At 53.0% G+C, this 70,390-nt stretch overlaps 1 protein-coding gene and 1 long non-coding RNA gene across 2 annotated transcripts; one reads left to right on the top strand and one right to left on the bottom strand.

Moving 5' to 3' along the window:
• Window positions 1–10,511: 10,511 nt before the first annotated feature.
• LOC132656783 (uncharacterized) lies at window positions 10,512–16,197 on the bottom strand. The gene is made up of 3 exons (XR_009594482.1): window positions 16,053–16,197; window positions 11,406–11,562; window positions 10,512–11,309 (listed from the first exon to the last, which is right to left on the bottom strand). It is a non-coding gene; the product is annotated as an uncharacterized LOC132656783 (long non-coding RNA).
• A 12,853-nt stretch (window positions 16,198–29,050) lies between these two features.
• On the top strand, window positions 29,051–60,426 carry Kcnk1 (potassium two pore domain channel subfamily K member 1). Its single transcript, XM_021648361.2, has 3 exons — window positions 29,051–30,075; window positions 53,874–54,269; window positions 58,255–60,426. Exons 1-3 carry the CDS (start codon window positions 29,721–29,723, stop codon window positions 58,512–58,514), a joined length of 1,011 nt encoding a protein of 336 aa, XP_021504036.1. The 5' UTR covers window positions 29,051–29,720; the 3' UTR covers window positions 58,515–60,426.
• Window positions 60,427–70,390: the final 9,964 nt, after the last annotated feature.

Below are 70,390 nucleotides of genomic sequence, written 5' to 3'. Positions count from 1 at the left end.
TAACATTTGAGACTTGATGCTTTCTTAGTGTAAAAGGAGATACAATTATCCACCTCTTAGCCTATCACACTATCTGTACCACCACCACCTTTTTAATTTTTTAAAAAAAATTTTGGGGGCTACTTTATTGAGTTCTTACATCTACTACCCTTCCAACCTATCCTTTTATCCCTCTCCAGAGTCCCCAGAATTAAACTATCAGCAGCTGGCAAAGATCAGGTCCCGCCTAGAGCCCAGGACAATCACAGTCAGGGGTTGTGGGCAACCCGAAGCAGCCCGCATCCGGCGTCTGGAATCACGTAACTGTTTTACTAAAGAGACCAAAAGTTCTCACCGCCAGAACGTGCTGCGGACTGGACGGGACAAGCGCCCTCCACAGGCTCGTGTGTTCGCTCACGGCTGATGCGTGGGCCTGCCACCGTCGGGAGGTGGGGCTTGCCGCCAGAAGTGGCTCGCTGGGGGCGGGCTCTGCAGCTTGATTGGCAGCTCCCGCTTCCTGGTCCCTGAATGCTGAAGCCCTGTGACCAGCTGCCTCTGGCTCCCGCACTGTGGTACCCTCCCCGACCGGCCGTTCACCAGGACGAGCTCCTCTCTCCCTGTAGTTGTTTCTTGTGGCGTGTTTGGTCAAAGCAACGAGGAACGTAACCGAGGCAGAAGGGTAAGCGGGCGGTGTGAAGGCGTGTGTAATGGATGCAGCTGTGGGGCCTAAAGAGCCCCTTCCTGTCGCCTAGTTGTAAGACCTGGGGCCTCACAGCTCAGGAGTTCAATCGTGCCCTTCCCAGAAACTCCCCCAGACCAAGACTCGTTGCAAAAGCAAGAGGTTTATTAACCATTGTACAACGGGGTCACCCCTGCCGGTCAGCAAAGAGTGGCACCAGGAGACAAAGGCCTTTAGGTTTTTAAAAGAAAAATTGCGGGAAATTTGAAGTTTAGTTTTGGCAATTTAGGATTGGATGAGGAAGCTATAAAGTAAGATAATTGGTTAGTCTTAGGTGCTCAAGCTTGGCCAGTCCTGCCAAGTGTGGATGCAGCTGCACTTTAAGGTGGGGGTGGTTAGCTCATCCTTGAAGATTAGGGGCTGCAGACTTTTGGCTGGAGGTCAAAAACTACTCAGAAGAAGTCTAGGTTTGTTGCTAAGAAACGCTATCTCAAGGACAAGGGTCTGGTCCTTCTTTTGCTGAGTGAAGGTCATTGCTTGCTTGCCCCTTTTTTTTATATCTGTCCTCACGGATAGGGTTACATTCCTTCACTCTCTGGAAAGGTACTAAGAGGCTTTAGCTTAATCTGGACCTAAAACTCAAAACTATAGGCTTTAGAAGACATATAGGTTACAAAGTTAGCCTAACCCTTTCATAGTAAGGCTGAGCAAACCCGGGATCCTTGTGGATCTGCCTCCCAGTGCTGGGATCACGCGTGTTAAAGCAAGCAAACATGCAGTTATTTCAGTGTTTATCTTACGTGCAAGAATGTCTGCATGTGTGTGTGGCATGCTCGCGGCTCGCGCCCGTGGGGGTCAGAAAAAGCTCCCGGATTCATTGGAACCCCAGGTATGTGTGGTTGTGATGTGTGGGTGACAGGAATTGAATCCAGTCCCAACTGCACATTTCAGAATAGTGGAGTTTCCGAAGGGCCACAGCACGTGTGGTTATTTAAAGAGCCAGCGCCATAATTAACTGTGCGCTTGGCTCCTCAAGCTTCTCTGTGGGACGCGAGGACACTTGCTGTCACCACCAGCGTGTTCCGCTGGGCCGGACACAGAGGAAGCCATAAAGGAAGGCAGGTCCTCCAGTTCCGTTCTAATTAAAAGCATCATAAAATGCTATTGAATTCCCAGATCCAAAATATTTGTCTCATTAAGAGTTTTCTCACACTGGCTAACGATGTGATTAGCCAAGCTCCCTAAAGTAAATCCTTTATCAGCATTGCAGCTTGGCAGAGGCCCAAGCTTATCACACTCATTGTACAAGCGTTCACTGTGAGACCTGGGGAGTGAAGGCCTGTTCGTGCCCCCCCCCGCAGGCGGAGTGCCCTGTAAACACTGAGGCCCAGGGTGGAGTGCCCTGTAAGCACTGGGGGACAGCCCCCACTGTCCCTGGCTCTCCTGGTGCTTCCTGCCCACTGCACAGACGATGCCTAGCACCACCTGGCAAACAGGGCCACCCTGCCTGCTCTGTTGTCTCTCTCTGTGCCCTTCGTTTATGTGAGGACTCATCTCCTTTAGGCTGTGCTGGTCCAAAATGCCCCTTATCTCCAGACAAAGGACCCTGATGAGAACAGGGGCCGAACTAGAACTGGAGGCAAGGGTCTGTGTCTTCTCCAAATGATGCTCTGTTAAGCGTGTGTGACTGTGTTAGTTACTTTCTTTCTATGGTCACCAACCGTGGGTGGATATGTGATGATGTGGTCACGTGTCATGGCGCACCACGTGTGCAGGCCAGAGGGCAGCTTGGCGGAGTTGCTTTTCTCCCTCCATCTTTATAGGGTGTGGAAATTAAATCGGGTTTCCAGGGAACTTGAGGGAGACAGGATTGACAGAGTCTCTCCTGAAAGGGCATTGGGGCTGGCTCCTGTGGAACAGGGACCATAGACCAGCACACTTTGTCTATAAGATGGAGAAACAATATGCTGCAGGTCACAGTTGTAGGAAGGATAGTAAGACAACATACTTCAAAGGGGAGTTCTTAGCATCCCTGGACAGGTGGAGCCGCCACCTTGCGCCAATTCCCCTGATACTTTTGGTCATTTCCTCAGTAAATAATCACCAGGAGTCAGATTCTCAGGCAGTCTATAGCATTGGATGAGCTTTACTGATACATTTTCACAAACCTGTCAACTCCTGGGTTAACAGCATCATTCTTATTGCAGATGGCATTCCCCTGGGTCCCCAAATGACAAATCACATTGTACTTTATATTCAATGCCTCCAAAATTATAACTTACAGCCGGTTCATAAACACAAAATTGAATTTACAATTTCCCCAAGTCTCTTTCAAGCACTTATTACAGTTCGTTTATTACAGCAAAAAGAAATAATAATGTTAGCATGGAGCTGCTTAGACCCAGTTGCCGAGGCACTGTTTACTGAAGGCTTTTGCTCTCCCCGAGCGGGAATCAGGAAGCTGAGATGCCTCAAAGACTTGCTAATATTTCGGCAAAGTCCAACCCATTTATTCTCTCAATTTATCTTCTTTAGATTAGCAAAGCAAATGCTGATAATAATGTGTAAATTTGATGGTGTGTCCCTCAGTAGTCCCTACAGCATGAGCAGGAGCTCCAGAAAAACAGATCGTGTAATCCCTGAGGAGTGATGAGATGCTGGGAGCAGTGCCTCTGGCAGCTGCTTTGATATTTAAATCTCAGCGGAGAGGCTGCTTTTACTGGACCTTCTCTAAAGGCAGGGTAGAATTTGCAAGTCCATCTCCTTTTGTTTGTGACAGCAGGTAGGATAGCTTGTGAGGATCACACCTCTTAGGCTCCTCGTGGAATTTAAACCATTGTTCTGAGATGTTTCTACTTTGGCTTAGAAACTCTACAATAACTCTACAGTAACTCTACAGTTACTGCAGAAGAAGGCTGAAGATGATGCTCCAAGCATCCTGTCTCAACTCTTGTGTAAACAGGACACAAATAAAGCAACTAGATACAATGTTGTGCAATGGGAGGAGCCAGAGAACAGGAAAGGGTGGGAGGAGCATGAGGAGAGCAGAGCATGAGGAGAGCAGAGCACGAGGAGACCAGAGCTGGAGGAGAGAGCTTGGAGGATGTGGAGCATGAACCAGACCTAAGATTTCACAAAAAGCAAGTATAATGTGGGAAATCTAAATGTTAGGAAACAGAGGGCTGGAGGCAGAGGAGGAGGCAGAGACTTGAGACTTGCTGCTTGCACTGCTTGCTGCAGCAGCCTGCCTTTTGCTGTGGCTGTCGAGTCTGGACCTTTAAAAAAGTTTCCTGTGTGCTGTGTGTTTATTTAAATAATATTAATCCTCACTCCCGACTCAAGAACTCTTCGACTCTGCCCGGCTGGCTCTGGCAATAAGAGAGGACACTTTGTTTATGCCAGAATTCATAGCTAAGACATTCAAAGGAAGGCGACCCAAGTGAGGTCTTGCAAGTGTGGGCTTGTTTTTCTCTAGCAGGGGCAGTGTAGATGCTGCAGCCTGGGACCAGTCAGTGTGTGTGAGAGGTCAAGGTTCCCAAGGTTTCTTGCTCCCCTCTTACTAAACTTTGGCTTTTGATTTGGTTTCTAGAAGGCTGTGATGCCTCAAGGGATTGTGTTTGCATTCCATCTAGAGGGAGTGGGAAGAATACAGGACTAGGAGGAGTATGCTGGTTGACGCCGTTGGCTCCATTTTATCAGAAAATAATTGCTGCAGAAGATTACTCCTCCCCCTAGGGACTCAGTTTACATTTCTGTGGCCATAACTGAGTTAGCCTGAGGGGCAGTTCTCACTGTGCACAGAGCATTGGAAGCATTCCACCAGGGCAGGAGTGATGGGAAGGACAAAGGAAGACATCCCAGAGGACTTGGAAATAGTGTCCCAGCTTTTTCACTTCCCTCACTGTCTACAGTGAAAGTTCCTGTAGGAAACCCGTGGTGTGAAGACACTGTTGCCAGCTTCCTCCACCACCCCTGCTGTCGAAATGGCTTGTCTCCGCTTGGCAGAAGAATTGCATGCCGCGCCCAGCTTCACTGTGGCAGCATCAAGGTGGTAGGAAAGGCGTTGCTGTGTCTGGAGGAGGGCACAGTGGTTAGCAGCACTTACTGTTCACCCAAATGGTCTCAGCCTGGGGCTTCAGGGGTACACTGGATGGATTGTTGTGGGTATGGAGTTCATTAGGAGCGTTTTTAATGCCGTGGACAGACAAACAGAATGACAGGGGCTGAGAAAGGAATCAGGAGCCACATGGCAGAAGAGGGGGTTTCTTCTTACAGCTCTCTGAGGATGGAGAGGCTTCCCAGAACAAGCCCGCAGATGGGCTTTCTGGTTCCCAGGCCTGAGACAGGGAGGGGGTGGGGTGCAGGACACGTGGCCACCCATGTCCCTTTGATATAAACTCACTTCCCCAGGTTTGAGACCCTGGAACCTGATGTCTGTCAGAGGTTCACAGACCACATCTCAGACAGTTCCCATCAGCATCCATGAGCGGGGAAGGCCTCTGCAGGCACTGGGCCTAAGCTGCAGTCTGCTCCGGATTCTAACTTTGCATTCTTCCAGGAAGAGCCTGTCTGGTATCTTAACGAACTCTTCATTTCAGCCACTGCAAGTGCCCCTGGTCTAATCCCCAGACACAGAACCTGGGAATCTCAAAGGGTGCCTCTGGGCTCTGGGCTCTGCCTGTCGAGTAAGCAGAGCACAGACAAGTGAAATTCCACCCAGCAGAGGACACCTGGCCTGGGTTTTACCAGGCTGTGCAAACACAAGGACTGCCTGAGAACCTTCAGACAGCGCTGCACTGACATTCCCGGGACTCCACAGACAATAAAGATCCGTTCATGAAGATGACAGTGCAGAGGGGAGGCTTGACCACGATGAAGAGACCATGCTGTCTTAGGGAAGAACCAGTAACCCTTGTTCTGAGCTGCATGGGTGACCATGAGCATAGGTAGAGATGCTCAGGTAGAAGATGTCTTCATCTTCTAGGTATTCATCAGAGTTGAACAGACATGTCCTCTACTTAGAAAAATGGAGTATTATAGAGGAATTTAACCCAGCAGCATGGCTGCTCTGGCATCACAAAGATCACAAAGACATGGGTGTGATGTGGCTGGAACACACACACACACACACACACACACACACACACACATGCCTCTGGTATACACCTTTAATCCAAAACAATGATATCTAAATGAGGGACAGACAAAGTGACAAATCAGGGAAAGATTTGATAGAATGAGTCAGAGGTAGGAGATGCCCAACTCACAAGAACAGAGAAGAAAAAGAAGCTACTTAAGAGCAGCACAGAGAGAGAGACAGAGAGAAACAGACAGAGCAGGAGAGTTTGTGGAGATCATACAACAAACTTGGGAATACAGTGCAGCTGAGTTTGTGAGTTGTGCTGTTTTTCCAAGCAGTGTAACTCAGTGAGAAGCAAGAGAGAAGCCAGTTTGAGTCAGCCAGGTTGGAAATGAGTTTTGAGACAGAAGAGCTGAGCCATGCAGCCAGAGTTCAGAAAGAACTAGAAAGAGTGAGCTTGTTCAGCAGTAAGTCTCAGAGGCTGAAAACACTCTAGGCCTCAGGATAGTTAGGAAGGCTCTGGGCTCAACTCCAGCCACTTACTCACAAAGCTTGGGCATGGCTCTCATCTCATCCACTCTTCTGAGGAGAAAAAACAAAACACACAGAACCTAGTCTGCATTGCACCACCCTCTGTACAGAAGCATACATTAAAAAAAATTTTTTTTTTAAAGCAGCTATGACAGCAATTAGCTGGTATTCATAGTTGAGCTGGTCCTCATCCCCAGATCACAGTGTGCTGCTCGTCATGAGCCATTTCACAAGGTGACACATGAGATTCCCACAATCATGAACCTGGCACTGACAGCAGAATGTGCACAAGCTTCTGAGAGCAGCTGTCACCTCTGTATCAATGCTCCTGCCTTATGGCTAGAATTCAGGACAGCCAGGCATAGCAACATTCTTGCTTTCCAGCAGGATCTAACCCAGGACAATTGACCACTCAAACCTCTCCTTGTTCTCCCAAAAGGACAAGCTTATGGTTCTTAAGTGCAGCTTAAGGTTTGTTCTTCAGCCCTCTTCAGTTTGAATCTGAAATGCTCCCTCTGGCTTGTGGTTTGAGCACTCAGTCCCTGGTTGTTTTGAAGTCTGAGAGTAGCAGCCTGAAGCTCCCACTGCCACTGACAAGCTGCAGCAGCCACCATGGCTCCACCACATGGGAAAAAATCCTCTGAATGGTCCAGCCAAAGAAATAGAAAAGAAAGAAGGAAGGAAGGAAGCAGCTGAGCAAGCCATGAGGAGCAAGCCAGTAAGCAGCACCCTCCGTGGCCTCTGCACCAGCTCCTGCTTACCAGTTCCTGTCTTGAGTTCCTGTCCCAACTTCTTCCAGTGATGGGCGACAGTACAGAAATGAGCCGAATAAACCCTTTCTTTCTCCCCTCACAAAAGAAATAGAAAGCAAGAGGGACTGAGTAAATAATTTCGAGCTGGCAAACACAGTAACTGAAATAAAGAAATAGTGGAAGGATCCACTTAGAAGAAACTCAGTGGAATTGTTGAGAAATATTTGTGGATTTCATGGACGTAGTAAGCAGGTAACAAATGAGCCCCGACTTAAGTTGACTTAAATTCTTACCTTCTGCAATAACTGACTCAAAATTCATCATGAATTTTATTTGTGTACTTAAAATGCAAAACTTTTTTTAAATTTAATATTGCCCAAGACGTGAGCAAATATTTCATCAGACAGAACACACAGAAGATGCAGTACCAATACAGTTCCGCGTTATCATCTGCCTAGGATGCAAGTCAAAACCCAAAGCCGATGTCCCCACAGACCCATCAGGGTGGATGCCTCTGTTTTTAAAAGCCAGACGGACAGAGCACGGTGGCACCGAGTGTGGACAGATGAGAAGACGTGAGATGGCTCATGTCTTCCCGATGCCCCACTGGCAGAGCCCAACAGTACCTGAGTGGGGAGAGAGGACAAATCACACCACACACGGATTCAGTTTGAGAGGGCTGTCAGTCTGACTGAAGCATTGTGGGTTTATTCCAGGGTTTATTATTTATAGGCAAAGCAAGCAAGTCACATCAATACAAAAGAAAAAGGTGTGGAAACGCCTAACATCTTTTCGGAAACTACTTCCCCAGGTGAAAACATAACAAAGCAGCTTAACAAGCAGCTCTCCTCACCACAGTGTGCGTCCTGGTGATCCAGCTCAGCTGTCAAGCTTGGCCACAGGTGTGTTGCCTTAGCAAGAGGCCATCTGCCTCCAGGTGCCAGGGCTTCCGGGTTACCTGGAGCATCCGGGAATATCCAGCTAAACTACAGACTTGCAAACAGGCACACTTTCCTGGATGTCTTCCAGTTTCGGCCTCTGAGTTCAGTATTGAGCTTCCGGGCCTGTCTCAGGCCGGCTTTGTCTGTAGCTGCGTCTCACAGCTCTCCACACCCCGCCTCTCTGGGAGGCTATTTCTCGGTGTCTAAACTGCAACATGTAGCTGATGTATATTCCAGCAGTTGCACTCTAGGTGCTCATTGTGGAGAACTTCAGCCATGTTCATGGGAGAAATTGTCTGTCTTATGTTCATTTCCAAGAGCTTAAACCTTTAGGCTGGAGGTCGTTGGTGCGTGGGTGTATAAGCAGAATATGGCCCAACTGTATCACAGAATACGATTCAACAATAAAATGGCGAAGTATTCATGCACAGAACTGCCTGGATGGCTCTCTAGAGAAGCATAGGCTGTGAAGGGCTCTCAGAAGGTGATTGCTGCACGGCTGTGTCATACTGCATTTTCAAAATCACAAAATCAGAGAATTATAGATCGGAGTGGGTTTGAGAGACTAGGGAAGGGTTTTCATGGAAGAATTGGGTGTGGCTATAAATGGCCCACTTGAGAGATTCTGCCTCATGGAAATGTTTTCCAGTTTGTCTCCATGGCAACTTCTGGGCTGTCTTGTGGGTCTGTGTAGTTGTGGAAGATGCTGCCTTTGGGGGAGCACGTTAAGGGTCCATGAGGCCCCTCTGTTGTTCCTTGCAACTGTGTGGGGACCTGTTCTTACTTCAAGGAAAAGGGCTGATTTACTCATGAACCTGTCACACCTCTCCTCGCAGGCTGAGCAGAGCCTACTCTTGAGCCCTACTGGTCTTCTTGAGTTGCTGAACTCCGAGTCAACACAGGGAGACTAAATGAAGGTGATTGTGAGGAGACGTTGGTTCTGTGTACATGTTTACAGTGGAGCCGGCAGCAGGAAGCATGCCGTAACCCGCGTGTGTGGAAACATTCTCAACACGCACTGAGGCCAGCTTGTCCGCTTCCACTCTAAGGAGTTAACGGTCCTTCTGCCAGTATTTTATTTAAAGATTCACAGTTGTATGTAGTTTTGCATGTGTGTACATGCATATAGAGGCCGGAGAACACCCTTCCCTCAGGACATCCTCATGAGCACGGCTCGAATCCTTTGAGACTTTGTCCCCAGCGTCAGCCCAGGGTCCTTTTGTCTCCAGTTCTCCAGCACCGAAATCCAAGCAGCTGCCTCTGTATCTGGCTTTTCACAGGGCTCTGGGAGCCAGACTCTAATGCTCGCAAGGCTGGAGCTTTGATGATGCCATTTCCCTCATCCTGGCAGCTCTGAGGCAGGGAAAGCTTCTGAATCTTCCGGTCTGACGAGAGAAAAGGATGGTTAAGATGCAAGGCGGGCTTTTCTGGCCTAGAGAGGGGGTTCAGTGGGCAAAAGTGCACACCCAAGTTGACAGCCAGAGTTCACTGTCCAGAACCCGCAGCAGAGGCGGTGACTCCCAAAAGCTGTCCTCTGACCTCCACACACGTATGACTACTCACGTGTCACAGGCATATCACAGTAACGGTAGGTAACCGTTGAGTGGAGAGCACTTTGCAGCTACTTTCCTCACATAACTGAGGAACTCACATGCTGGAGTTAGTTCCCAGGGCTTCACTGGACGTTGGTGTGAAATCCAAAGGGGAAGCTAAAGAGTTAATGCACTTTCTTAGCAAAATTGCAGAGGCCAAGGTAAAGTTGACATCAGATCTGTGCCTCGAAAAAATCAAAACGAACACCCCCACCCCCGATGTCTTCATAAAGCCAGAAGCACAGAAGCGCTGGCTGGCTGCAAGCTGACTGCCACAGCACACGCTCCCATCCCTCAGCTCCGCTCACGCATCCGTGCATTCCTCACACTTTACACTCTTAGACTCTGAGCGTGAAGCTAACAGCCTTGCACGCTCCGATGCTGGGCTAGTTGTGATGCACACCAGCGGGGCTCTCACTGGGTCGTGGGAGGGTTCGGCGCCTTCCTAGTCCAGCCTGAGTGTTTCAGATAAAGTGGGCTTGTGAGAGACTTTCCTGAGGCTATTACATTTTTATTTTGCCTTTACAAATCGCAAAATATCTTTATGTCCTAACCTCAGTCTTAAACACGCAGCTTTAGACATTGAACTAAGTATTCCTCTATTCTCCATATTGCTAAAAGCTAAAATTGAGGGCTGGAGAGATGGCTCAGAGGTTAAGAGCACTGACTGCTCTTCCAGAGGTCCTGAGTTCAAGTCCCAGCAACCACATGGTGGCTCACAACAACCATCTGTAATGGGATCTAGTGCCCCCTTCTGGCATGCAGACACACATGAAAATACAATACTCATAATACATAAAACATGTAAGTAAATAAAAGCTAAAATTGTTTTTTTTTCCAGTGAAAAGGGCTGACAAACAACCATTAAACTTGTTTCTAATTAATCCATTGTTAAGATCATTTATAGAACTACTGTTTTCCTGAAATTATATCTTCTACTCTTCTATTTGTCTTTTTTTAAAAGGGTCTCACTGTGTAGCCCTGGCTGCTCTGAAACTTGCTCTGTAGATGAGGCTGGCCTTGAACTCACAGAGGTCTGCCTGCCTAGGTGTGCATCTTTGTGGCCTGCTGCCTGTTTTTTCTTATAACATAACGATCAGATAACAGAGACTAAAGGGAAAGTGGAAAGAGGGAAGGAGCTGACAGCTGTGCTTCCAGGAGGGAAGAAGCTGAAATGCTAAACAGCAGCCTCGATGACCTGCTCGAAGAGCTCAGGAGAACTAAGAGAAACTTGCTTTCTCATTTTAGCATGTTTTTTAAAAAAGTGTCACTGGCTCGGCTGCGTCTCCCTCTGCTTCGCCGTGTGGAGTCTGATGTGTGACTTGAGAACACAGGAAGTGGCTCCACCTGCTGGTCCTCCTGCCATGAGCACAGGTAGGCTGGGAAGAGTGCGGGGCGATCCCAGTGCGGCAGCTCGCTCTGCCCACGGCACGTCCTGCCCCCACGTCCTCGGTCGGGCACAGCTCCCGTCCCGTGATCTGCTGCGGCAGTGACTGCCCTGTTGCTGGGACAACACGCCTGACAGAAAGGTGCTTAAGGGAGGAGAGGTCTGTTTTAGCGCACGTTTTCAGGGGTTTGTCCACCATGGCGGGCAGGATGCAGGGGCAGGGCCGGAAGCTGGCTCATCACGTGGTGTCAGCAGTCAGGAAGCAGGCTGTGAGTGAGCAGGAAATGGTGTCCCACCCTAGCCACCGCTTCCTCCAGCAGGACCCCGCCTCCTCCAGGCTCCACAGCCTTCCCAAGTGGTGGCACCAGCTATTGCCAAAGCAATGAAATATACACACTTAGTGCACAGTTCACGTTCAGACTCCAACACCCATCATCCTACTTTTACTCAAAAATAAAAATTACCGTTGTCTTCAGGAGTCCTCTGGACGGGTTTCCACATCATCACTCATTCCGTCTTCTCCTTTACCCCGAAGACATGAGCTGCTTCTTGGTCCTTTCTTATAGCTTCCAAGTGTATATGGTTCTGTGAACATGGGACCAGTCCCACACGGGTTTTGGACTGAGGATATTAAAGATAAGAAGCTGAACGGCCCTCTGGGTGAATCACCCTTCTGAGATAAAGAACGTTTGCCAAAGCAGTAATTAGCAAAGTCAACATCAATTGCTCACAGGGGGAAGACTTTGGAAACAAGATCCCAACATACAGAATAAATCAAGAAGCAAACAATCAAAACAAAATATAATGTGCTGTTTGAGCCCCAGGATGAGTTGAAAAAATCGACTGTGTTGGAGAAAGAACACTGTGTCCCGCTCCGAGTGCTTAATGTTAGGTTAGATCAGGGGACGTGTTTGTAAGCAGCCACCCACCCAGGGAGAAGACAATGACAGAATTTTCAGTCCCAGCTGCCGCCTTCCACATCCATACAGAAATATGCACAGCGTGGAATGTCACCTCCCACACTCACAGTCCTCCTTCCTAGGTGGCTCCAGAGCCAACAAAACAAAACCCCTTAGAGAAGGCGGTGGCTGAGGCTGCATTGCTGGTCTCCTGCCAGCAGCATCCACAAGGCCGAATGGCTGCTGAGCGCTGCCTGCGAGGGTTTCCAGCCATCGGCCTCCAGCAGTTCTGCATAAGGAAGGATGGTTTTCCGAGCCCACAAGACTGTGGTCCAGACTCTGTGGACAGAACGATCCTTTAACCATGCCTGCCCCCCTGAGACATGAGGTTACCCCACATGGATGTTCCCGAGATAAAGCAAACCCTTTGTCTACCCAGCCAAAAGGAGCAGTCTACCATGCCCTTACCACCCCTCAGTGGTAATTTCAACAAATCACCTGTTTCCTGCCAAGCACTGGGAAAGTGGGGAGGAGCAAGCAGAGGGAATCCGGGCTGCTGGGGCCTGACTAAAACTTTTGGGTACAGAGATGGATTGAGGGCCATGAGCCAGGCCCCATACTGGACTCCTGGCCCCCATCACCATCTAACCGTGTCCCCTAAGTGTACCCGGTAATGAACCTGAGCCTTTTCCAGGTGTTCCAAACTAGCTGGGGACATGTCGGTTATAAGAGCAATTCTTCAGAGTAGAAACTCTTCCTCTTCCCAGGTCTGTGAGGGAATGTAGGAAGGAGAGAATTCCGTCCCAGGGGGTCAGGATAACTGTCACCCAGAGCACAGGCACTTCTGGTGTCCCAGACACCCAGAGCACAGGGAGTTCCCTTCTGCACCTGTCACCACCGACCTGGTACTTCTGTTGGGAGGAAGGATGGACTTGTTAGGGCCTCGTGCCCCTACCAAGCAAACAGAATCTCTGCAGCATGCTTTTCTCTTCTTTATCCGGGCTCATGGCTTATTCTGCAGTGAGCTGGCCATCAGTCCCTGCTAGAACAATGGGGTGCTAATTTCTCAGAATGGATGGCTGCCCTGGGCTCTGATGTCACCAAGACCTGTGAGAGGGACAGCTATTTCTGGAGGGGTGTCCCAAGTTTCCGGGGTCAAAGCCTGGCCCTGGCAAAGCTACCCCCTGGGTGCGACTTACTCAACCTCACAGTCCAGGCAAAGGGACACCTTCCTGTAAAGAAGTTTCTGTAAAGGAAGCTGATGAGAGTTATGAGATCTCCAGCGAGGCAGCCATGAGAGGACCCTGCTGTGAGAGCACAGGAGAGAAAGCCTTGTGTGGGTGAGGGGTGTCCTGACCGGAGACAGACTCTACGGTTTCCCGGTTAGGAGAGTTGCTGTGCCATCCCACGGGTGGTCCAGCAGAGCAGTGGGCTGCACGGTCTCCTAAGAATCCTTTCCCCAAAACACCAAGTGGGCCTGACCCGCCCCCAACACAGACCTACACACTCACACTACTGAACTAGAAATGTCCTCAGTCTGCTTTTCATAGGCGTTGGGCTGCTGTGAAAAGGCCCCTCTGGGTCACCTCCAGCCATCAGGCAGAGTGACACAGTCACTGCTGAAATGCTCACTCTGTAGGTGGAGGTTTTGAAGGTGATGGGACCACGAGGGTGAAGCCACAGTGACCTGGCGGCCAGACAGCCATGTCACCTCTGTCACCTGAGCAGTCAGCTCGCAGTCTGTGAGGAGGAGGCGGGCCTTGCTTGACACCAGCCCACCATGTCTTGAGCACAAAGTCAGGGAGGACTTCCAGTGTCCAGAACCGAGAGAATAAAGATCCCTTGTTTATCAGGCATTTGCCTCAGAGTTCCAGATGAGCCAAGACACCTGTGCCCAGCGGCCAGTCCGAAGCAAGAGAGATGCCCAGAGGGACCTGTGAACCGTTAAGACGTTTCAGATATTGGGAAAAGCCCTGAGGGATCCCTCTTATGCTTTCTATCTACACCACAGGACACTGTTAGCTTTTAAAATACAATTTTCATGAAATATTAAATGCCAGAAGTTCACCATGCAATGTTAGATGAGAGTGAGGAAAGAAATGACTGACCTTACTAGCCATCATCATGTCTAAGGACTGGATGTCATTTTGGTTTTACTTCTTTCCTTATTTTTCTCTTTAATAAACCTGTCTTTAATCATCGGGGAACAGAAATCGACATTTTTAGAAAGAAATGTTTACGTGGGCAGGGGCTGACACACACTGACACAGCGGTCGTCCAGATGGGTCTCTACCAAAGCTGGACTAGGCGGGTCTTGGGGTGGTCACTCTGTGACCCTCCCAGCACTTCCCTGACCTCCTGGGACTGGGCCGACCTCTCTGCGCTGTGCCATGCTCCTCACTTCCCCAGTGATCTGGTGTCAACATGGAAGTCATAGCTGAGCAGACTTTGAGGGTCACCTGGCCCCACGTGCGGCTGCAGCATCCCAGGAGCCCGGGGAGAGCCATGCCACCAGCTCTGGCTCCTGTCGGGGTCTTTCCTAGCAGGCAAAGGAGCCACTGAGCGCTTAGGTCACCCCCTCGGGGAGTCCAGGGGTCACCTCAGAAGGTCAGAGGTCAGCTCAGGTGGGGACAGTCCGTTCTGGCTAGTCTGTCTGTTTGTTTATTTGTCAGTCTGATATAAGCAGCAGTCCTCTGAGAGGAGGGAGCCTCAGTTGAGAAAACGCCTCCATAATTTGGCTGTAGCAGCATTTTCTTGATTATGATAGCAGTAAGGGGGCCCCACCATTGTGGGTGCTGCTACCATTGGTCTGGCAGTCCTAGAGTGTGTAAGAAAACCAGATGGCAGCCAGGAGGAGTAAGCCAGGAAGCGTTACTCCTCCATGGTCTTTACTTCAGTTCCTGTATCCAGGTTCTTGCCCTGCCTGAGGCCCTGCCTTGGTTTCCTCTGGTGGACTGTCACGCAGGGTATGTAAGCAGACAAATGCTGTCCTACCCAAGTTCCTCTGGGTCATGGCCTTTATCACAGCAATAGAAACCCTAACTAGGAGATAGCTCAGGTCAGGTAAGGTGGGAGTCTGTAGATCAACTTAGGAGTGCGAGGTCACCAAGGCAGGCGTGCCCAGGTCACCTTGGCATAGAAGTCTTTGGGACATCTCAGGTAGAAGCTCATGATTAACCTCAGACACCTCAGAGAGGTGCCATGAGTCCCTCTCAGGTAGACGGATGATCACCCAAATAGGAGAGCATGGGTCACCTCAGGCCGATCCCTGGATCACTTCAGGTAGGAGTCCATGCTCACCTCAGATAGAAGCCTTTGGTTTTCCCCAAGTAAGGGTCACAGGCAGCCTCAGATAGGAGACCCCAGGTTACCTCAGGTAGGAGACCACGGACCATCTCACATGAGGTAGAGGAAGAGTCAGAAAACTGCTGGGGCATCACTGGGTCTTGGACACACCAAATGCACTCACTCACTCACACACACACACATACACACACTCACACTCACACTCACACACACACTCACTCACATACACTAAATAAATAAGCATAGTTAAATATTTAAAAATTGAACCTTTTTGAAAAATGCCCACCCAACAATGTTTGTAAAGGCTCAAATAGCTTCATGCTCACGGCTCTCCATCAGGGTCCAAGACCCCGCATGACTTAGGACTGGAGTCAGCAGCCCAGGGCGGTGTAAAATGATTGTGTTTTAACCAGGATAAGAACTATTCCCCCTTTACACAAAGTCAGAAGCTAGACCTTCTAGCCACGGCAGAATGTCGTCCTGGGGCTGGGAGCCCAGCTCCATCTCCCTCCCAGCTCACCATCTGCCTCCCAGCAGGCAGGGAAGAGAGATGGAGGCCAGGCAGCTGAAGATGCCAGGCACTTAGAGCCTACCAGCCGGAACCCGGGTCCACCCCAGAGCAAAGCAGGCAGTTATCAGCCGTCAGAACGCACTGTAGTGCAGCAGCCAGATGCCCAAGTCTGTCTGTTTGCTCGAATTACCAGCAGCTCCTCAGGAGCACCCTCCCCAAGCTTGCTAACGTCCAGCCGCAGAGTCCATTGCGGGAAGGAGTCTTTTCTCTCCCAGCTCTGAACTCAGGGTCACTCTTTCCCAGCATCCTCAGTGCCAGATCACTTGCAACTCCTCCAAACAGCCTTGCCCTTGGACCGCTGAGATGCAATTCAATGTATTAAAAAAAAATCATACCGTGTGTTCATACGGGAAGCCTGTGCCGTGCCCCTTTCGACTCAGCCCTGAGAAGCGCAAGACTGCCCGGGGGCAGCCTGAAGGTTCACATGCTCACTCTGCAACCCCAGAAGATTCCTCGGGGGCTGTGGGCAGAAGAGCAAAGGCTTCTCTGAACATTACCGTCAATTTCCTCCAGGAAGCAGTGCGCATACCCGAGGTCATGCAGGGCTATGGTAGGATCTGAGCACCTGCGGGTCTCAGGTGTACGGAAGATCTGAAAAGTAAAAGATTTTCCCATAATGCATTTGGCGGCAGAATCCCATCTCTCTGCCCTTGTCCGGCAGGAAATTTGTTCTGAGGTGGGCTGAGACCACTTACACTCCTCGGTCAACTTAGAGTGTCTGCACACCTACTTCAGCGAACAAACAAACAAACAAACAAACACTGCTGCATTTGATTTCAAGGCATCGCCTCAGGCCATGTTAAGGGAATCCAAGAGTAGACGACTTAGGGGTTTTAGCCAAGATCTTGAAGGGCTTCATTTCTTAGTTCTAGATCTCGTATGTGATGCAAGTCTGTGTTTGAGGGAAGCAGTCACCCATCTTTTAAGGGAGGTCGCGGGGAAGGAGCCACATCCAAGGACCTCAGGAATGGGAACGGTGAGCGGAAAGGCCTTTGCCCGAGCGATGGTGTCAGTGCTCCCCGCCTTAACCATTAGTCTTCCACTCGGGGTGAGCTGATCACCCAGTCTCGGTGCAAGCATGTTTACATAGGATTGTATTTTCTGAAATCCCGATGCCTTGTCCCCAGGGACCAGGGGCCAGCTTTTGCCAAGCATGCTGGCCCTGCTCTGCTGGGCAGCTCCTGAGGTGGATTAGCTTAAAAATACAAAAAAACAAATGGTTTCTCTAGAGTTGCAGTTTGGGGATGCCGAGCTCAGTGTGCGCTGGCTTGGTCGCCTTGAGTCTGTGTGCCTTTGCCCCCTGCTGGGCACAAGCAGCAGAGGAGGCAGCTCACCTACATAACCAGGACATCGGCAGAAAGGAGAGGACTGGGTCACAGGCCAAATGTCCCCCCCACAAGGGCCGAAGAACCTCCCGCAGCCTGGGTGTGTGAGGCAGGGAGCACGAGCCCTCAATGTGGGGACTTGCAGGGAACCCTTGTCCAAAGCTCTGCCCCCCGCTCACCCGCCCGCCCTCTGCATCCGGCAGGTCTGCCAGAAGCTGGAGGTGGACATGAGGGCTTGCCTCCTGGCACAGTTACTGTCCTTGCACGGAAATAGTGAAAAGACCTTAAGAACACTCCCTGGAGGAGGGGTGACTTTAGGTTTTGTCTGCCACCAGCCAGGGTCCTCAAAGGTCATAAAACAGTGTGAGAACTGTTTCAAAGGCAACATTGTTCATTTTTTACAAATCGATAGAATTTGTGCACTGGCTCTGGAAGCACCACTGCTTTTCACGGTGTCCGACATGTTTAAAGGCTTGGTGCGCTCTTCTGAACCCGACAGAAGACATTCGACCAGAGCAAAACCACACCTGTTCACACGCTCTTCCGGCAGCCCAGGAGGACAGCTATGACACTAAACACACAATCCCGTCGCCTGAACTTCCTGGCCCCAGACGTCAGTAACTGCCCCGAGGAGCTCTCTCAGCTAATAAATAATGAAAGTCTGAGTCATCACGAGAGTTGCTGATGTTTGGTAATAGTTACCTTAATTTATTATTTAGTACAGTGGTTTTAAAATCCCAGCTGTTAAGGAGAGAGCTCAGGGAAGCAATTCCTTGCAAACACAGAACCTGAATTTGGTTCCCAGGGCTCATGCGTGAAAAAGTCAAGTGTGTGCTTGTGATTTCAGAGCCGTGGAGGCAGCACTAGGCAGGTCCCCGGAGCTCGACGCAAGCCCAGCCCGGGAGCCCCATCTCTAGAGTAACACAGATAGTTCCTGAGGAAGGCCATCCAGGTTGGACATCTCACTGCCACTTTCAGGTGTACACATAAACAGGTCTATGCATGTGCCCGTGTGTGTGTGTGTGCTTGTGCGTGTGCACACACCCAGGTCACCTACGTGCTAAGAAACAAAAAGGAGTCCTCTGGGTTTGCTGAGAGCAGCCTGGCTTTGGGGGAGAGGTCCGCTCCTCAGCACACCTATTGGGCCTGCACGGTGCACCCAGCCCAGAGCCCTTGGGTGGGTGGATTCAAGCGCAGGAGGAAGAAAAGCCAAAGGGCAGAGATCCTTTGGAACGGAATGCCACGGCATCATGGATGCACTTTAACTTCCTGCCATGGTTCCAGCTTTCATATCTAGCTCTGTTTTATTATTCCTTGCAGGGTCGGGCTGGCAGAACGAAGCTGTCCCGACGAACCGTTAGGCCTTGCGTGGGGTATCACAGAGCCCTCGAAGTGAGCCACAGGGCTACCCGAGAGCGCACCAAACTTCTTTAATCTAAGAGTTGGCCACCTCCCTGTGGGTTTTCTGCTTTTCTTCCCAAGTGGGGCCAAGCGTCACCTTAACCCGGGGTGGTGGTGGGGGGTGCGGAGGACGTGGCGTGGCCGGTGCCCGGGCAGGGTGTGGGCAGGGGCTGGGAGGGGCCAGGGTGGGGGTGGAGAGGGGCGGGAACGGGGCGGGGAGTGATGGTTCAGGTTTCCCAGCATGCTCAGCTCTCAGTTACCTTGGCTGCTCCGCCTTGTCCCTGCCTTGCTGTGATTTTGTTACTTTTGTTTAGTTCTAACGCTAGGAAGAGAGCTGAGAAGACAAGCACAGGACACCATCAGCGGCCTAGTACCGTTTCACACCTAAGAAGTAACCACACCTCAGTGAGCCATACCCTGTCCTTATGTCCGCCCCTCCATCCCTACAAATGCTTTCCCAGCTATAAGTTTAATATGGAAACATTTCATACACATTTTAGTATTCAAACAGGAAACAAAAAAATAAAAAACAAAAACAAGCAAACAACCTCCTTCCCACCCCCCCACCCCCACTTTTCTATCTGACCTCTGCTCCCAGCTGCTCTAAAAACCCAGAATCTGGGTAAGCTGTGACTACAGTATGGGATTTCATCATAAGAGAGAACAAAGAGAGTTGGCCACCGTCTCCGTGGCAAGGTGCAGCGAGCTGGAATGGGTGCTGTGTCTTAACCCCTTTCTGATCTGCAGCCCCAGGGAAGCCAAGCCGTCTCCTCAGCAGGCAAAGGTGCTGTGTCGGGCAGACCAGCCATCCCTCTGTTCCTGACAGAAAGGGGGCAGCTCCAGTCCCCAGTTACACCAGAAAGTCCTCAGTTTCCAAGGTTTAGCTCCACCTCAGCAAAAGCACAGCACACATTTCAGATGGCCAGCAGAGAGGAGAAGGGGTAAGGTGAGGTGGTCACGGTGAGAGAAGGTGAGAAGGAATGACTGCTATGTTCCTGGAATTTCGTGAGATTGGTCTAAGGATCGCAAGGCTAACGTATGAAAAGGCCCCTGAGTGGAGAATGGTACAGGTCCATGAGGCATCTCCTGTTGCTCCCGTCTGCTCTGCATAAGAACATTGAAAACCTCACACGTCAGGCCTCAGAGGGCTCCGAAGCCTCTTTTCCTGAGCCCCTCAGATGAAAGTGCCAAGTTCATTGTCAGGCGGGTCTCCCAGGAAGACCCTGAGAGGTTGACTCATAAGTTTTGGCCAAGCCCCATCACCATGCATTTTCCTTTAGCTTCTGCTGTTGTCCCCAGCCGGCTGCTTCGAATGCAGCTGCCACGTGAGGCGTTCTCCCTCTCTGTCTCTGTAAATGTTCCTTTGCATTCATAGGGCTCTCAGGGAAGGTCAAACACATTTCTCAGTGATGTGAGGGCCCTTGAAAAATGACAAGGGATGGCAAGAGAGCTGTTTCTTACCAGGTCTTTAAATTCCCTTTCCTAAGCTTATGACAGTCTCATGGTGACTGCAAAGCATGCTTCCTGCAGGCACGTCAGTGTGCCCTGTGGTGCTGCAGGCGGAGGAGAGGCTCAGGCTCAGATCATCCACCCAGGGTGCCCTTGACAGCGCATTTCCCAAGTTCTTCGTTCATTCAGCTGTGGAAATCGGATAACAATGTCTGGCCTACTTATGCATTTCTTGTAATGACATTACTCGGAGGAATTTGCCTAATGAATTTTTTTTTTTCTGTTGGAAATGATCTGCAGACTTCAAAGCACCAAATAAAAATGAACTTAGTAAAGGAAACTTGCAATATAAATGAAAAGGGGTCTCTGCCTTGAAGTTCATGGCTCATCTGGAGTCAAGATTTCCAATCCCTACACTCTTCCCGTGTTAGGCAACACTGACAGGCTGACAGATGAACCAGCTCCTGTACCTGGCTTACTGTGGTGCTGGAGTGTGTGTACATGTGTGTGACCAGGAATATGTGGAGATCTATAGCTTAGATATTTTACCAAACCTACTTTATTCAGGGTTCTTAAACACCTTTACCTCCCTTCCAAATCTCCCCCAACCTTAGGTAGGAGATTAGTAGGGAAAAGGGCTGTAGTTCCCTTTTATCTACTTCCTGCTGATCAGGGTCCAGGGGTCTTTAGGGGATTACCAGACTCGGCCTCAGGATGCCAGCAGTCCAGTCCAAAGGCCAACACCAAGCAGCAACGTGGATCAGCCCGACAAGTCTCTGTTGTATTGCCCCCAGAAGTTCTCTGGAACGTTTCTCCCTGCCAATTCATGAATGAAGAATGACGATCAGCAAAGCAGTGTTGATCCAAAAAGTGATGTCTCACTGCATGGACCTCTGTATATCTCCTCTCCTCAGAGTCTGGATGTTCTCAGCTGGCTAAAGTCACAGCCCTTGAATGAGAGAGAAAAACATCATGTGCTCAGCTTGCAACAAAGCATCACATGACAAAGCCGAGTCTTCAAAGAAACCAGAAACTTTTGCTTTAGAGAATGGGCTTGGGGAGAGAGAAGTGTTGAGAGTTCCTGTGAGCTAGAATGAAGAAGTAGGTGGCGCCCTCTACCGGGCCTCGCCCTCTTCCAGCCGTCCTCTCTAGTGCTTTCCATCCCGAGCCCTTCTGCTCTTGGTGCGCAGCCTTCTCTACCCTGGTCCCTGCCTTCAACATTTGATGTCCTAGCCTAGCGTTCTCTCCACCAGGACAAAGGCTCCAGAACACTCCACCATCCAGACTGTTCCCGCCAGCTTGTGCGCCGACTTGTTGTCTCCAGGAGCGGAAGGTTAGTGAGGAGACTGGTGAGTGCCGGTGAGTTGTGGACAGTACAGGCTTCACCCTGTACTGAGATACCCGCCCAGGCCTCCGTGTAAACGTCAGCGCAGCCATCTGCTTTCAGGCTGGTTATAGGGAGGGAAAGGGAAGAGGGCTGAGAAGAACCTTTCTCAACCCGAGGTTGGTGGGTCTGGGAGTAACCAGTGAGTTAAAAAATATCAGGAGACTGAAAGCCTCTCTGGTGGCCCCCATTAGGAGGGAGAAGAACATCAGAAACAAGCTCCTGCCTTCCAGGACTCACTGTTGAGGGAATTACCACTGCCTAACTGAGATGGAGAAGAAGGAACAAAGAATGGAATGGCGTGATCAAGGCCTAGCAAGGAGGGGCTGTTATTTGGAAAGCTCTAGAAACTCTAGCCAGCACTCACCAGGGGTGCACTTTCAGGGGTACGCGGGGCCCTCCTGCCTCTGTTTCCTGCGTGCTGTGATGAGACTGTGCCCTGCCATCCATCCCCACACCGTGATGCTTTGCCTCAGCTGTGGCTGAAACTCCTCACACGCTGAACCAGGCAGCTGCTTCTTCCTTTGAGCTGATGGTGTTGTGTTTGCTCATAGCAACCCAAAGCAGCGAGTGTGTCCTGTGAGTACACCATCCTCTCCTTTCCTGCCTCAGTCCAGTGTTCAAGGCAACCACCCTACCCTCTTTCAGAAGAATTAGTGTTGATTCTTCCATTTCCCTTCGGTTCGCTGGCTCTTCGGTGTCTTTGTTTCTGTGTGTATATGATGGCTGTTGTATTCTGTGTGGCCTACAATCTTTTTCTAGGATTGCCTTTATTTTCGGTGCTGTGGATTGAACCCAGGGCCTCGGGTGTGCTGAGGGAGTACTCTTCCTTGGATCTAAGTCCCCAGCCTCTTTTCCAGTCTTTTTGTGAACCCCCAGGAGGGCTCTTCTGCCAAGGAGAAGGGACAAGGGACAACCCACATCTTACACAGAGCCACACTAATGGCCTTCCAGGGACACTAGAGTCCAGGGTCGGAAGCAGCCGTCCCGAGGGAAGCTTCCCTGGAGGAGGCAGATCTGGCCTGAAGACAAGCAGAAGACAGGAAGAGTGTTCATTCCAGACAGGGATATGTCCTCAAATAAAAGAGACAAAGAACAAGTGTCTGAAGATGGAGAAAGGCTTTGCAAGTGATGGAAGATGCCACAGCTGGAGGGGACAGAGAGCAGGTTTCCACGAGGATTTTTCAAGTGTTCTTAGCTAGTTTTCCTCCCACCCTGCCTCACCCCCCATCCTGCTCCTCAGTCCATCACTCTTCTGCTCTCCACCTTCACACCACCCCGTCACACTGTCCTGTCTCCCTTAAGGCCTTTCTTTCAGAAAATGGTCCTTTTTAGTTTGTCACCTTCTATAGGCACCCCAGATTAAATGAGTGTACCCCAAGTTAAACACACATCTATAATTTTTAACAAAATTTAAAGCTGCACTCGTATTTCCCACAAACACACAGATTTTACTGGGAAATGTACATGCCCGTGCATTTAAGGCCTGTGAGCCATTGACATGACTTCTGTCTTTGACAGCAGAGTTGTCGGCGCAGTGGACCAACGTGGAGCCCTGTGCTCTGAACTCAGACCTTCCAGCAGAGGAGCTGATGCTGCCAGGACAGGTGACTGGGCTCATCTGTGGAAGGAGTGGACAAAGTCCTCCCCAGAAGTCAGGGGTTGTGGGGGGAGGATAAGGCTGTTCATGGTGGCTGTGGGACCCACATGTAAAGGAGAGTGGACAGCGCTTGTCTTTTGGGGTCTTCTTTGCTTCACTGAGTAGAACGCTGTTCCAGTTCTACCGCCTTACCTTCAGATGTGTTCCGTGCACGTCACAGCTGTGTCCAGTTCCGCTGTGTGTACATACTGTGTTTTCATTAGCCATTGGCTGGGTGTCGGACACCAGGACTGATTCCATTTCCTGGCTACTGTGAACGGAGGAGCAGAGAGCACAGATGAGCAAATGCTTCTCTGGTAGGATACAGGGCCTCATCCATTTTCTTAAGTGCAGTGAACGTTGCCTTTTTCTCTGGAACAGAAACTCTGTTTCCACCTTTTAGAGAAAATCTCTGTGTGCATGCATCCGTGTAAGGTGAGGGAACAAGGGCCACTTTGTAAGCATCTACAGTGTGTCCCCACTACTCCAGCTGAGCCATGAAGTACTGTCCCTCCCCAGGAAGTCCCGGCCCTATCAGTCATGCCAGAGTGATACTGTTTGTCTGAAGCCTCCGGGCGCTTCCAGATCAATCTCTCTGTCTTCTCAAGGTCTCCATTCCTGACTTCCTTGTTAATGTTTATTCCCATCACCCCGGGATGTGGGTGATGTCTTCATTTTAACACTCTTCCACTGTCCCCACTGGCCCTATGAAGTATTTATTCATGCCACTTGCCCAGTTTTCAAGATTTGACTTCGGACATTGAACCATGGTCATTGTCCATCTGCTCTGGATTCCACATTAAATAATATTCCCCAGGATGACTGACAAAGCGTAGAATTTCAGCTCTGGAGAGGTGAAGGCAGAAGGCTCCTGAGTTCAAGGCCAGCCTGGGCTACATAGCAAACATAAAATTTGTTCCACCAGACACTTATACTTAACTCCAGACATTCTGTGTGTCCTCTTCTGGCCTTCCCCTTCTTGTTTCTACTTTCTAGTTTGCATTTCCTGCTTTACAGTGTGATAATGATCTGATCTGCTTCCGAAAGGAGCAGGCTAGCTTTACAGATTTCTTTAAAAATTCTATACTCATGTTAAACTAAGTTCTCTCAGCACTTTTCCAGAAAGCAGGAGGAGGAGCAGGTGAATTGAAACAAGACTCCACCCCATTGCAAAGGAATTGGAAAGGTCTCCTCTTCGCTGTGGAGGAGTGCCCAGATCTGCAGTATGAGATAATGTTGCCTAGTAACCGGTCCAGACGTCACAGCTCCCCCACTCACATTGGGGCGGGAATAGACAGACTTGGCGCCTAAAATGAACCAATCATTTTGAAAGTCAACTACTCTACCCAAATCCTTCCTTTAAAAACCTCAGCCTTCTGTCTCTCCTGGCTGTTGCTCGCTGGTTTGGGGGGCGGGGGAGCCACATTGCGGGGTGGCTCGAATAAACCTCTTGCAAATTGCATCTATCTGGCCTCCTAAACTCTCTTCATCCCCCTCTGGAAGTTAGGGTCTCCCTGGGCCTAACACTTCGAGACATCACAAGTTCCTCGTCCCCACGATTAGTTTTATCTTACACACCTTTGGTTTTCTCTCTAAGTAAGTTACAGGCAAAGAGAACACGTTCTTTAACATTGACCAACATCAGTGACATTGCATGCGCATTTCTTCCTGCTGACCCCAGCACCAGCTGACAATGGTCTTAGTCTGAAGGACATTATTCAGCTCTCCTAGAATAACCAAGTCTCTCAACCTCGTTGGTCCAATACATCTTTAAAAAAATCCTTTGGGACAGGCAGGATGGGTCAGTGGGTAAAGCACTGATGCCTGGTGACCTGAGCGGAATCCCCATGTGTGGAACCCATGTGTGTGGAAGGACAGAACCAGCACCCCCAAACTGCTCTCTGTCCTCCATGTGTGTGTGCCATGTACTGAGCTCTGGCCTGACCCCTCTGCTCCAGGGCTGTGAGCACTTCTGTCTCCTGCCCTCAGGGCCGGGGTCCTGGCTGCTGATCGCCACTGCCCGAGGAGACACTTAAAAGGAACGAGCAAGAAACAGGGCTTGGAACTGGAAATCATGAGCCAGAGAATCATTTTAGTTGTTTCTCTTGAGTATTTGCACAGAGATGGCAACTGAGTGATCAATGAGTAAAAGAAAGGAAAAGACATCTCTGAAAACTGCTCTGTGTGTGCAAGCTTGCACATGTGTGTTCTGGAGCACGTACACACACATGTGGAGGAGAAACTGGACAGCCTGAGGTGTCCTTGCTTCGGAGCTCGTCACCTTGTCCTTTGAGGCAGGGTCTGTGCCTGGGTTGGCTCTCACCCAGTAGGCTAGCCTGGCTGGCAGTGAGCACTGGGGATCCGCTGTCTCCACCTCCCCAGCCCTGGGTGACACCCATGTAAATAAAAACGTCTAAGGATGACCTCTAAAGCCCAGATCTTGCTCTGGTGTCTGTGGGAGAGTAACTGGCTAGCACCAGGCTCAGGGACTTAAGAAGAGAGTTTCTCGCAACCTAGGCGGAGCGCTGGTGTGTCTGGCCCAGGGCACACATGCAGAGTTGGGTGCCTGGTGCTGGTCTGGAGGCCTGGGATGAGTCCCCCATCTGTCGTCTCACTGACTGACACGGTCAGGCCTCACAAGGACTGCCTCCTGGCACACGTCCATGTTGCCTTCCCACCGCAGTCCAGGGCTCCAGGCAAGCAGCTGCAGTTTTATGTCACCCGGAGGAGCCACCCAGTGTCTACTCCAGTGAAGCCTGCAGCTGGAATAGTATCACATCAGCCAGCCTCACACTCAGGACACCCAACCCTGCCTTGTGTAAGAGGAGTGTGAGAATTCGCAAGTGGGTGTTCAGGCCCCCATCTGCTGTATGTATGTGTGTGTGTGTGAAGACACTTCCACACCTGGACACACAGCCACACCAGCATCACAGCCCCCACAGCACTGGGAGAGTTGTGCAGTCAGGGAGGAGGGAGATGCACACCTTGCTGAGGCGCTGTAGCGAGCCTCAGAGTCCAGGGAGGAGAAGCATGGTGAGGAAGGAGGAAGGAGCAGGAGGGAACGCAGAAGGCTGTGCTGTGGTGGCGGGGCACTCTGCTGTGTCCTCCGGGAAGCAGCAACGCCACAGCAGAGAGGACCAGAAACAGGGTGGGAGCTCTGCCTCAGCGACATCTCAATGGGCAATGTGACGGGACGGTGTGTGAGGAGGTAAGTGTGTGAAGGGGACGGTGTGTGATGGGACGGTGTATGAGGAGGACACTGTGTGGCAGGGACTGTGTGTGATGCGGATGGTGTGTGAGGAACAGTGTGTGAGGAGGACGGTGTGTGATGAGGACGGTGTGTGAGGAGATAAGTGTGTGAGGAGATAAGTGTGTGAAGGGGACAGTGTGTGAGGGGACGGTGTGTGACGGGACGGTGTGTGACAGGGACTGTGTGTGACAGGGATGGTGTGTGAGGAGGACAGTGTATGAGGAGAACAGTGTGTGAGGAGATAAGTGTGTGAAGGGGACGGTGTGTGAGGGGACGGTGTGTGACAGGGACTGTGTGTGACAGGGACTGTGTGTGACAGGGATGGTGTGTGAAGAGGACGGTGTGTGAGGAGAACAGTGTGTGAGGAGATAAGTGTGTGAAGGGGACGGTGTGTGAGGGGACGGTGTGTGACGGGACGGTGTGTGACAGGGACTGTGTGTGACAGGGACGGTGTGTGAGGAGGACAGTGTATGAGGAGAACAGTGTGTGAGGAGAAAAGTGTGTGACAGGGACTGTGTGTGATGCGGATGGTGTGTGATGGGACGGTGTGTGACAGGGACGGTGTGTGAGGAGGACAGTGTATGAGGAGAACAGTGTGTGAGGAGAAAAGTGTGTGACAGGGACTGTGTGTGATGCGGATGGTGTGTGATGGGACGGTGTGTGACAAGAACAGGACTAGGCAGAGAAGCGACTCAGGTTCTCAGACAGAAGAGCTGGCTGACACTAAGTGTCCCAGACACCAAACAGCCAAGATGGGTTACTGGCTTTTCTAGAAAATCAGGTTTACTTGGGGCCCACCCCATGGGAGAGAGCCAACCCCTGACACTATTAATGTTATCTGCCATGCTTGCAGATAGGAGCCTAGCACACTCCTCTGAGAGGCTTCACCAGCAGCTGATGGAAACACGCAGAGACCCACAGCTGAACATTAGACAGAGCTCGGGGAGTCCTGTGGAAGAGCTGGGGGAAGGGTTGAGAGGGCCGGAGGGGTCAAGGACTCCACAAGAAGACCCACAGAGTCAACCAGCCTGGGCCCATGGGGGTCACAGAGACTGAACCAACAACCGCAGAGCACGCGCGGGCTGGGCCTAGACCTCCCACACATATGTAGCAGATGCTCAGCTTGGTCTTCGCGTGGGTCCCCCAACAACCGCAGCAGGGGCCCTCTCTGACCCTGGTGCCTGCCCGGGCACCAGGGTCAGATCCCTTTCCCGGGGTGCCTTGTCTGGCCGCAGTGGGAGAGGATGCCTGTAGTCCTGCTGCTGCAGCTTAATGAGCCAGGGCGGGTTGGTACCCAAGGGGGACCTCCCCCTCTCTGAGGAGGAGGGGGGAGGATTGGAAGGAGAGGAGGGGCTGTAATCAGTATGCAACATGAATAAAGAAATTAATGGAGAAGAAAATAAAAGAAAGAAAAGGTGTGTGTGTGCTTGGGAGAGGGGAAGAAAGCAAGAACTGGATGACCAACAAGGGGGCTGAAATGCAGGGAGTGATGGAGAGGAATCTAGGAGAGATTATTCATGAAGTTAAAACCCAGCGAATCTGCGACACACTTCCTATGAGAATATGTGATTTCTAAGAACTTCTGTTAAGTGGGCAGATAAGAGAACCTTTTTAAGTATTTGGATCAATTCAGTTTTATTTGAAAGCTTTTCCGGCTGACATTATCTGCCATAGTGAGAACTATTTTTAAAACATAAGAAATTGAAGCCACCTCCCTCCTCTTCCCAGACAACGCCAGAGACAGCTCTGTTTCCATGTGTCAGTCTGTTTGCAGGTCCGCCTCTACCATAGAGTACAATACAAATGTGATACACGCTTGGGATTCCAAGCTTAGCTTCTGCCTCCCCTTCTTCAAATTCATCCTTGAAGATCAGCTACGGCCTGGCTGAGGAACGGATCAGCCGGACAGGGCAGTGTGTACACGAGGTCTGGTAGCAGGAGTTCCATCACCAGAACCCACAGCGGAAAGATCCTGATAACAAGAAAAGTGTTCACGGTTTTTCTGTCACTCCTGCCTTACTTAGCCATTCCCTATTTGTTTGTGTCCATGTGTGTCCTGTGTGCACATGTGTACTTGTGGAGGTCAGAGGTCAGCATCAGGCATGTTCATCAGTCCTCTCCATGAACCTAAGCCAGCAAAGCCAGCTGGCCAGCGAGCCCCAGGGACCCCTCAGTGCTGGGTGACAAGTGCTTGCTACCTTTGACTTTTTACATGGGCCCTGAGGATCTGACCTCGAGTCTGGGGTCCAAGCCCTTCACCACTGAGCCCTGTTCCATGGAATCCAGGAGTCTCTGAATCTGGACTTTATGTGTGTGGGTGTGATGGTGTGAATGAAAACGGCCCCGTAGGCCCGTATTAGGAGGCTTGGCCTTGGAGGAAATGTGTCACCAGGGGTGGGCTCTGAGGTTTTAGAAGCTCAAGCTGGCCCCAGCGCTTTTCTTTCTTCCTGCTGTTGGCCAATCCGGATGTAGAACTCTCGGCTTCTTCTTCAGCACCGCGCCGGCACCATGACAATAGTGGACTAAGCCTCTGAACTGCCGCCAGCCCCAGTCAATGTCTGTCTTCATAGGAGTGGCTGTGGCCAAGGTGTCACTTCACAGCAATGAAACCCTCAGACAGCTAAGCATGATACATTATACGACTGTTCTGGTGAGTTTCAGGTACATGACTGCTTCCTTTCTGTAGGAAGTGTCACAGACTCGGGTCATACCGCCCCCTCCGTGACCCTTGAACTCTTGAAGCACGTGGCCACACGAATATTTATGCAGAACCGTAGAACTCATTTTCACAGCCCGATCCACCATCAGTTACTCAGTACCCTAACCCACGTTTCCATGTCTGTCCGCTGGAGTCCCTGAACTTGGGGGCACTGTTTAAGCTGAAGTTCAGAGGCTGTGTCTTCCTGACCCTCACACCCTTTCTGTTCCACATGGAGGACGTTTCTAGTCTCATTTTTAGAGCGAGGTTCACTCTTTTCCCTCGTCTGGGCAGCACATAGCACAGCTGTGCCGTCAGCAAGACAGAGGAAGGCGGTATCTATTTGTATCCTTGTATTTAGCGCAGCGGCTTTAAGCAGGAGGATTGCCGGGGGACAGAAGTGACCAGGAGAGGGGCCGGGGTAGACAAGCGCTGCTGCTCAGAACACACACACACACACACACACACACACACACACGTACACACACACACACACACGTACACACACACACACACACACACACACACACACACACACACACGTACAAGCACGCACACACGCAGCTCAGGCCTGCTGACTGCACTGGGGAACTGGGAAGGGAAGCGGAGCCTGGCAGCCTCCGGTGGCCCGGCGCCACCAAGCCTGCGCTTTCCGGTTCAGGAAGCCAGGTAGGGGGCGCGGGCGGCCAGCAGCTCCGCGGGCTGCAGCTCTCCTCCTCCCGCTCCTCCCGCTCCTCCCGCCGCTCCCGCCGCCAGCGCCCGGCACCGGCACCCAGCTCCCGCGCCCCGCGCCCCGCGCCCGCGCCCCCGCGGCTCTCGCGTTTGCAGCCGGCCGGGAAGGCAGCGCGGCCGGGAAGATGCTGCAGTCGCTGGCCGGCAGCTCGTGTGTGCGCCTGGTGGAGCGGCACCGCTCGGCCTGGTGCTTCGGCCTGCTGGTGCTGGGCTACCTGCTGTACCTGGTGTTCGGCGCCGTGGTCTTCTCGTCCGTGGAGCTGCCCTACGAGGACCTGCTGCGCCAGGAGCTGCGCAAGCTCACGCGGCGCTTCCTGGACGAGCACGCCTGCCTGTCCGAGCCGCAGCTCGAGCGCTTCCTGAGCCGCGTGCTGGAGGCCAGCAACTACGGGGTGTCGGTGCTCAGCAACGCCTCGGGGAACTGGAACTGGGACTTCACGTCCGCGCTCTTCTTCGCCAGCACGGTGCTGTCCACCACAGGTAGAGCGGCCGCCGCCTCCTCCTTCCCCGGCCCCGGCTAGGGCCACCCCAAGTTTTCCCCCAGGCCTAGCCCCTGGTCTTGCCCCCAGGTCTCCCCCCTCAAGCCGCCCCCCAAAGGCATCCCCCCAGGCTCCTCCCCCCAGGCCTCCCCCCAGGCCTCCTGGGGGCGCATCTGCGCTTGGCCAGCGAGGTGACCTCAGAGCAGATGGAACTCTTAAGGAGCGTCCCTGGCACCCCGCAGGGCCTCGTCTGCCCCGTACTTATGGGGACCCTCCGTTGAGGAGAGGGTGGGCCTGGCACTCTGGCCTAGCAGCCGAGCAGAAAGGTTAGAGGATGCCTGGGGTGGGGGCACCTTCCTGCCCCATCCCAGGGACCCGGTAATGACACTCGGATGGGTCACCTTCACAACTGTGATACTCCTTTCCCTACTGTAGAGCTTTTCGGCCTCCTCGGTCGTTTTGGGGACAGTGGTGACATCACTCTGCTCTCTGCAGGTGACCTCTGAGTACACAGGCCTGGGGGGGGGGGGTGTCGGAGTAGGAGGAGGAGTGAGTGGGGAAGGGACTGCCACTTGGCCTCTACCCCACGTTGGGGGGCTTCCAGGATCAGTAGTTGTTTCAACTTCAGGTGTGACCGGGTCCGGGTCTACTTAGCTGCTCTACCTCCTGCCTGAGGCTTAGAAATCCATCTACGCATACACCCGCCGCGGGGCACACCAGCTAGACTGGATGAAGAGAGCCAGGCTCTGTCAGCCGTGACTGACCGCGTGCAGGCCAGGGAGGACACAATGGTGCCCGGGCAGCTAGAGCTGGCTGCCACCTTCCTCCTAGGATGAGTGTCTTCCGAACGGGCCCTTTCGGCAGGCACAAGGTCACAGGGTGCTCGGACATCCTGGAACCTGGGCCTTGGGAGTGCCTGCCAGGAGCAGGGAATTAGGCCCCCACCTTTCCAAGCGACTCCGCTTCCCCCTCCTCTGCCTCCCGGGGCTGGCCGGGAAGTTATTGCATTAATTACCCAGCAATGACCGGACACTCAGTCTCCAGCCACCCAGGTAAATTTCCTGGTCAGAGGGCTGCGGTGAGTCACTGAACCTGTAACACACAGGGGTTGGAGGCTGGGTTGTGGCACTCTAAAACTGTGTTAAATGGATGCCCAAACCGGACAAACCTGCTGGCTCTCTTTCCAGGGGAAGCCCGCTCCTGCCCGGCTGCCCAGGTCCACTCTTTATCTCCGCATCAGCCGGTTAGGTCCTCAGACCAGCCAGGTCTCTGTGGATCCTAACTGTGGCCGGAGTGTAAACCCCTCCTCCTCCGCAGACGTGAATATTTACAGAAGTTCACCACTGGCTCCCGGGGAGCAGTTTGAGAGTGAAGACTGCTCTCAGAAGGCCTGGGAGGCAAGGCAGGGAAGGATCGCCACGAGGAAGAGAGTGTGTGCTTTCCCGGGCGGGGTGTGCGGGCAGTGTCTGCAGTCATGTATAATCATGTGTAATCATGGTGTCCTCTGTCCTCTGAGTGTGAAGAACTGGTTCAGATCCTGTTTCTTCTGGGAACTGTCTGTGTGCTGAGTGTGAAGCCGCCGCTGTAGAGCGCCGGGAGAGCTGGGGACGTGCTTGGTGGTTGGTATTCGGATCGCATGGCTGTTCCTGACAAGGTCTGGAGTGTGGTGTGGAACAAGGCCTCATTTCAGAAACGGGAGCAAGGGCCACTTAGGGACAAGCCAGACAAAGGAGGAGCCGCTCTTGTAACCAGCTGGGCGGGCGGTGGTGTGCGCAAACCACTGTGAGTCCCAGTCCCTCCCCCAGGTTCCGGGCCGAGACCCTCGCAGGGCACAGTGGAGAGCTGGTGGGTTTGCAGACTGGCTCTGTGGCAGAGCTGCAGACAGTGCTAGAATTAAGGCTGGTCGTTCCGCGCCAAGAAACGGGTTTCTGCACGTGAGGCAGGACCTCAGGACCGCAGCCGCCCCTTCTCAGGCAGGAACCAGTCACCCACTTTAACAGTGGACTCTTCTAGTCCGTGGAGAGAGATTGTTTGGTCTCTTCCTGGCTTGTCTGGAGTGTCAATGGCAGGCTTCACAAAGACATCTTTCTGCTGGGCTCTAGTGTACACCTTTAGTCTTGGCACTGGGGAGACTGAGGCAGGTCTGGATTAGGTAGTAAGACCTTGTTTCTCGCTCTCCAATAAACCCAAGCCACAGCAAGCCCCATAAAGACGTCCTTGCTGGCTGCCATCACTGTAGTCAGCTGACAGGTGCCTTTTTCAGTGTCCGCCAGCCCTGAGACAACAGCTTCCACTGAAATAGTCCTGGTTCTTGGAAGAGGCTTGAGGACAGTTCCTCACTGGTCTGCAGCCATGATCTGGATGTGCCTGTTCTCTGAGGCTGAGCAGGGGCCCTGCTTAGTGCCTGGAGGAAGGCTTCAGGAACCACAACCATGCTGTCCTTAGCAAACAGTTGAAGCTGTTTGTTGTTTATTGTTTCGATTCTCCTCCGGTAGACGAGCCAAGATGGCTGCTTCTCCCCACTCAGGGCTCTTGACTGAGATGACACACAGGAGAGGCCGCACACTCTGCACGCTCGCTTCCTGGCCACTTACATGTCAGGACAACTCCAGCAATGTACACAGACATTTCTACCTTCCGTGTGTAGTGTGGGCCCTCCTGGGTGAGGGTCCCTTCAGCAGAGGCCTACTCTGGAGGGGAGTGAAGAGAACAGAGCAGTGGCCTCCAGTTCTGCTCTTTCCAAAAACTGTGGAGGAGCAGCTCCTTGACCCAAGGGCGACGACTTTAGGACAACAGGGTAGGGGCGTGCAGGCACCATGAGACCTCTGTACAAGGAAAGAGTGTTTGGTTCTAGGGAGCGGGATAACTGCTCGTATCTTCAGTAGCTTTTAGCCATTCATTCTTAGCTGCCTCCTTCCCTCCCCCTCTTTCTTTTTTGGTCACTGTCATTTTGTTTTGTTGCACTGTGCTCTGAAACTCCAGGCCTCACTCTTGTTAAGAAGGTCGTAAGTCATACCCCAGACCTTTTTGAACTTTTTAATTAATTAATTTATTTATTGAGATAAAAGCTCACTATACTTCTCAGGTTCTTTCTGTGGCCCAGGCAGGCAGCAGGCAGGTTTTGAACTTGAGATCAACTGTGTCAGCCTCCTGAGTAGCTGCCAGTCATTGTTAGGAGCAGTGTGTGCCGTGGGGGCCGTGGGTGCCATGGATGCTGTGGGTGCTGTGGGTGCCGTGGGTGCCGTGGGTATACTTTCCCCATCTCTCCTGCAGGCATGGCCCCAGGATGACTTCGGATGTCTGGTAAATGCAGCATTTGGATTCGGCTGTAGCAACGTATAGGTCATGTGACAGGGTCTGCCATCTGCAGACAAGTCCCTTCTCCTTCGTGAGGAAACACTTTACAACGCATCTAAAGCCAGGAAAGCCGGATGCAGTGGCTCACACTTGTATCCCAGCCCCAGAGAAGCAGAGGCAGAAGGATTGCTGAGAGTTCGTAGCCAGCACAGACTACAGAGTAAGATTCTGTTACAAAGAGTCCAAAGAAAGAAGAGTGCGAGGAAGAGCTGCCTGGCTGTTTTGACGCTGGGCTTTGAGTTAGTCAGGGCACTAGTGATTTAAAAAAATGCAGTGGGGGCAGGTAAAAAGGGGCGCTGACGGTGCTTTGCTGCCAGTCCGCTGTGAGTAGGGGAAACGTGTTTTCACCGTCAGCCAGTTCCTGCGATGTCCAGGGCTGATGAACAGTAGCGCTGGCACACAGCGATGTGAGGCCTGAAATCCGGTCTCCATATTTTCAGACAGCTGGGGAGAAACAGCAGGCATACAATTCTCTGACACAATAAAAGCTGGAGGCAATCCATTTTCCTGGTGTGCAAGAAGCGCGCTGGGGTCAGCCACACCTGTTCCTTCTGTGCTCCTGGTGGCTACTGTCTGGAGGAGCTGAACTGTTTGAAACCTCGGGCCCCACACCCTGAAACAGCTGTTCTCCAGGTCTTTACCCGGCCAGCTTCAGACAGCGGTCAAGAATGTTCTGGAGGAGTTCCAAGCCTGGTGAGGACTCCTCCTTTTTTCCCCCTCCTTCCTGGGGGCCCGGGCTGCGTGGTCCCTCTAGGATATTGATCCCAGAAAAGCCTTCTGGGAAGCTGGCAGTTACTGGAGGACCTCACGAACACTGCGGCAGGTCCGTGACACACCCCACCCTTTCTGAATGGCCACAAAGCCTCGCTTCGTACTGGGATCACTCATCAACTATGAGTGCACACCACTGTGGCCATCTTCAGAAGGGGAGGGTGGGGAGCACAAGGCTAGCCATGGCTACATGAGACCCCGTTTCTCCAAAATCCGGCCAAATCAAAGCACAGTGAATGTATGTATGTGTGTGTGTGTATGTACAGATGTAATCTATGTAGAACAGGAACAAAATCAGTTAGACAGACGGTGTCTATCAGCCAGTGTGGCCTGAAATCCCGGGACACTTGGCTTTCTCTGGAGAACCTGTTGGTCTCCCCAAATATTTTTAGATTTATTTTAAATTATATGTATGTGTATGACTGTGTCCGTGTATATTTATGTGCACAGGAGTGCAGGCGTCATCAGAGGTCAGAGAGGATGTTAGCTCCGCTGGAGCAGGAGCAGGCGGTGTAGGCGACCTTCTGCATGACACAGGTGCTGGGAACTGAACTCGGGTCCTTTGCAAGAACAAAACAGCTTGCTGAGTCACCTCGCCAGGCCGTCTGTTTCATCCATCCTTGAACTCTGTGGTTCCGTGAGCCCATGCAGCCTCCAGTGGGAAGACACAAATGCAGACAAAACACAGGAGACAGACACACACTAACTGAAGTGAAATTCTCAGGACTGTGCTGGGGTTCTCACAGCGCAGAGGCGGGGCTGAACCTGCGGGTGGAGTCCTGTCAGCCCGCAGACAGAACCTGCTTCTCATTGAAGGGGGCCCCGGCTTCGGAAGGTTGTTCTGGGCCTCATCGAGTCTTACCCAAGCACCCTAGCTCAGATCCCAGGGCAAAAACTCCGAGCAGGGCCTGGGTGAAGAGGCAGGGGCCTGGGAAGAGTGCTGAGTGGAAAAGGACCCAGCCAGAAGGGGGCCGCCCGACAGCCGGGAAACCTCACAGGAAACTCACCTCGAGGATGGACTTCCGGCCTCCAGGCTGAGGAAGCAGGAAGCAGATCTGTTTTAGGCAGCAGTCTGGGGTCTCCTGCAGTAACAGACCCAGCACAGTGTCAGGGTCCTCCATCCTCGCCTTTCTTCAGAGGGGGAGTGGGGTGGGGGCAGGTCAGACACAGGAGCAGAAGAAACAGGTTGCCAGGGTGTGGGGCTCACACCTGTGATCCTGGCACTCTGGGCAGGAAGCGAAGAAAGGAAAACAATGTCTAAGTCTTTCCTCCTGTAAGCCTTACTAAGTGTCGTCAAGCGTGATATTACTCCTGCAGAGACAGAGATATTGACGCCCTTGAGCCAGAAGCACACTTCAGCTTGATCCTGTGTAAGAAGGGGGGCAGGGGGGCACTCCGTTGAAAGCCCACACAGTCAGCCCAGCTGTGCACAGCCGAGGCAGGAGGAGCTCAGGCACTCGCCTCGGGGAGGTGAGGCGGAGGCAGGTAGAGCAGGGCACCTGACACCTTCCCCGGCCTCTGAGCCCACATGGGCGTGCGCTTGGCCATGGGTGCACACACGCTTACACATACACGCATGCACGCTTACATGCTTACACGCTTACACGCTTACATGCATGCACACTGTATAATAAATTCTACAAGAGCTTCCAGCCAACACTGGTCAGGCAGAGCCAGGATTTATGCTTAAGTGTGTGAACCCACCAGTCTGTTCTGCGTGAGCTCTTTACTATCTCGGTATCTCAGAGGTTTTATTTCCCCGTGACCTGCAAACTTGCCGTTCTGTACCTATTTATAGAACTTGGAACTCACTGTTACAACCAAGTGGCCACAGATTTCAAGAAACAGCATCTTTGCTTTTAATAGCAGAGCTGTGTCTTATCAGGAGCAGCATCGTCAGTCACGCCGTTAGCCATCGGGAGCCATGAGGCCCCGGGATCCTGGAAGGAGGGGTGTCTGCAGCCGAGGCTGGTGCTTTGTGTGTGTGTGTGTGGGGGGGAGTGACCGGCAGGACACAGTTGGCAATGCCCAGGCCAGGGCACGTAGGACTACCCTCAGTGAGTTCTTTTGACCCAAAAAAAGGTATTTCCAAAGGTGCCTCCACCACAAGGCTGGCCTCAGAAACGGATCTCCTTGGCAGGGCTCAGTGGCGTTTGCTGGATTTTACTTCCAAGGGCACTGCTCAGTGGCAACTGCATTTTCCTGACAAGGCAACAAAATATCCGAGAGGGCTAAGTTAAGGAAGGAATGTTAGTTTCCGCTGTGTGAGCGGTAGTCCGCAGTCTTGAGGGAGGGGAGGCGGGAACACAGGCCGCTGGCCACACTGGAAGAGAAGGGTGCTGCTGCCTAGCCGGCTTCTCCTCAAACAGGAGCCCAGCCCACTCCGTGGTGCCTCGTACATTCAGGGTTGACTTTCTCTACCTCAGCCAATCCTACTCTCTCAAGGGTGTGCGCACAGGTTTATCTCCCAGACCCTTGGGTGTGGAAGCAGGGTCCACCCTGTTTGGGCCCCACGGGAGGGGGAGGCGGTTTCTGTCAGAGAGCACACGATGTCTGAGTGTCCGCTGTCCTGCACCTCTCCTCCACCCTGGACTCAGCTAGGCTTTGACCTTCCTGTCCATCCTAGGCAGACCGTGCCCTTGCAGTTGCTGACCGCTTTGCCGATCGTCTGCTGCGGGGATGTGACCTGGCCAGAAGGTCTTTAGAAGGGGCTGGAGGTTGTGTGTACATTCCCCCAGGTTGGCTGTGGGGTTCTCGGGGGGGGGGACTGGTTTGCTGCTGCTGGTGCTTTTATGTTTTCGTGCTTTGGTTTGCAAAAGTGACTGCTACACTGACAGCTGGGCCCTGCTGGACCCTGCAGTGCTCTGTGGTCATCTGCTGGATCCCAGACAGTTCATGATTCCTAGCTACCTGCTCTATTCGGCTGGAAACTTAAAGCCCACTCCCTGAAGGTTCATTCAGCCGTTAACACTGTCAGTACCACATCTGGGGTCACAAAGGAGTCTAGTCTCTGGGCAAGTGTGAAAGAGGCTTTCCAGACTGGGCTAGTTAGGAGGAGACCCGCCTTAGATACGGTGGGCACCACACTGGCTAGATAAAGGTAGAGATCGAACTGAGTGCGAACATTCATCCTTCTGCCTCCTGACCACGGACAAACAGTTATCAGGCTAGCAGCTGCCTCCCGCTGTGACGGGCCGCGCCCTCACACAGCCTGGATAGCCCATGTCTTTGGTGGCTGCTGTCATGGCAGTGAGGGTAGTGACGGACACAGCTCTGTGGATTCAGCCATTAGACCAGCTGTGACATCAGGGCCGAGGAGGTCTCAGTCCTCAGCACTGGATAAGCCTAGCGTGTTGGCACTTGCCTGTGAGTCCAGCACCAGGAGGCAGGGCGGGAGGAACAGCGAGTCATAATGAGTTATAATGAGGCCAGCCTGGGCTACATTATAAGACACCACCTCAGTTAACAAAACGGAGTCGTGGCGCTGTCTGTGGGCGCAGGGCTGGAGGCCCCAGCTCCGACGCGTCCTCAGTAGTCACGCTTTTGTGAGGCTTTACCCTCCTTATTCTGCTGGAGTCTCTTGACGTTTCTATTGCTTCTGGTTGGGTCTGCATGGCAGGCTGAAAGAGATTATAAGGAGGGCAGAAGAAAGGCCCATCTCCCCAGAACCTCCCCTCCCCCCAGGGTTTCTGAGCCTGGCACACAGGATTCTTAGAAGGGGCCTTTGCTGAGGGTTGTCCTTCCAGCCCTTTCTCCCGGCTGGTTAGTAGAACACCCAAAAAGGCGTCTTAACTGGAGCTGAGTGAGGCTCCACAGTTGGGAGAGGGACAGATGATGGCAGCATCCTGGCTTGCTGTGAGGTGGGAAGCCCTGGTGGACATTGAGCAAACAGCTGGCGTGTCCTACAAGGCTTCCCTCCCAGGTCTAAAAGGGCTGGGATGATGGACGCTGACTGGGAAAGGCCCCTCCCACGGACATTCTATGGCAAGAAAGAAAGAAGGAGCTCTGCCTGTCAGGTCTGGCATCCAGCCATGGGCCCTGTACTTGGAGTCCTTGTAGGGTGGGTTATGACGGGGAGCAGTGAGGGTCACACTCGGAGGGGTGGGAGACTGCCTGCCACGGTCCGCACTTTCCTGACTAAGGAGGCAGAAGGCTTCTGAGAGACAGATCTGACGTCCACCATTGAGGGGAAGTAGACAGAGGAAGCAGGAACGGTGACTGTGGATGGAGAGTGAGGCGCTCCGAGGTAAGCTGCTGCCATGCGGGAACCTCCAAGCAGTTCCAAACACTTCAGCGTCTGAGCCAACAAAGAGCATCCAAACTTCACTTCTGTTTCTAATTTAATAGTGGATACGCTGTGCAAACGGCTGAAAAAGTAGAGCTTTGTAGTTTATAGATTCAACAGAGGATACTTAATGCCTGGTAGCGCAGGAAAAATCTGTGTTAAAAAGTGTTGCAGACACACAGCTAACAGAACGCTAACAAACACGCTCAGCACAGCTTTTAGCGGGTAACGTGAAAGAAACCATGGACTGGTCTAGGTGGTTTGCTTTTAGGAGCCAAATAATGCAAGCATGAACTTTTTGGTTTTATTCAAGAAAGTCAGTCATTTCAGAAGGTATCATTGTCAAATAAACATGCGATCATAATCTAACACTTAGACACACACGTTAGTTAGTAGCAAATAAAAATTAGCGGAGTGACACAATTATTCCTGAAAATTTGGAATTAAAAAAAGAAAAGAATTAAAAAAAACTGTGAGTGACTGCCTGATGCCGTTCTTCTGTGTCTCTGCCCTCTCTCTCTCTCTCTTTCTCCCTTACCTCTGCTTTTTTTTTTCTCCCAGGCTCCTCCACCTACCTCCTCTCCCTCCCTTCTCTCTGTGTCTCTCTCTCTCCCTCTGCTCCCCTCACACACTTTTCTTTCCCGCCTCTTCTCCTCTGGCAGTGCTGGGGCTGAATCCAGGACCTCACATCGCTAGGCAAGCACTGACCACTGAGCCACATTTCCGCCCTCTTGCCTCAGCTACTTCACAGTTCTGAAGGACTCTCTTCTTGTAATTGCTGCCCTCCACCCCTTAGCACTTGCTTTCTCCTTCCTGCTGCAGCCTTGGCTTAGGAACAACATGGAAGTGAAATGTCTTAAACCCAAATTAAAAGGTTCCAGCTTTCTTGTAACCAAAATTCTTCAAGTTCTTGAAGACCGGTTACCAAGGCCTCAATTATTTAGAGACCAGGGTTAGGTGGATTAAGTTAATTAAAGACACAGGAGAGGCTGCTCTGGAGCCTCCTGCCTGCCTGAGAGGCTCTGGGCTGAGGAGGGGCCCCTTCTCCACCCCTCCACCCAGGCTCTGACCTGCGGCCCCCCAGTGGGCATGGGATGGCAGGGCCCCTTGTAGAAGGGCAGGGACACTGTGTGGACAGGCCATCTGTCCCCCACATGGCTCTGGCTCCCCTCCTGCCATGTCAAAGGAGCAGAAGTTTTAGCGGTCAAAACCATGAAGAGAAAAAGGGACGGGAAACGAAGAACCAGAAAGAGCAGGCCAGAAAGCAAACGTCTAGCCAAGCACACGGAAGCTGGTGGCAGCCTGCCCTTGCTCTTCTGGCAGCCGATGGGGGCTGAGGGAGGACAGCCCAGGGACGCCTGCTCGCTCCCACACTCACAGCCTGCTGCTCTGTTTTCTGTGACTTTCTCCCGCAGGGCACCGGCTGTCAGCACTCAGATGGTGGACTCCGTGTCCCCGGCTCCTTCTGAGTGTCACTGACAAAGACCACGGGAAGGGCACTGTGGAGTCACATCATCATGAGTCAGTCTGGTCCATACTGCTAGAAAAGTTCATCATGATGCCACAGAGTGAGAGTCAGGAGCTAATTTTAGCTTATTATTATTATTATATAACAATGATTATTATATACATTATATATAATAATTATTTTTATTCTTTAGTTTAATGTAATTCGAGACATGGCAGGCTGGCCTTGAACTTGTAGCCAAGAATGACCTTGAATTCCTGATGCCCCTGCCTCTGCCTCCTGAGTGCGGGATCACACATATGAGCCACCACACCCAGCATGTTCAGGGCTGGTGGGATCCGGGGCCGTCTTCTTGCTGGGCAAGCACCGGGCTGAGCTAACAGCCCCTGCCCTTCACCGCATTTTAAGGCAGTGCTTGTGTTCAGATGAAGAACCCTAGAAAGACGGAAGTCCGGGCAGTGCGGGGGCGAGGTGGGGGCTGGGCTCCTGTCAGTGCCGTCTTTAATCAGTGGTTCCTCCGGAGCGCACTGCCCTGCCTAGACCACATGGCTGTTCCTTGAGCCGAGTGTTCCTCACGGTGTTCACAATAAAAGGACGGCCCTGTAAGCTCAGCGGCCCGTGGCACTGTCTGCAGAGAGAAAGGGGCGTGGAGGCGGGAGTGTGGGGCCCCCGGAGGCATGTGGGTCTCTGGAGGACTCGATGTGGGAGGCCGCCGTCTGAGGGATGGTGTTTGGTCCACTGATGCGGGTGAGCTTGGGTGGTGGTGCGGGAGGAAGGCTGTTTCTGTCCGGGACGTGTGCTCAGGCCATCATGAGCCGTAGGAGTGAAGTGCCAGCTTTGCCCCAGTCCAGAGCCACCTGCAGCACCAGCGGTCAGTGAGCACAGAAGGGCTGGCCCTCGGCTCGTGGGCAGCAGGACTCACTGCTGTTCCCTGACACGGGGCCTGCATGCCAGCCGAGGACAGGGAAGCTATATCTGGCAAGCCTGGCTCTTGCAGTTCTAAAGGAAGGGCGTGGCTCTGAAGACAGCATTCAGGGCTGGGGTGTGGGCATGGAGCAGCTGAGCTGTGGGCAGGGCTTCCCGTGGAGGGTCCTGGGCGGGCGAATGGGAACAGAACAGCATGGCATCACTGGGCTTGTCCCCATGAGCCAGGCTTTGCCGCCTGACCTCAGCAGGCCAATTAAAAGGGAAGGAGTAGAGAAAAGCCAACAAGACAGGAAATGGAGTGGCCAGTGACCCTGAGTCCACCCTCAGGCCCTGACGCGGGGTTTAGGCTCAGAGGGCAAGAGGAAGCAAGTGAGGTAGGTCTGGCCGGTGCTGTCTCAGCCGCCACTGACCAGTCATTGCTCGGGCTCCGGTCTGTCCTTCCAGGCGGTCTGTGAGGTGTCAGGACCACAAGAGGTTTCTTCTTGAAAGACAAGGCCGCCACCCGGCTGGCGTCAGGCTGCAGCTTCTCAACCTGACAGCCAGAGCTTCCCGGGGAAGTTCCAGCTTTGGGGGCCGTTGTTTCAGCAGTCTGATAGGAAAGGGGAGGGCGCAGCATCTCCTCTGAGCACCCCTGTTCCCGTCAGGGCGGTTTACAGCAGTGCAGGCCCCAGGAGGCCACAGCTGAGGGAGCTTGCTGGTCTTGGCCCACCCTGGAGGTCACGACTGACAGCACAGGGCTTCAGGCAGCCTTGGCATCTGCTGAGGACAGGCATATAGCTCCCTCAGGACCATGAGCGTCATATAGGGGATGGAAGAGTGCACCGCCTCGGCCTGAGCTCTCTCCGCCCCACGGCCAGGCACGACTCATGTTTTAGGCGCTCCGTGCGGGACTGGATGGGAAGGGGGTCCACTGTCCCCCTCCTCATGGACCCAGCCCTGGGGTGATGGGGACACTGTCCAGGGCTTAGACTAGTGAGTCACAGCTGCTGTGAGTCCAGGTGTGCCATCCAGTTGCTGCACTCCTGACTGTCCTGGTAAACCCCTGATTGCAGAGTGAGACCGCATGAAAACCGTGACAGTTCCGCTCTCAGGCAGCCGCGGCACACGTGTGTGTGTGTGTGTGTGTGTGTGTGTGTATGTGTGTGTGTGTGTGTGTGTGTGTCTGCACAGCACACACACTTGTTCTTGAGGGTGAGGGGTTGTGCCATCAGGGCATCCAATGTGTGTGTGTGTGTGTGTGTGTGTGTGTGTGTGTGTGTACATGCGCACATGTGTTAGCGGAAGCCATAACGGCCATGTTGGCCGTTTTCATCAGTCTCTCCACACACCTTGTTTTTTGAGACAGGCTCTCACTGGCCTGGAGCTCAGCATTTCATGTAGACAAGCCTCTGGGCCCGCCGTCCCCGCCTCTTGTTCTGGGATTGACATGTGTATCGCTCCTGCTGTTGCTGCTGCTTTGTGCAGACGCTGGGATTGAACTCAGGTCCTCATGCTTGCTCGGCAAGTACCATCCTGACTGAGCCACCTGAGCAGTGTGTTCTAAATACAATTCTTTGTACTGTATAGTTGTCCAAGGTGATCTCCCGGGGTGCTAGAGTCATAGGGAGGGTGGCCAGCTTTTCTCAGGACATGGGATGGCACAGATGCAAGCCCAGCCCCCATTCCACAGGAGCAGCATGGGATCCCCGCAGTCCTGTGTCCAGCCCCCGCTGGGCACCGTCACTTCCTCAGAAGGTGTGATTTTTAATGCCACACAGGCTCACACTTGCAAAGTCCCCTTTTCCTTCCTGTCACTTTCTTTGAGGTGTGAACTCAAGAAACGAGAATTATATTGAAGCTAAGTGTACAATGAGCACATACTTCCACAGTTCACGACCAAGCGGGTCCACAGAGTGTTTGAGATGCAAAGTGAGATCCCACCAACTTGTTTGGATTTGGGGAGGTTGGGGGGTTCCCAACTTTTTTTTTTCGGTGAAGGCAAACATCATCCAAAGGAGATCAGGTGGGCAAGGTGCTGTGACAAGGGTCCCCAGCTTTCTGAGATAAGGTTTGGCCATGAATTCCAGGCTGGCCTTAAACTGGCAACAATTCTCCTGCCTCAGCCTCCTGAGTGTGAATACAAGTGTGAGCCACACCTGGCTAAGGCCTTTGACTCGCTAGAGACCCTCTAACCTTAAAATGTCCCCTGCTGATGTCAGGCATTCTGACCCCCGTAGCTTGGGCTGGGAATCAGGGGCAAGCACTGGAATGGACGACTCACCCCACCCCCCAGTCTGGCATGACCCGATGCTCGCAGCCGTGGCAGTGCAGCGTTCTGGAAAAGGAGACGCCCTGGGTTGCCTCTGTCCCGAGAGGCACGCTCTGCCTTTAGCCCATCTCCCCCCCTCCCGAACCTTTGCATGTCAACTCCGACAGAGGCGGGGTCAGCAGATGTCATACTCAGCGCCTTGTTGCCAAGTAAGTGGTACCCACAGGGACGGCATGTGACTCCAACGGGAGCTCCTCACTAGGTGCCTCACGTGTGCTCAGCGGATGAGGTAAAGGCTGAGAGCCAGGCTCCCAGGGTCAGGGCTGGGCCGGGCCTGCCTGTGGTGCTTCTCCCGATGACAGGCGGTAAACACCAGGAGGCAGAGGGGATCAAGCAGGGCCACAGCTGTCAGAGGTGGTGATGGGGGAGGTGGTTGGTCCTTTCTCTGCTGACTTTCTCACAGAATATGACTGTGGAGAGGGGTCTGTCTGGAGAGGGGCCGGGGCTTTAGAGTCCGAGGAGTTCATCCTTCGCCTTTGCCAGTCTCAAAAGGAATCTGGGTGAGGTCGGGAGGCTGCTCCGAGGGCAAAGCGCAAGTCCTGAGTTTGGATCTCCAGCACCCACATAGAAGTGGGTGCGGTAGTGTGGCGTGCGTCCAGATCTGAGGAGGAGATGGGATTCTTGGGGCTTGCTGGCCCTCCAGGCTAGTCGGCCCGTGAGCTCCCATTTCAGAGGAATGTGAGGTGGAGGGGGCTCACTGTCTGCTGATCTCAAATCCAGGCAACCGCTTCTCTCTTCTGCACCCCTGCCCCACCCGAGCACCAGACCCCCCACCGGTGGTGGGACCCGAACCTGAGTCCCCTGGAAAAGCAGCCAGTGTTCTTAACAGCCGAGCCATCCCTTCAGCCCCATGCCCCATCGCTTAGCCACCATTTCACAAAGGATGCTAGCCAGGAAAACGCGTTCTCGTCTCCAGCCTGCCCGCAGCACAACTGTGCCGCAGCACAACTGTCTCGGTTGTTCCCAGGCCCTTCCACATGCTCGGCTTAGCTTTGTGTGTTGTTGGCTTCATGTAGGCAGCTGCGTGGTCCGTCAGGACTTGGGTTGGGGAAGGTGTTGTTCAGGCAGCAGCAGCCTTAGAAACTAGTCCTGGGCCCGCAAGGAGGCTCAGCATGTTAAAGGCACGGGCATCCCCAGTCCGGCACCTGAGCTCTCTCCCTGGACCCCACATCGCGGTGCCTCTCCGCATGCACCTTGAAACACATGCTCACTCACATACATCATGCAGGTATGTGCATGCACACGCACAAATACATACATACATAAATACGTACACACATGCACACAAACATACATATACACAAATACATTCGTACGTACGTACGTACATACATGAACAGATATTTTCAGAAAACCCTGCTATTGTATTAGGTGGAGTTAATGGACGCCTCTGCAGACAGGCGTGAAATGGCTGTGTGTATCCACATGTACTTTATAGGCATGTTGATTTATGCACACGTGGGTGTATCTGCGCACGTGGGTGTGTCTGCGCACGTGGGTGTATCTGCGCACGTGGGTGTGTCTGTGCACGTGGGTGTGTCTGCGCACGTGGGTGTATCTGTGCACGTGGGTGTATCTGCACATGTGGGTATGCAGGTGCACCCACCCGAGCATGAGAGCAGAGATCAGGGAGGACATCAGTGTCCTCTTCATCACTTTCCTTCTCCTCCAGGAGGGTCTGTTCCTGAACCGGGAGCTGGTCAGCTAGCCCAGACGGCCCTGCCATGTCCATGCCCTCCGAACCGGGGCTGCAGATTTGGGGAAGCGCCTGGTCCTCGAGGTGGCAGGACCCGCACTCTTAACTGTGGGTCCAGCACCACATGTACTCTAGGAGTGTGTACATATGTGTGTGCAAACCCTTTCTCTGGAGCCTCCACTGTCTTCCCTAGAAAGTACCTAACAGGAGCGTGTGTGTGTGTGCATATTTTTGGAAGAACATTCTGTCAGTGTGTGTGTCACAGAGCCTGTCCTCGAGCTGTTTCCATGTAGGTCAGCACATCTAAATAAACAGAAGACACATTCTGGGTCTCCTCCATACAACTGTGTGAGGATTCGGGACCCTCACTGCCTCGGAAGTACTGGGCTAGGAGCGTGTATCTATGCATGCTTTACTGTCCTCCAGCGACCGGTGTTCTGGTGAAGCTTGTAGTCTTAGGGTCAGATAGAATGCTCTCTGCTTAAACAAAAAGAATCAAATCACCATTCTAATTTGTCTACAGTCCCCACTAATCAGCTGTAAACTGTCACATTAATTCAGAGTTTAGTGATGCTGAGAAGGAGCCATTTTTAATCATTTCTATCGTGGAATGTTCTGCCCATGAGCAGGTGATTTTCTGGTTGAGTGGAGAAGATCTTAAAGGGACAGCAAAGGCTGAGGTTTCAGGAAGGGAACTCTGTTCTGTGCCAGAGGAGAGTTTCCCTCCAGTGCAAAAGAGGGAGGTTCACAGAACTGTGTCCTAGGGAGGCTGTGGTCTATTTATTAATTTATTGTTAGCCAGGGGCGGGAAGTGTAAAGACAGACAGGTGGGTGGCAGAGCAGCTGAGATAAGAAAGGACCAGGAACGGAGGGAGCAGAGGGAGCAGAGGGAGCAGAGGGAGCGGAACCATATTTGCCTTCCCAGCGCTCTGTGGAGACGCACAGCTCCTGCTGCAGGACTTCTGTGTTTTCCAGCATCTGTGTGTGGACAGACAGACAGACAGCCCTTTGAGATTCCAGTCTGTGGATGGGAAAGCGAAAGCCAGAGCACAGAACTGTCTTCTGTGACATGTTAGAAGGGCCAGAGGTCTTAAGTGTGTGTGCCCCAAATGGGCTGGGGCTCAGGCAGAAAGACTGGTGCTGAGCATGCTGTCAGCTGAGGACACAGAGCACACAGACAAGCACTGGTGTCAATCAGGCTTAAAACGCTTCTGCTGAGTTTTGTTAACAATGACTGTTTTGACAGTTGTTCTTTCTTAAAAATTGCATGTTTGTATGAATGTATGCATTATGTTTGTATGAATGTATATATGTATGTGTGTATTATGTATGTATGTATGTATGTACTTATTTGGGGCAAATGCCGTGGCATGCATGCGCATATCAGAAGAAGATGTTTGGAGTTGGTTCTCTCCTTCCACAGTGTGGGCCCTGGAAGAACTCAGCCAGTGACCCACTATATTACGGGCACCCCTTCCCATGACCCAGTGGCGCCCTGAACTCCACCTCTTTGGCACCCCACCACCTCCCCAAAGTGCCACTCTAGGGGCCGGAGCCTTCAACATAAGAATCTGCAGGATTCTAGATACAGCCTGAGGCGGAAGGGCAGCAGGCAGAGGGGGAGAGCCCCTTCTTTCCTGTCCACGAGGTGAGCACGCTGACCTGCTCATGATTCCACTGTGATGCACAGGCCCAAGGCCAAAGGGACAACTGACCACCGGCTCTCCCTCCCAAGGCTGTGAGCCACAGCCAACCTTTCCTCCATGTGAGCTGGGCTCCTGAGGTGGCCGCTCCAGGAGCTGTGACTCTGTGTAAGCTGGACTCCTGAGGTAGCCAGACCAGGAGCTGTGACTCTGTGTGAGCCTCTGGCCTCAGAAGCGCCCACTATGAGCCATCTGCCACCAAGGCATGCTCTGTGCTTCCTCTGAACCACATCATGGAAAGCCAAGTGAAACAGATACCTGGTTGAGCTTTCCAGTGTGCTGGTGTGCCCACCCTGTTGGCTAGCTGTTGTCAGCTTGGCAGAGCTAGCGTCACCTGGGAAGAGGGAGTGGATGCTGGCTGAGGATTTGCCTCCTTGAGAGCGGCCGTTGGGAAGTCTGTAGGCTGCTCTCTTGGTTAATGATTGATCTGGAGGTGCCGAGGCACTGTGGGCGATGCTGTCCTTGGGCAGGTGGTCCCCAGTGGTATAAGAGAGGAGGCTGAGTGAGCCCCGGATAGCGAGCCAGTAAGGCTCTTCCTCCATCAGTTACTGCCACCGTGTTTGCATAGATGATGAACCTGTAAGCCAAATACAGACATGCCTCGCCACGTTGCTTTTGGCCATGGGTTTTATCAGAGCAGCAGAGAAACCTCACTAAGGCCGAGCGTGCGCCTTGTCCAGACAGAACAATTGTCAAAGGGCCACTGAGATGGCTCTGTGGGAAAAGGTGCCTGCTGCCAAGTCTGAGAACCTGAACTGAATCCCCCAACACCCTCATGACGGGCAGAGAAAACTGACTCCCGCAGTCGTCCCCCTGAACTAGACACACACACACAGACACACACACACAGACACACAGACACACAGACACACAGACACACAGACACACACACACACACACACACACACACACACACGGGGGTGGGGGGGAGAGAGAGCAACACAACAAACCAATAAACAAGACTTTAAAAAGAACAATTGTCAAAGAAGTAACTATGTTTCCAAAGCTCAGTGGCTGCATTGTGCCCTGGTTGGTACACAAGGCCGTTTGTGCTCTTGGGCTCCACTCAGGAAGAGCACAAGTGTTGGAGACAAGCCGTTCTCTGGTCCCTCCTGCCACCGTCGGGCTCAGACTCACAAGTAATGTTCTCGAGGCAGCTCAGGTCGGTTCACATTCACATCCTGCTTCCTTTTCAGGAGCTGCTTCTGTATCAGATCTCAGGTCAGGGTGACAATCTTAAACACCCCACAGATGGACTCAGTTCTGTTCACACAAGCATCAGGTACTGATGGTACTGGGAGGGCTTCAGGGACTGAGCTCTGAAACAAGCAGACAGACAGCCTAGCCTCAGGACATGGAGTTCAGAAGAGAAGAACAATGGTCCTCAACAAAGCAAGTGGGAACATGTCCACGTAAAATAAGCGCCTGAATGAAGCTGGAATGAGTGTGAAGGTGGCAGGAGGACTGCACGGAGGGTGGCGGAGGCTTTGCAGGAGGCTCTCCGTGTGCACATAAGCAAGGGTGATACCATGCACAAAGGTCAAAGGTCCTACATGAAGATGGTTGGCATGGAGGCAGCTTCTTCCAGTTCCTCTGGGGCAAGTGGGGTGTCTCAGAAGTCCCACAGGAGTCACTAAAACGAGGGACTGAGGACGTGCTTTTCCTCAGCTGGCAGAGATGCACCGCCAAGGCAATAGGTAGATTAACAAGGGGAAATTCCATGGGTTCACTAAGCCTGCAGGGGTACCCCGTGGGAGGAACGTGTTTCCACAAAGAGCATATTTTAGGGGGTGAAGGGACACAGCTGACATTGTCCCAGGTATCCAAGGTGAGAAGAAGTTCAAGGGAAGAACTTCGGACCCACTGGTCCTGAGTCTCCAAGCTGATAAGGAAGCCTTGGAAGGAAGGGCAGGAGGAAGTCAAAAGGACATTTGTTCTTGAGAATCTCTAGTTGGCTTTTAGGCAAACAGAAGGCATAGAGTCCCCCCTGCTATGTCCAAGTCTCTCAGGCCCCCAAAACCACCAAGGAGCTGATTCTGACACAAACACAGTACCGTCTTTATTACAGGCTGGAGCTCAGGCCCACATCGTCACCAATGCAGCAACAGTCTGGTTCTTGAGTGCAGATCCCTGAGCTTGGGAAGAGAGGGGTTTTTATTTAGGGTCGCACCAAGGTCCTGGAAATTCCAGCTTGGCAGCTCTGTAACTGATTGTTTGCCTGAGTTCGTTTTGCTCAACCTACTGTAAGGAACACCTGGGAGAGCTCCAGGTGTTCACTGATAAGCCGTTGCTAGGGGTGACGGGTAAATTTACCAGGGGCTAGTGGTCAAAGCACAGTTCTGTGGCTTTCTCCGCACTGTTCCTTGGATGGGGGACTTTATTGTCTTGTTCCTGGAATTGGTGACCTATGGCCTGGTTCCTGGGACTGAGGACATTTTGCGGGGTGTCAGGCCTGGTCCTCTCACACCTTGCATTTGATCAGCTAAAGAGTCCTTATATATATGCCTGTTATCGTCCATGACTGTAGCAAGATACTTAACAATCATTTATAAAGAGGAAATATCTGTTGTGGCATTCTTACTGGCCCATTGCCCTTGCTTTAGGCCTCTGATGAGGCAGAGAGCAAGTGGAGGGTAAAACTGCTCAGCTGGGCTGAGTGGCCAGACACCCCAGGGACCCACTGACAGCCTCCCCCGCACTGGTCCAGATTACCCTGCACTGCACAGTGCCTGAGATTTATGTGGGTGCCGAGGGCTCAACTGGGTCCTAGTGTTTCCATGGCAGGTTCCTAAGTGGCTGAGAAGTCTCTGCAGCCCCTAGAGCATTTTCACAACCTCTGGAAAGGGAGAGAAATGCAAGGTAGACTGGCTGGGTGAGAAGGGGGGATGAAGCCTGGGGTGTCAGTGGGACAGGAAGGGCCCATGGAGGAGAGCCGTCAGCCCTTAATCCCTGCTGAGGTCAACAGTCTTGGATGTTTTCACCTGAACTGGAAAACAGGGTGTGGGGCCCCCAGTGGTCACCTGCGAAGGAATTAAGTCAGAGTTTCCACAGACTTCTATTGAAGTTACCTGCAGCTGGTTAAACGCTTTTAACTGTCTTTTCACCCACCGGCCTGTGTACTGATTTTAAGGCAGCTCAGACTTTTTCTCTATCAATGCTGTCAGGAGCTCTGTGGAGGACGTTCTCCTAAAAGCTGTGGCGGGAATCAAACTGCGCAGAGGACAGAGTGGAACAGGCAGCGCCGCACGCAGGGAGGTCTCGGAAGATGAGGCCCAAGTGTGTGCTGACCTAGATCCTACGCCCCCACAGGTGTGAAGCTCCCGCGCACACCAACTTTCCTCCTGTAGCCTAGCCACGATTGTGAGTCTCGGGAGTGGAGGTGGCAGAATGGGTCCTCCACAGGCTGCCCCAACCCCGTCCCATCACGCTGCATGAGGGCTGAGCACCGCTCTGTTTAGGGCTCTCGTGATCACCCGAGGCTCTTTCGGGCAGGGGCATACCGCCAATGCGGCATCTGGAAGCGGAGCCTGGGCTGGAGGGACACAGTGTTCAGGGCGCACGGGGCAGCTCCCAACCCTCTATAACTCACCTCCGTGGGACCTGTCACTCTCCGGGCATCTACACAGTACGCACACCCACAGTCACACTCACACGCAAGTGAAAATAAGGTAAACCCTAATGGAGGCAGCTCCTCTTGTCTCCAGCATCTTGAGTTACCTCTGGAGTCCGTCTTCCCAGCTCATGGTGCCTGGCAGTTCCCAGAAGGAGATGAAATCCCGGGTGGTAGAGGACATGCCTTAGATCAGCAGTCCTGACCGTGATCTTGGGCTTCCAGAGAGCCTCCGTCTGAGAGCCTCTGTCTGTCCTTCCCGCTGGCTTCCGTGGGGTTTCCTCACGGCCTCCGTGTTACTAACACCACCGAGGTGGGAACTGGGGGTGCGTGGGGTGGCGCAGTGTCCAAGAGGGCTTGCAGTGCAAGAATGAGGACCTGGGTTTAGAACCCTGACACCCACATAGACGGCAAGGTGTGGACCTGCAGCCACCCTCCCGCCCCACCCCCACCCTACCCTATTCCCCACCCCTTCCACTCTACCCCCACCCTGCCCTATCCCCTCCTACCCCACCCCCACTCTACCCCATCCCCCGCCCCCTCCTACCTCACCCCTACCCTACTCTATCCCCCACCCCCTTCCACTCCACCCCCACTCTACCCTATCCCCATCCCCACCCAACCTGTCACCCACCCCGCACTGTTTGGGGCAGACGGGACGATGCACAGGTCACCGGGTGGGTGACCGAGTGGGTTTTAAGGCCCGAGCGTCCATCCTGGGCCTCCTTCCCACCATGCACCACACTGACCATGAAGAAGGTGTATTGGTCTTTGGTTCTATGTCTTGTTACTGAAAAGAAACAAGGGGCACATCCTCCCCGGGGGAGCGGGCACCCTCAGGAACCGGGAAAGGTGAGGCTGTTCTAGATCTGTTTGCTCTGCCGTGCCCTGTGAGAGTCCGCAGAGGCTCCCTGAGATGCCTCGGAGGTAATTTAAGCCAGAGGACCCGTGTCAGCATGGCCTCAGGGTTCAGGTGTGAAGTGTGCCCAATCTCCTGTGTCTGCACCATTAGTCCTGAGACGCTAGTGCTGAGAGACCTGACCCAGCTGGAGAAAGTGAGATCCTGGAGGGCACGCCCAGCCCTGCCTCCTGCCCAGCCCTGACTCCTGCCCCAGGTTCACTACGTCATGGTTCTGTCACCAGCAGCTCAGACAGGAGCTAGTCCCGTTGGCCACCATGCCATCCCCACCTCAGTGGACTGTGTCACCCCGGGCACCCATGGGCTCCCAGGCAGCTGCTCCCCGAGATTCCATCACGGTAATGAGCAGGCAGCCAGTTCCAGCCCCGGACTAGAGACCACTCAGCACAGCACTGGGGCAGGGGCCTGAAGCCTCTCCTCACATCACTCCCACAGTCACAAGCCAGAGCAGCAGGCACAAGCACCCCCTGTGCTCAGCCTGACACAGTTCACGCCCTCCTGCCCAGGGGATGGTGCCACCAACTCTCAGCGGGGCCTTTCCACACCAGGCGTGACCCAGACGCCGCAACCCACACAGACATGCCAGCCTGACCCCAACAGTCCTCGGCTCTCTCCCGGGGGGGTCTTCTGGGGCCCAAGTGTAGCCTGCCTGACAGCCGCTCTCACTCCTTCCCATCAGCCTTTCCGTGTGCGGCCTGAGCCTGGCTTGCTCTCAGCGGCCTGAGCCTGCATCTTTCACCCTGTGTGGAAGCCCCGGCCCTCCGAATGTCAAGCTCAAAATTAGCCTCAGCTCCCAGGAGCTGCTGGCTGTGTGGGCACCAGATGGAGTCAGGAACTGGTGCTCAGAAAGATGGCGCTTGGCCAGCCGGGGACACGTGCCACAGAACCATGTGTATGTGGGTGGATGTGTGCGTTTGCACGTGGCTTCAGAAGGTCCGTGGCTCGCTCGTGAGCTGTGCGCCTTCTGGGGCAAGCAATCAGGACCATCAAGGGATTTCTGCATGTGTGTGTGTGCATGTGTGTGTGTGTGTTTACTCATGGTGTGTTTCAGAAGAAGACACGGGGTATCCTGGTCTATCACGCCACCTTTTACTCCCACGAGAGACAGTCTCTCTCGGTGAATATGAGGTAGCTTGTCAGCAGACCTCAGGGGTCCTCTGGTCTTCCCAGCCTCCTGCTGCAAACAACTTTGTCATGGCCCTAAGATAGTTTGTTTTGTTTGATTGTTTGTTTGACAGCAGACATTTGAGAAATAAAGTTTGACTCTACACCTGAGAGACTGTGGAACTGTTCTTTCTAAGCAAGATACATTCCCCAAACCTCATTTTGAAACCCCTTTCAATTACGCTAACATGTCATTCTTTCAGAACCTCACTGTTTTTAAGTGCACTTAGTTCTCTCTCCTGAGCCACCTTGTTCAGACACATCTGCCCTCATGGCCTCAACACATGGTCCAGAGAGCCCCCTGCCCGACTGAGCTCCCTCATGGCCTGGACACATGGTCCAGAGAGCCTCCTGCCCGGCTCAGCTCTCTCTTGCCCGAATTTGTTCCCCAGGAGGTTGCTCTGATAATGATGTTGAGGAAAACAGGGCGTGTCCTGACGAGTCCTGAGTAACTGTTGTGGTTTGTGGTGGATTGTGGGGCCGCCGAATGTGCGGGGCACTGTCTGGGGCTCTGGGTGTGCCCTCAGGCTGGAGAAGGGCCAAGGGTGTTCAGAGTGTCCCTAGGCCTGTGACTCACTGGGATTGTGCTTTCTGTGCCTTTACCATGTCTGCCTCACCCTGCAGCCTTCCCTCTCATCAGCCTGCTTCCCCGTACACACCTGTGCTGTCAGTCAGTCTTTATGGAACATTCTGTGAGTCATCTGTTCAGATGGGGGTTCGGTCTCTGGGTAGACCCTGATAAGGCTCCCCTGAGGCGTGGGGAGGGCCCAGCCCTTCTGGGTCTTCCTTGGTCTGAGGAGGCCTAGGTGCTGTCTGTTAGCACACACCCCCTCCCCTGCCCAGCCCTGTGCTCTGTCTGCTGGGCTGACAGGAGCTGGAGTGGGTGGACTCTCCAAGTGTTAACAGAGAGCTAACACTTGGGATGTCCTGTGACAGGCTGATTGTGTCTCAGCAATGGCGTGGATTCAAGACAGGACGGCAGCCGTGAAACTGTCGATTTCTTAAGAGTGAGAGTAGGGGCTGAGAGACAACTTAGAGCATTGATGACTGGGTTCCAGCCTGACACTCACCTCAGGCGGCTCTTTCTGGTCTCTGCAGGGCCCTGCATCCATGTCCACAGATGCTCACATAGACATGCATTTGCAGGCAGTATTTTACAAAGGCTGCATTTTTAAGTAAGTGATAAGAATAGAACATGGAGCACCCTCCCCAGGACGGACACGGGACATACGTACATGGCCCAGGAGCCCAGGCTCCTTCCTACCCAAGGCCACGGTAGCTCTTTCTTGGCTGTTGTCGGGAACTGCTCTTCTGTTGCTGGAGCTTGTTTGGCCTGGCCTTGGGGTGTCAGGAACATTGTGAATGGAGCCTTTCTTGTTGACTGGGTCCCTGCCTTTAACCCTCCAAGGATCCACAGATCTCTTACCCCATAAAGGACTCTCGGCTGTCAAATTTTACAGCCGTCGGGAAGCCAGAGACTCCAGGGGCTCGCACCCAGCACCTCACACTCTTCCTCCTCGTGGCGGCCAAGCGTGTTGTTTCAGAGCTCACTCTCTGGTTCCCAAGTGCTCACTGGGCCTTTCCCTTGCAGGCTATGGGCACACGGTGCCCTTGTCAGACGGGGGCAAGGCCTTCTGCATCGTCTATTCAGTCATCGGCATCCCGTTCACGCTGCTCTTCCTGACGGCGGTGGTCCAGCGCGTCACGGTGCACGTCACCCACAGGCCCGTGCTGCACTTCCACATCCGCTGGGGCTTCTCCAAGCAGGTAGTGGCCGTGGCACACGCCGTCCTGCTGGGGCTGCTCACGGTGTCCTGCTTCTTCTTCATCCCGGCTGCCGTGTTCTCGGTGCTGGAGGAAGACTGGAACTTCCTGGAGTCCTTCTACTTCTGCTTCATCTCCCTGAGCACCATCGGCCTGGGGGACTACGTCCCGGGGGAGGGCTACAACCAGAAGTTCCGGGAGCTGTACAAGATCGGCATCACGTGTGAGTACCGCACAGGCCGTCCTGGCCAGTCTGTCTGTCCCTCGAGCCACATCATCTGGGTCTCCACGGTCACTCTCAGTGCCTGCTTGCTTTCTCTTCCACGTGCTTTTCCCTTCCCCTGTCTTCCCGTGGCTGTTCCTCTTCGCCATTGCCTGTCACAATTCCATGGCTCCGCTTTTGTCTCCCGCACTGCTGAGCTTCCTGGATGCGTGTGTTTCTGTGAGGGGTCCCCGTGTGTGGAAGCCAGGGCACACCCTCCTGGTCCTGTCTCTGGCACCTTACATCAGTTTGACACAGGGTCTCTCTGGCTCGCTGCTCCATCAAAGCCTCCTAGACAGGCTGAGCAGGGGCCCCAGGACCACCTGATCCCCCCTCGGATGACAGCTCAGGCCAGGGCCCCAGCTTCCCCAGGGATGACAGCTCAAGCGGGGGCCCCAGCTTCCCCGGGGATGACAGCTCAGGCCGGGGCCCCGGCTCCCCAGGGCTTGAAGGAGCCATCTCAGGGCTCACGCTGTCAGCTCTTCAGTGCCCGAGTGAGTGTCTCCTTCCACAAAGAGCTCAACAGCCACAGGAGCTGATGGTCACCAAGGTGACTTACTCTGCACGGTCACATATCTTCCACACAAGAAAATAAGCCCCAGCTGGCTGTCAACATCGTGTTCCTTAACTTTCTAGGACATTTCTCTGAGTGGCCTTCAGCCTGGCTTGTGTGCCCTTCTGTTCTGAAGTTACCTGGCGTCACTCTTCTTCAGAATTCATGTGTGGGAAGTGAAGTAGTGACACATGTTCAATTAAAGTGCCTGCCTCACCAGTGTGAGCACCGAGCCAGACCCTAGCATCCCCATAGGAAGTGTGCTGGCATGGGGTGGTTAGGGAGGACCCCAGCATGGCTGGCTGCTCCGTCCGGCCATTGAAGACGCTCTCCACCTCTGCATCCACACATACACTCACCAGCAAACACCTGCACACACACTCGCCCATACAACACACAGTGGGGAAATCATGCGGTGGAAGACACTGGTGGTTCTCTGTGTGTGCCCGCCAGGTGTGCTCAGGGTGTGTAGCGAGCAGTCACGACTGTTTCCTGCCTTCTCTAGAACCTCTTCACCTGTGACCCAGCTTCTAGGAAGCCGGAGCCATACCCCGCCTTGTTGTTTTAATCCCACGAAGTGGTTGGCTGAGCCCTGTGCCTGAGTATTTCCCTGAAACGGAGACTCACCGGACAAAGCCTGCTCACAAATGCCAGCACTTTCCGAGGCTTCTGGCGACAGTCCAGGCCTAGTAAATATTTGCCAGAGTCCTGGGAGGAGGGTTTCGCACCTTTTATGACTTTAGAATCTGTGTGTGACTTGGGGACCACCCCCATCCCACCCGCGTGGCCTGGTGTTAAGCTGCCTCTGATTCAGCAGCATGATGATCCTGCTCGGAGAGATGTGGTGCTTATACTTATATTTGAGATCTTGCTAAGAAGTAGGATTACTGGCCTCGAATGAACACACATTTTTGTTACTCACAGGTTATAACTCTGAGGTCCCCACATAAGACACATGTCCACACAGTCGCTGCCTCCGTTCCCACCTCCTCGGTGGCCAAAAAAGCCCTAGACCCTCTGTGAAATTGATAACAGGGACACAGCTCAGCCGTCTTTGAAGCTTCCAGGCGATGGCCTAAGTCCCATTTCGCTTTCTAATTTCTTCACGAGCTGGAGAAGTAGGCTGTCCCAGTGATCACGGCTATGTCTCTCCATGTAATTGCCCTGGCCTTCCTGACGTGTGAGCTGTCTTGACTTTCCACGGCATGCTGACCCCTCCCATCCTGCTCCCTCCTAACGGTGTGAACCCTTTTCCGGGCAATGAGCAGGACAGGCTTCATGCTCAGAGTGCTCAGCGCTTATGCATCTAAGGAATGAGTGTTCCGAAGTTGTAGATAGCCTACCCAAAACCCCATGGGCACTTGGGCCAGCATTCCAGAGTCTGGTTAAATAATAACCAAGCTGGGGGTAGATCTGGCTACTGCCAAACACAAGAGTCACCGTGGCACCAGCGTACGATCAAAACAGACAATCAAAGTCGGAGATCCCAAAACTCTGCCCGGCGTACCTGGGGTCCAAGCCCCAACGTGTAAAATTTACCTTTCCCTGTCTGTGCATCTGGGAATCTTCCTTTTATGCCTTACTACTGGGGCATGAAATGAGGGTTTCAGATGTTCGCAATTTCCTGTCCCTTTCTGTGAGGGTTTTTGTGGGTTTTTTTGTTTTGTTTTGTTTTTTTATGTTGAAACTGAGTTAAAATCACTGTTTGCCCATCACAAGTTCTAAGAAATAGTGCTTATCCTTCAGGAACGAGAAAATTATAGTTACGTAGTACATGGTCCACTTGCCCAAACACTGACAGTGACTGGCAGGAGGCTTAGGCAGCAGAAATCAGCACAGAACTCTTGAGTGCTTGGATAGGTGCTCATGGAACATGAAAACTGTCGGTGAGGAAAGGGCCACATTGGGAGACTGTCAGGAGTCATTTGACTTAAACCACATTAGCAGCAACTGGTTGCTTTAGTCCTCTAAAAACTGAAGACAGGGGAGGGCAGGACCCTGGGAGGGGCCGGAACTCCTGGAGGGGCGGGACACTTGAGGAGGGCGGGATCCCTGGAGAGGGGCGGGGAGCCGGGAAAAAGCGGAACCCATGGCTTCAGGTTGCAGCCTTAGGGGTGCTGAGCAGCAAATTAACAGTGGCTGACTTTGGGAAAGGCAAGAAGAGCCCGGCTCAGCAGTGGGCACACTGCACAGAGGGGGAGCAGGCTTGAGGCTGGACCAAAGCAACGTCTGTGTGGGCAGAAGGCAGGTGAGGCCGCTGGGTCCTCCCACACAGAGCAAAGGCTTCGCCTGGGGAAGGTGCAGATGGGGGCATTGGAGACCCCAAGAAGTGCTTCCCTGGAACAAAAATGACCTCCCCCGGATTAAGATGGGAGAAATTGCAGTCCTAATGGCTTACCGTAAGGAGTAATTCCACCAGCCTAATTTACTACGAAACAGATGTCCCATGAATTTAATGTTACCATAATTTAATTCGGGTCTGACAGTCCAGGTTTAGGGAAAGCCGACTCCTTGTAAGGTGGCTATGGTCCTTTTGAAAACAGCAATTCCAGTCGTGTGAATACTTCTCTCAGTTAGCAGCGTTCAACTTTCTACAAGGTGAAGGGCTGCTGAAAAGCTAATAGGATGATTCTATACTTAGATTCATGTAACTGGACATGCGATTGTGTCTAAACACTGGGAATGTTCCCTCAGAACGAGGCAGAGGCAGCTGTCTCTCAGTGCGTGTTCCTTGGCCTGTTCCAGGTGCTGTGCGAACGGCAGGAAGCAGCAGCCCATTCCTGATGATGCTGATTTAATTCCAGTTCCTGCTGTCTTTTAGTGCTGAAGGCCAATGACCACTTTAATGGCTGATATCAAATAAAGAGTGTTTAACACTTAAAGAAATTTGAAGCCAGGCCTGGGGAGATGGCTCTGTGGGTAAGGGTGATCACAGCAAGCATGAGGACCTGAGTTCGAATCCCCTGCACCCACACACAAAGCAGCTCCAGTGCTGCTGAGGTAGAGACAGGAGGCTCACTGGGGCTTGCTCGCTGCTCGCCTAGTGCCAGGGTCAGTGGGAGCAATAAAGTGGACAGTGACAGCAGGACATCCAGTGTCCTCTGACCTCTGCACTCATGTGCCTGGAGCTCACACCATCCTACGTGCGTGAAGCTCACACACACATCTGAAGCCTGTCACTAATCAAGTCCTCTGGCGGGTAAGTCATCTCGGTCTTTTTCTCTGTGTTCCTCCGTGAGCCGTGGACCGCAGACATTCCTAGAAAAAGCTGGCAGCAGAGCCGCTGGGGAACCCTTGTGCATGGTGTGTGTTTGTGGGGGGGGTTCACTCCGTCCTGACCAGGCTGGCGGTGACGAGGTCAAACTGAGACTCTGCCTGCTTTCTGCCCGGCAGGTTACCTCCTCCTGGGACTCATCGCCATGCTGGTCGTCCTGGAGACCTTCTGTGAACTCCACGAGCTGAAGAAGTTCAGGAAAATGTTCTACGTGAAGAAGGACAAGGACGAAGACCAGGTTCACATCATGGAGCATGACCAGCTCTCCTTCTCCTCCATCACGGAGCAGGCGGCCTGCCTGAAGGAAGATCAGAAGCAAAGTGAGTCCTTCGTGGCCTCCCAGTCCCCGCCCTACGAGGACGGCCCTGCCAGCCAGTGAGCGGCCACCAGGTGGCTCGCTCAGAGCCATGACTGGCCCGTTCTCACTGGAGAGCCGACCCCAAGAGGACGCTATTCTAAGAAGTATCTGCTGTTAACACTATTTCAAAACACGGCTTTGGGTTCTCGGGATGGGTGCCTAACCCACTGCAAATGAGCTGTGCACCTGTGACCCACGAAGACGCCATCACCGGGACGTCACCCACCAGGATGGATACTTGAAGCAGTGCCCTGTGGTGGATGGAGGTGGATTTTATAGGTGACTGGGGAGCCTGGGTTTGCATCCCAGCCATTTTGCTGAAGCTAAATAGCAACATTTATATTTAAAAACAGACAAAAAGTATAGAGATGTATTTTATACATAGGCTTCGGTGTCCTGGCTTGCATGTGTCTGTCCAAAATGATTATTTTTGTAGAGTCTCAACCAACTCTGTTTATAATGTGCACACAGGACATAGAAATGTTTATATCCTGTGTGTGTGTAGGCCAGCAGCGCTCCCTAGACTTCGTAAGCCAAGATAAGAGTTTGTTTTTTTCTTTTTGATTTCTCTTTATACCGAAGGACGCAGAATTGCCAGCACGCTAGGAGGCATCACAAACTCAAGAGAAACTCTGCGTGCTCTTCTGTGGCCGTGTACAGCTCTACCCTCTCACAGTGGTGTGGGACCAGATGGCCAGCGAGGAGGCGAGAGTGTCCGGAAGGCACACACTGTCCGTACCCACCTCACACTAAAGCACAGCACACAAGGGCAGCGCTCCGAAGGACGGGTTATGTCAGGCTAAGCCGCGGAGTCCCCGCTTAGAGCTGAAATCAATAAAGTCCCGGCGGGCTGCGGCCCGGCTCCTGCGCCTGATGTTCTCGTCTCCGTGTCCACGCAGGACACACTTTAGAGTGACAGCCACGGTCTGTCCGGGGTACCCGAAAGCACTAAAAATCAGAAAGGCCCTGCGTGTGACGAGCTCTCTGACGCCTCTGTCTTGCGGCCCTGGGTTGTACCCAGAGGTAATCTACCTGCCTGACAATGACTGGGCACACTCCATGATTTCAGAGGCAGCCTCATCACACCCGGAGGCTCCCCACCTCCTCAGCCCCTGCTGACCCCTTTAGAACTAGCACTTGCGAGGCAGCATTGGCCACTCCTTAAAAGTCCAGTGACTTAGATACCTCTCCCTAGGCTCCGCCCCTTAAGGTCCCACCTCTCCCTAGGCTCCGCCCCACAAAGGCCCTACCTCTCCCTAAGCTCCGCCCCTTAAAGGTCCCACCTCTCCCTAGGCTCCGCCTTTAAAGGTCCCATCACCTAATAGTGGCACACTGGGAGAAGGCTTGCAGCTCAAACCGTTGGGAGAACCCCGCACTCAAACTCCAGCCCTGGGGCATCTCTCTGCAGATATTACAATCAGACCAATTCTGCTCCACTCCAGGAAGAGGAGAAGTTGAGCTTTCTAAGCTACAGTCGCTATCCTTCTGAAAGACAGCCATGTTTCTATTTGCTGTAAACCCTGTGCCTGGGGACATGTACACAGTGTGCCTTTCCGGCAACGAGAAAGGAGATTCTTAGAAATGAGAAGAGGGCAGAGTGTCTGAGGGAGTGAAAGCGAAACTCCTCCAGCCTTGTAAAGCTGCCGAGGTCCAGGACCCTGGGTATAAACTGCTGGTCTTCCTCTCAAATAGGACAGCTCAGGGTCACCAGGACCGGCCCTGGAAGGTGGGAACAGGACGGCTGTGTCCCCGGATTCCATCATCTCCTGGTTCCTCGTTCTTGGAGTTCACTGCTGAGGAGCTGGAGGGGAAGGGACAGACGCCCACAGTTCAGGAAGGGGCTCCCTTTGGGGTGTTCCTTCCCAAGTGAGTTTAAGGCAAAAGCGTCGTAAGGACATGGAGCTGAAATTAAAACATGCCTTCCTCACCTTTGTCCACGTGTGCCCGGGACCTGTCACCTGCCCGTTTCCTCCCGTGATCTGTACTTCCCAAAGGATTTACTTTATGGAACTCTCTTACAGTACTTTTTGGTGTCCTTGGAGGTTGAACCCAGGGTCGCACACACACCCCAGGGTCCACACACACAATGCAGGGTCACCCCCTCAGGGTCCACACACCACTGGGTCCACACACACACCCCAGGGTCCACACACAGACCCCAGGGTCACCCCCAGGGTCCACACACACATACCAGGGTCAAACACACCCCAGGGTCACACACCCCCCAAGGTTCCATACCCCCCGGGTCACACACACCCCAGGGTCACCCCCTACGGTTCCCACCCAGGGTCCACACCACCCCAGGGTCAAACGCACACCCAGGTCACACACACCCTGGGCTCTACCACAGAGCTGTGTCTCTAGTCCAAATGGAATCTTTTGTATGAGGCAAGATAAGACAGTTGCTTCCTCACATCTTATTTATCATGCCATGGCGGCAGCCTCTGCTTTTCTTCTTGTTAGATTGTGTGCATGTGGTGTGTGTGTGTGTGTGTGTGTGTGTGTGTGTGTGTGTGCATGTCTCTGGTCTATGTGCTTGCATATCTGTGTGTATCTGCGTGTGTGTGTGTGTGTGTGTGTGTGTGTGTGTATCTGTGGTGGGATGTAGGGGCTCACAGAACCTAGAGGAGGGTGTCTGATCCCCTGGAGCTGGAGTTGCAGGCTGTTTGTGAGCCAGTGTGCGTGCAGGGACCTGCACAAGTCTGCATCATGGCAGTGTGTGTGTTCTACTGTGCCTTCTCTAGCCCTTGCAGCCTCCGTCTCTGATGGCCAGAGCACACAGAGCAGGGCTGTGTGTGGGCCCACAACACATGAGGAGGAGCACACTGTGATGAAGAGCACACTGTGAGGAGGAGCACACTGTGATGAAGAGAGTTACTGTTCGTGCAGAGGATCCAGGTTCAGTTCCCAGCACCACAGGGCAGATCACAACCACCTTCGAGGTCAGGCCTGGGGGATCCAACACTCCTGGCCTCCACTTCTCCCAAACATGCATGCACTCACACCAGGACGTACACAGAGAACACAGGCTGGCCCAAGGCCTGGACACACTTTCCGACATGATCCCATAACATGCTCTGTGTAAGCAAGTACTGTAAACTAGCGTGGGGCTGGACACGGGTCAAGTGTCCACCCTGCTCTCCCTGAGGAGCAGAGTTCGGTCCCGGCGCTCACCTCAGCAGGAGCCCAGCACCGGAATCTGACACACTCCCAGCCTCTGCAAGCAGCAGCATAGGGGCGTGCACACTCACTGACGTGCAAATAAAAGTGAAACTCATCTTTGAGCTGGCAAGTGCTTGCTAGGTGCTGTATCTGTGGTCTGCCCTAAGACCCCAAACCTATTCTGGTACAGATTTCTGCCTGCGCTGTTTTCCCCTTCACACTGATGAAAGCGCCCAGTCTCTGAATGGGGCACGCTCAGAGCTGCAGACAAGGGCAGAATAATCATGGCAGCACACCGGCCTTGGGGTTCCTTAAAACGCTTGTTCTTTTTCAGGAATTTTCCTTCTCTTATTTTCAGGCTGAAGCTGATAGTGAATAAGCGGCTGGAAGCTTTCTGTATGGTCTCTGTCCTCTAAACTGCTCCCTGGGGCTCAGCATCATGCGTTTTCAAGATACGGAGACCTTGAAATGTCACTAGGACGTTACTGCTGAATTATATGATGAAATACAATCCCTGGCCTTGTCAGACGAGGCATTTCCCGTCCTCTCGCTTCTAGTAGGTATAAATTGTGTGTGCACATACTACAGAGGTGTGAGCACAGACCAGTGTCCTGTGTATTGGTCAGTGTTTCCTTTCCATTTCTAAACTGTGGCCAGAGCCCTGAGCTCATCAGCCACTCCGACGTCTGGACAAGGGAGAGCCTGGCCTGTGCGCTGTGTGTGCTTGCTCCACTCTGCCCCCTCCCCGCCCCTACCAGGGCCTGTCACCAGCCCTGCCCATTGCTTCCAGGCAGCCCCCTCTCCTCTGACTCAGGGTGCACAACAAAAGCTCTCCCCTGAGGGGTTGTGACTGACGGGTACCAGGCCAGCAGCTTCGCAGATCAGGGCCGTAAGTGCGGGATCTGAGCCTGATCCCACCTGCTCTGCAGCGACTGAGGGAGATTTGGAAGGAAGGCCACTGGGGTTTGTGGCAAGTGCGGTGATTGGCAGCCGCGTGCTCTGCTGGCCTTCTATTTCCACACCTTCTTGATCCCGTGTGCTCAGTGAATCAGAGCAGGCTGGCGAGGGGCAGAATCCAGGGTCAGGCCCAGGTGTGGATGCCTTGGGGACCCTGGATGAGTTTGTGGAAGCAGATGGGAAGAGGACAGAGGCGGCGGCAGACAAAGCTCTGAAGGTCCCTGAGGACAGTATGGAGGGAAAGCAGGTTTTCTTCCCTCCAGCAGCCTGCAGGGAGGGGCTTCTGGTGCAGAGAGCTGAGAGGGATGCACGGAGCATCGGAAGCTTGTGCCCACACCTTGAGAGACTAGGTCCCTCGTTCATGTTCCCCATGGTCTGAAACACATGACAGCCCAGCCAGACTCACCTCCTGAGTTCCACACAGGAGCTGGGGAGAAGGGTGTCAGAGCAGAGCAAGGGACACGGTGCCCACAGGAAGGAAGGGACCAGCCTCTGCTCCGATAGGCATCCCAACCAGGCTCAGGCCATCTTGTTCTCATTCCAGTGATGGCAAAAGCATCAGCATGGCAGCAACCCAGGAGCCAGAAACTACAGCAAACATGCAGTCCTGGGGATGAACATTCAGTAATTTTATGTCATTTGCTCGGTGTTGGGGTTTGAATAGAAAATGACTCCTATGGATCCATATTTCTAACACTCAGTTCCAGACTTGTGGTCCTAGTCTGCAGGCTGCGGGATCTTTATTTGGGGGCTTGGAGCACTTGGTAGGAACAGGTCAGCAGAGCACAGAAAGCTGCACTACTCTTGTCCTCTGTGACATCAGCCAGTCCTCGCCCTTGCTGTGGTCTTGCCACCGGGCACACTTGTCCTGCTTCCGACAGCTGTCAGTCAGGGCGATGACAAGGGCGATAGCCACACTAAGTTTGTTCACATTGTGCCTGAGAAGGCAGAAAGTCTCACTGTCAGGAGGCTGCCACTCACATCTCCCCCAAAACTCAGGACTCGGTGTCACAGGATGGGGAGCAAGGATGAGTGAGGAAGAGCATCTGCCCCCCCCCCCTCGGTGCTCAGGTGCTCATGAACTTCACAGGAGGCTGCTATTAGCACTAGCCTCGGGCATTTCCCAGGCAGACAGGGGATGCCCCCAGCTGTGGAGGTAAAGGGCGCAGCAGGCTCTGGAGGGAGCGCCTTTAAATGGAGAGTCCTCAGGTCAAATTAGCAAGGTAGGGTGATGGTTTTCTCCCTGCTAGTGACATTGTGCAAGCAGCAGCATGGGCATGAACTCAGAGCAGGGCTGGATGCCGGGTTCTGTGGGGCAGCTGTTCATTTTCGGAGACCAGGTAAAGATGGAATCCAGGAGCCAGCAGAGGGGAAGCCTGTGGCCTTGTGCTGCTTTCTGAGTGTGGGGCTCAAGGAAGCCCCTCAGTGCCCTCACCGTCTGGAAGCCTTGTGGTTAGAAGAATTCCTTAACACAGTGGCTGTCAATACGTTCCTGACGTGTCACAGAAGAGGTGTCCTGAGGTGGGTTTTGAGAGTGTGGAGTTTTAGAAGAGTTATTAATGACACAGAAAGACAGACAACAGCAAAATAGAGGCTCTGAAGAAAACCCAGGCCCCAACCAGAGACAGACAACGTGGCTGGGCCTCTGAGGAGAGGAAATCAAGGCTCTGGTGACAGAACTGGGCTTACAGCTTTCTGAGGGCTGGGAGAGTCTGAGGGCCAGGAGAGCCAGCACCAGCTGCAGTCAGGCTGCCCGACTCTCCGCAGGGGTCCAGGAGGTGGAAGCCGGAGCTTTGGCCACTAAGAGCTTCTTAGATTTTACTTCCTGCAGGTGAGAGATCATGGAACCCGGAAGCCTGTTAGCCAGGGGCTCACAGACAGTGCACCGTGAGAAGGAAGGGCTATTATGGAAGGGTATTATGGTCTGGATTCTCACATTGCAGCACCATAGACCTGCCACCCGTGTCATTCTAACACACTCCCCATGCGCCTCGTCTTGGCTGCAGAAGGCCAACTTGGTAGAAGGTTAGCTAATTACAGACCTAACTGCAACTGGGGATTTTTCTCACAACATCCTGTAGGACAATTCATTTTTTTGTTTGTTTGTTTGTTTTCTTTTATTCTACTCCACTTAACTGGCCAACGTTAGTTGTCAAATACATCCATTTCTTGAGCTAGTCCAGTTGGTAACGTGTTTGCGGTCCAAGCCTCAGGTCGTGAGTTCAGGCCCCAGTGTTTTAAAGAAAGTGCCAAGTGTTGGTGCATTTCTGACCTCAGTGTGTGGGAAGATTAATCAGGCGGGGCTGGGGCTCACTGGCCCAGCCGTCATGGCAAAGTCCTGGCAGGTGAGAGACCCGGTTTCAAGAGAACAGGGATGTTATTGCCTAAGGAATGACATCTGAGCTTGTTCTCTGACCTCCAGATGTGCACATGCATGTGTGTGTGTGCGCACACACACACGCACACACACGCACACACACATACACAAGCCCTCTAGAAGCATACACAGATGTACCTATATTGTTGTGAACGCAAACACCGGTGGTGGTCCTGTGTCCTGCAGGAGGACCCACGCTCCCTTTCTGTAGGCGGAAACCTGGTCAGGGTGAAGATTATTTTAAAATCAGATACCACGAGAGAGATTTCTTTTCCCTGTAGAAATTCAATGTGATGTTTCCTTTCATCTCGCCAGTATGCAAATGCCGCAGCTTGTGACCTCATCTGCTCGGGTAAGAGCAGACTAGTGTGGAATGGGAATTCGTTTTCCCTAGCTCTTGCTGCCCAGTGGTAATGATGTTCACAGCAGCTCCACTGGGACTCACAGAAGGAATGGAGAGAGACAGACAGATTCACGTGTGTGTGTGTGTGTGTGTGTGTGTGTGTAGGATGCAGGCACACACGTATTCATGTGCAAATGGAGCCCAGGGGTCAGCTGTGCCTTTCTCAGCCACTCCCCACTGTATTGTGGAGACAGGATCTGGACCCCCTGACCCACGAAGGCTCTGCCAGCGAACCCCGGAGCTCCTGCCATCTCCACCCCCCACCCCCGTGCAGGCATTAAAGAAGCGAGCTCCTACCCAGCTTCCACATGATTGCAGAGAGCCCAGACTCGGGTTCACATGCTCACCAACGGCACCTCACCTCTGAGCCAGCGTCCCGCCCCTCAGTGCCCAGTGACCCGTCAAGAAAGTGTGAACTCACATCCAGGAGTGCTGGAGCTGGCCACACGGCCACAGATTCTTTGATAACAGTCTCCCCTGCTCCATGAAATTTTCACACTGTTCTTCCACCCTGGGTCCCTAAAAGGAGAGTTTACCAAGGAACCGTGGGAAACGGTACTGACGGTTGCTCAGTGCTGCCGCTGCTGAGGCCGGTGTCTCATTGTCATCTGTCTTGCTTGCCTGTGGGAGGGCAGTCCTGAGGAGGCCCGGCTCCTGTGCACTGGATCCAGTCTCCAGGCGGCACGCGTTCCTCAGCAGGTCTAGATCTGGGTACACCGGACGGCCCATCTGCCACGTCAGGATGTTGGTTCATTCAGGACGGGACAGACCCACCCATCCACTCAGAAGGGTGTCCTCTGTCAGCAGAGCATCCATCAGACCATCTCAGGAATTTCGAAGAGAGAAGATGGCCTCTCTGACACACCAGGCCCTGGGGGTTTCAGGAGTGGCCTCTGTGGAGACACCAGCCCCTTGTAAGACAAGTGCAGAACCAGGAGGGTGGGAAAAAATGAAGTGTGCGGAAGTGGAGACAGTACAGACACAATGGGAAGAGAGCTGTTTCCGGGGAGGCGCGGTCATGGAATGGTTCAGCTATTAAATCACGCCAGCCTCTTCTTGCTGGGAAAGCCATCTCGTCTGTATCTTAACATTCCTACTTTCTCTTTCCGAAACGGACAGCTGGCTCTCCCTGTTTCCCTCGTACCACACAGGGAAGGGAGGGCCGAAGGTGCCAGGACCTCAAATGTGGGCTCCTCCCGGGGTGAGCCCTGCGTGAGTTACTAGTCTCCGTGCTGGGATAACATGCCTAACAAAGCAACGAGAGGAAGGGCGTGCCCTGCTGGCATTCCGAGGGCCTCGTCCATCGTGGCACGAAAGGTGTGCTCAGGAGCGAGCTGCGCAGGGCGTCTTCAGTCAGAAGCTAGAAGAACGCGCATGCGCAGCTCACCTTTGCCGTTCTTTCAGCCCACCCCTCGGCACGAAGCCTTCCGAGACCAGAGCCTCCCGCCCGGAATGCTCCGAGGCCTGTCCTTTAGGTAAGACTAGGTTCTGGGTGACCAATACGAACCATCGCTGGACACCTGGAGCGGCTGAGCCGGCACTGGGAGCACTGGAGTCTTCTCTGACACAGACACCATGTGTTTCTTCCTCAGTGAATCCACAAACAGAAACGATGAAGCTTCCCAGAGAGGCCCCTCCATGGGCAGGCTTTAGTTTAGGAAAGCTTATGCACCTTCAACATCTTCTTTCAACTTCCGCCTGGCCGAAGAGTCTCACAGATGGCCCTGCCCCAGGCTGGACCCACAGCAGCCACTCTTTACACCCTCTTCTCTCTGAAGGATCGACACAGCCTCTCCATCCATCCACGAGGCATATGAAGCACATGAGCCTGTATTCTGAGTGTTGGGGAGCTGGGGGCTGGGCCATCTCAGAGGTGCTCTATCAGATCAGTGAGGTCCACATTCAGGGAGAGACCCTGCCTCAAAGAACCAAGGGGAGAGTGATAGGAAAAGATGTGCGATGCTCATCTCTGGTCTCCATGTGTACTTACACACAAATACACACACATATACACGCATATACACTCTCTGTTTCCCTGTCTCTCTGTCTTTCTATGTCTCTGTGTGTGTCTCTCTCTCTGACACACACACACACACATATACACTCTCTGTTTCCCTGTCTCTCTGTCTTTCTATGTCTCTGTGTGTCTCTCTCTCTCTCTGACACACACACACACACACACACACACACACACACACACACACCTTTAAACACTTCCCCTTCAGCTTTCACTCACATTCACTGGAATGGGCTGGGTGCCCATTTGTCCTGCCTGCTGGCAGCTGGCAGCCCTGACCCCATGCCAGCCTGTGCCACCGTGTCTGCTGGGTGGCAGCTGCAGCTGCTCTGTCCCGCTGTTTCTCATCTTCTTGTCCCCCCTCCTTTCTGCCTCCCACCTGCTATGCAACCACCTGACAGTCCTTTCTAGATCCCTGGGGTGCTGTGTCAGAGAGGTCTTAGGTAAAGCTGTCCAAACCCAGCTTCTCCAGGTCCAGGGATGGATCAACACTTATAGCACTGACCGCTCTTCTGACACCCCGGGTTCAATCCCCAGCACCGCATCTGTAGGCAATTCTGGTTCCTGGGCTCTAACACACACTTCTGGGATCCCTGGGCACCAGGCACCCACTTGGCAAAGACACACATTTGAGAAGAAGAGTACTCGTACACATAAAGTAAAAATAAATAAAGAACTCTTTCTTTTAAAAAAAAAACTATTACAGTACATGTCTGTCCCAGTTTAGATATTTTATGAATCCTATTTCATCCTTTCATGTTCTTCACAAGGCAGGCACAGTCTCGTGTGCAGTTGGGACGTTCTCTCTCCTGTTTGAGTCATCACACTCTCCTCTGTGACAGCAGTCTGCCTCTTGAGGTCAGTGTCAAGGGAGAGCACTGAGAATTGGCCAGAGCCTTCTCCCTGCCTGGCATCTTTATGAGGTGACTTATAAGCTTATCTTCACAGACAGGCCTGTGAAGTGAATTGCTTGGCCTCAATTTTCAGATGAAAAATCAAATTATCAGAACAGCAGAGCAAGTTGGTGAAAGTCAAATGCCTCTCAGTGGCAGAGCAGAATTGCTAGTCACATGACCACTAAATGGCAGAGTTGTTAGGGTCGTATCTGGAGCAGGTCAGCTCTCAAGGCTAAGAGATGACTGTTGCCGGAAGCTCCGGATGTGGCTGTGGCTATGGCTGTTGTGAGAAGCAGTGAGTCTGGAGCCATGCATGCTGGAGCCATGCAGCAGCTGTGGCTGTCCTGGATGAGGCTGCAGAAGAGGAGGTCATCCCAAGAGAGAGGCTGGCCATGATGGTCACCAAACTCTACTCTGGAGCATCATGTTCTATCCGTTGCTTTTCTCATTGCTGAGACAAATGCATGATAAAGTCATGTGAGAAGGGATGGTTTTATTTTGGCTGGAAGTTTTGAGGAGCTGCAGTCCATTGCGGAAGGACGGTGATGGTGGGAGCCAAGGTGGCTGATCACATGACGGCTGACACCAAGAGGCAGAGACAGGATGTTGGTGCCTGGTGGTCGGCCCACGGGACAGCATCATCCCGTGCAGAGTGGGTCTTCCCAGCTCAGTGCAGACAGCATAGCCCCACCTCACAGGCGCGCCCGGAGACATACCCCTGGAAATCCGCATCAACCTGTCAGTCAATGTCAACCATCAGAACTGCCTCGGACAGCTCGCAAACCAAGATGGAGCTCACACATCGGATCACCATCAAGGCTGTCTGTGGCTATTCCAAGCACGGGTAAACCCTCACACACAGGACCTTGCATGCTCATTGCACACACTCAAAAGTTGAAGTCTTTAATACCCAAAGTTGCAGCTGTGGACAAGTTGGTAGAAGTCCTCACGGATCCAGAGGTGGGAAAACGCCACGCCCTTGCTGCTCCTCCCCAGTGGGTCCGTTCTGTGGGAAGGAGGGTGACTAAGAGGGCACTGATGTGAGCACTGCCACAGTGGTGCTGGCGCCAGTGCTGCTGTCTGTGTGGGACTCACCATGGTTCAGCCCAGGAGTGACTGTGTGTGCCTGTGTCCTCACGCACATGCGTGCAGGCAGGTGACATATATGTACACGCATCCTTGTGGAGACCACAGGTCAACCTCATGCCATTCTCAGAAGCAGCCACTCTTTTTTTTTTTTTTTTTGAGACAGCGTCTCTCCTGACCCACAGTTTGCCAAGAAGCCTGAGCTGGCTAGTCAAAGTCCCAGGGACCCACCTGCTCCTACCTCTTGAGTTGGGAATCCCTCCACAGTCAGGCCCCTGCCCAGGGGATGGTGCCGCCCGCCATGGGTGGAGCTTCTCAGTATAGTGGAGACAGCCCCCCCAGACCAGCCTGGTCGCCCACTGAGGAGCCCCTTCCCAGGTGACCGCAGACAGAGCCAACGCTCACCACTAGAAAACAAACCACGAACCTCTGTTTTCAGGGACTGTGTGCGGCGTGGAGGCTGAGCCGGAGGCAGGGTCTCACACTGTAGCCCATGGGAGCCGTAACCTCACTGTGAACCCCAGGCTGGCCCTGGGCTCAGCTGTCCCGGCCTCTGGAGTACCAAGTTACACGTACATGCTGTCTTCTCTTAATGGCCATGTGATTGTGTATGTATGTCTGAACTTGTCTCTTGCCCACTCTGAAGCCATCTGAGTTGTCACCATAGACTGTGTTGACACCACCTGTTTAAACTGCATATGCGAGGTTTATTCTCTGACCTCCTGGAAGCTCATAGCCTTTTCTCTTTCACTCACTGGCTGCAAACATTAGGTTCATTTCAGTGGCCCAGATAAGCAAACCTCTCTCTCTCTCTCTCTCTCTGTGTGTGTGTTAAACACCTTGGCTTTTGAACTAGTAATTACATGTTAAAGCCCATGTCTTAACACATTTCAGTTGCTCTATAATGGATAGTAATTTACGAAAGTAATTGCAGCGTTGTGCTAGAGGGCGCACAGTGCTGTCCTGAACCCAGAGAAACCAAAAGCACAGTGACAGGGT

This window comes from Meriones unguiculatus, chromosome 10, assembly GCF_030254825.1.
Source record: "Meriones unguiculatus strain TT.TT164.6M chromosome 10, Bangor_MerUng_6.1, whole genome shotgun sequence".
In the NCBI taxonomy this organism is placed as follows: Eukaryota; Metazoa; Chordata; class Mammalia; order Rodentia; family Muridae; genus Meriones; species Meriones unguiculatus.
The sequence above is the reverse complement of the archived record's forward strand: the minus strand, read 5'-3'. Positions and strand labels throughout refer to the sequence as shown.

What these genes read in the sequence shown, in the direction of transcription:
- Kcnk1 (XM_021648361.2), top strand. Translation starts at nt 29,721, where the DNA reads ATGCTGCAGTCGCTGGCCGGCAGCTCGTGTGTGCGCCTGGTGGAGCGG. An exon ending in CACGGTGCTGTCCACCACAG is followed by an intron (nt 30,076 to 53,873) that starts GTAGAGCGGCCG and finishes TTTCCCTTGCAG; the next exon opens with GCTATGGGCACACGGTGCCC. An exon ending in GTACAAGATCGGCATCACGT is followed by an intron (nt 54,270 to 58,254) that starts GTGAGTACCGCA and finishes TCTGCCCGGCAG; the next exon opens with GTTACCTCCTCCTGGGACTC.